This window comes from Phaethon aethereus, assembly GCF_964289735.1.
Source record: "Phaethon aethereus genome assembly, chromosome: 14".
Taxonomy (NCBI): domain Eukaryota; kingdom Metazoa; phylum Chordata; class Aves; order Phaethontiformes; family Phaethontidae; genus Phaethon; species Phaethon aethereus.
Window position 1 is genome coordinate 14796492 of NC_138590.1, and position 69235 is coordinate 14865726.

Sequence of the window (69235 nt, forward strand, 5' to 3'; positions counted from 1 at the left end):
CAGCGCCGCATCCACGCTCATGTGTGGGATGGACTCAGCTGACTTGGTCTTGGCCAGGAGGACCGGCTCGTAGGTGGAGTGGTTGGACTGGAAGACAGTCCAGTCCTCCCCGGGGAGCACACCCTTCTCCACCTCGCTGGGGCGCGTGATGTACAGCAGGGGCGACTTGGGGTTGATGCTGCAGTCCTTCAGTGCCAGGTTGGAGTGGAGGAAGAGGGGGAAGCCCTTCAGCTGGGCGCTCAGCAGGCTGTTCTCGTTGGCCTGCATGGGGGAGATGGGGGACAGAGGAGATGGGACGCTGGGGACAAGTGCCCAAACTGGCTGTGCAGGCAGGGGCTCAATGGGGGCACCGACGGCCACAGCAAAGCAGGGAGGCAGCTCACCACCCCCAGAGATCCGGGTGCTGGGTCCCCTGCCTTCCTCTCATGAGCATGGGGTGCCCTCATCCACCTCGCACACTCAATCCTGCTCATGTCCAGCGTGCAAAGCCTCCTGGGGCTATGAGCCCTGGGCAGGAGAAGGGCAGGGGGCTGCTTAGCAAAATACCTGCTTGTGCTTTTGACAAACCCCAGCAAGGGTCACTGCTGGGAAACAGGATGCTAAACCCAAAATCATCCCAGAGGTGCATTTTTACCCTCAAAACACCCAGGGGCCACACAGCCTTTCCACAGGGAGAGGGCTAAGATGGTGCCCTCTGCTAGAAGCCTGTGCCCCATGCCAGGCTGCAGGATGGCTCCACACCAACTCAGGCTGCTTGCAGAAAGCAAGGGGAGGGCAGAGTCCCTGCAGGGCAGTGGGACTCCAGCGGCCCCTGCTCACGCCTGGCCTGGCCACGCAGTCTTGGCTCGCCCCATGCACCCCATTACCTTGAAGAAACCGATGATGCCCACGCCATACTCCACGCAGTACTTGTCCAGCAGCTCCCGGTTCCAGGCATCCAGGTTGACATACTTGAGGATGTTCTCGTAGATGATGAGCGCGAAACGTCCACGATCCTTGTCAGTCAGTGTGGGCATGTCCCCCTTCCCTGGGGCAATCTCCGTCCTGTATTTGAAGCGACTCGACTCCAAAATGGCCACGATCTCCTGGCCCAGCTGGGAGTAGAGGCTCTCCACGAAGACCAGTACCAAGGGGTCTGTGCGGGAGGAGTCGGCCACCTTGAGGCTCTTCAGCGGCAGCAAGCGGGAAGGGGCAACCTTGGGCTCGTCGCAGTCCAGCCCCGCCACGTCCCCAGAGGGCTCCAAGCCCCTTTTCCACCCATATAAATAATATGCAGAGACGAAAACACTGAGCAGGCAGAAGGCAAAGAGCAGGAACAACACCACCTGCGGAGAGAGCTGCCGGATACCCCGCCGGGCCCTGGCCAGCACAGTCATCCTTGCATCCGTGGGGCGAGGTGGGGCCCTTCTCCCCTGCCCACCCCCTCCCCTCGCAAGCCCCGGGGAGGGGAAGAAGCAACCAACCAACCGAAAAAAAAGTAAAAATAAAATTGAATACTACTAATAAATTAAAATACTAGCAGGCCGTCTGTGCAGGCTCTCTTCCCCTCCAGCAGTCCGGCGTCCCTCGCTGTCCGCTTCATGTCACCATGGCAGACGCACCGAGAGTCCTCTTGCCGAGCCGAAATCCCCGCAGTGGTGGCAGCGGCGGCAGCAGCAGCCCCATGGCCTCAGTGGGGCGAGGGGGCGGCGGGCGGCCTTGGCGCAGCTCGCAGTGGGCGCGCGGGCATGGCGGCTCCCTGGGGCGTGCCGGTCCCCCGGCTCCACAACAGTGCCCTGCAAGGGAAAGGCAGGATGAGTGGGGAGGGACAGTGCCGGTACCAAGGCCACCGCTTTTATTTACGCCAGCGCGGCGGATCTGGCAGATCCCTCAGTGAGCTCACCAGCGTGCCAGGGCTTGCCGCGAGAGCGCTGCGAGCTCCTGACGGCGCCGGGGATGGGGCGGGAGTGCAGCATGCACGCGTGCCACAGGACCCCGGCTGTGGTGTGTGCCTGGAGCCCAGCAGCATCACTGGCACCACTGGGGTGCTATGGTGGGGAGCCCTTGGCCCCCGTGAGTCTCCATTGCACCAAGCAGCCAGAGAAGCGGCCCCGCAGCCCCTCTTCGCCCAGCGGGAGCCAGGGGTGTGGAAGGTCAGGGAGGGATGTGGGCAGCCGGCCAGCCAAGCAGCACGAGGCCGAGCTGGGAGCCGCCAGCCAAGGTCACCGAGACGGGCACACAGAGCGCCTACATGGAGCCAAAGTGACCTTGGGAATATTTTTCCCTTCCCTGTGAAAGGCCCATTTAAAAAAAGAAAAGAAAGAAAAAAAATAGGATGGGCACTGCTTGCCGAGAGGTTCCTCCACCCCACCCTGGGTGGGGAACACTGATGTAGCCAGTGTGCTTAAGGCAAAAATAAAAGTGGTGGCTTGCAGCACCATCCCCAAACCCACCACTGGTGCCAGGGACAAGGGCAGAGGTCTCCGCTCCTCCCCGGGGAGAGCTCCCTGCACCCCACTGGCACCATGGCCGAGCGCCCACACTGCAGACACCAGCCAGACACCTAACGGGATTAAACGTGGCCGGCTGAACAGTACCGTGGATTACAGTCTGGGGCTTGGCAGGGTAATCCTGTCATCCCTGCCCTTCCCTGCAGTGAGCCCCAGGTTCCACTTCCCAACCCCGCCGGCACGGCGCCACTTCGCCCAGGTCCCCGCAGACGCTGTCGGCAGACAGCTTCCATCACCGCCTCCGCCACCCACCAGCAACGCCCGCTGCCCGCTGTGCTGGGCACAGTGGAGCACCTGCTTTTATTGATTTGTAATTTATCTTTGCGCATGGGGATGATCTCCAGGCAGCACCAAGCGAGGATGTTCCTTGACCCCCCCAGGTGGGCCCTGCCCCAACTCACTCCTTCCTCCCCTCCAGCGGGGCTGGACCTTCAGCAACCCCAGAACACCTCAGCCAGGATTTTGGGGCTGGGCTCTTCTCCAGGTCTGAAAGGAGAAGCACACTGCGATGCTGCTTTTAGGGATGTGCCCATGCAGAGGGAGGCTCTCCTGCCGAGGTACCATCCTTACGGGTGCGGAGAGCCGGGACCACATTATCAAGCACCCCAGCTGTGCCATCCCATTCCCTATCCATTTCTCTGACCTTTTAGGAGCGGTGGGTGCTGGCAGCCACATTCCCATGGTGATGGGCAGGCAAGTGACAGCCAGCAGGTTTGATGTCGGAGCCGGCAGCTGACAGGCAGGACCACGCATCCATCCTCACACCACCCTCCATGACACAGGGCAGACAGGAACAGGGCCCCGTGCCCACATCACTGGCCATTTCCAAGGGAGTTTTGTTAGTCCATCCTCTTTTAAGAGCTTTTAATTACAGTACTTAATGACCAGGCTTTGGAGACAGCATCTCTGGGCAGACATTGGCTGACTCTCCCCAGGGAGGGATGCTGCCATGACAAAGCACGAAAGCAATGCCTGCCTGGGCAGGGGGCCAGTGCCAGACCCCCGGAACAGCCAGGTGTGAGCCAGGACCAGGGCAGGCAGCGTCCCACCCCATGAACCCACTGCGGAGGCAGAAAGCACACAGGAATCCTGCTCTGCCGGTTTGCTGCTGGAGCAAACCCTCCACGGGGTGGATGCTGAGGTGTTCGGAGCGATGCTGCGGGGCAAGGATGCTCCCGCTCGGGGTTTTCCCCACGAGAGCAGGTGCTGGCTGCACGCTGCCCAACAAACCCCTGCGCACCCCCAGCAGCAGTGGGAGAGACAACAGCTCCACACCAGAGAAGGAAGCAGATTTAAGTCCAAGAGCGCAAAACAAGTTCTTGAGACCAACCGTTTTTCTAAAGCAAAAAGGGAAAACACGATGGTAAAATAGAAAAAAACCCACAAGAGCTGGCAAGGTGACAGAGTCAAACTTCCTTTTAACCTGACTTTTAGAAGCTGCTCAGGTGCATTTTAAAACCATTGTGGTTATTCAAAAAGCACCAGCTAGAAATGTCAGCCCGAGTCCCACACAGAGACCTCAGGCCCCCAGAAACACCGTACGGTGCCAGCCAGCTCCCACTGCACAGACGGGTGCTCAGCCACAGCCACACGTCAAGGACCACAGGAAGAAGAGCCCCAGAAAATACTATTTTCTGGTGGGTTTCTGAGCAAAGCCCTGGCCCAGGCTCTGCTAGAGAAGAGGCTCGGTGAGGAGGCTTAGCCACAGCGCTCTTAATCCGGCCTCCCTGACAAACACAATCAGCATCCGAGCAGCTTCCCTGGCAAGGCTGGGAGCCTGGAGCACCCATGGGGCCGGATCTGACCCCAGGGCCAGCAGGGAATGCAACCAGTGGCCAGGGAAGCCCTTTACTATCACCACTTCAAATCTAAGACAGCTGCAGGAGGAAGGGGAAAATGGTTGAAAATTTTCCAATTCCCACCCCTCCGGTGCGGTTTGGGGGCTGCGGTTTCCCCTGGCCAGAGTTATGGGCCACAAACGCTCCCTGGGGAACCATTGCACCCTGGAAAGGCAGAGGGGCACTGGAGGGGATGGGAGGGCATGAAACCATCTCTGTCAGTGGCTTGCAGTGCTCTCCCTTTAACCTCTGGTGGGATTTTGCAGGGATGCAATGGAAGGATTACATATAAGCAAGGAAGTGCGAGCAGATCCGGAGGAGAGGGAAGGGTTGACAGACAACTGCAGCAGGGTTTGATTTATCGAGAGGTGCAATAGGTCCGGCTGCAGGTGCAAGCAGTGAAGATCAGGCGATTCCCAAGTCCCGGCTGTCAAATAAATCAACTGTCCCGACCCCACAGCCCAGGGATGGGAGGCAAGCTCAAAACCACGGGTGCAACATGGCAAGAAAGTTTTCATGTGTGTCCCTCACACCACTTTGAAAAGGTCTGCAAGGGAGGGAGCACATATTCACCTTCATGGAGAAGAGACCCCAAGATCTGCTCCCCAGCACATGTGCAAGGAACCTGGCCCCTGACTCTGGTAGCTCACAGACCCCCAGCATTCAACCCATATTGATGGGGCCACATCCTACACACCACAGCCAGACTGCTCCTCTCCTGCTGGCACCCTTTGGGTGGGCACCCCTGCTTTTCACTCCCCATCACCGCAGGGAGAGCCCCAACATGCTGGCACTGCTGGGTAATCACCTCATCACCGCCACACCAGCTCCACTTCCCCATGTCAGCCAGCCCTGGGAGTTAAGCCTGGATGGAGGAGGATTTAGAGGCAGGATACTAAACTGCATCGCCCAGCTCAGCGCTTTGCAATCAATTCTGCTTGCTCCACTGCTTCCCCTCCCGTATCCGACCACCGCTCGTCCCCACCAACACATCCGCTTCATCTCACGTTCAGACATTTGATAGCAAAAGGCTACTGGAAGGTCTGAATTCGGCCAGGCTGGGAACCAGGTCACTGGCCACAGGGCTCAGCCCACCATGCCTGCTGTCCCTCCCATGTCTTGCATATCCTTGCAAGCATCCTCATGGGTCACTAACTAGTGCCCTGCAGCACCGGGAATTGCAGACCATCTGTAAAAGATGCACAAAAGGCAGCCAAATTATTATTAATAGGTTTAAGTTCCCTCTAGAGGGAATCCCCTTCACTCTACTGGTAATATTTAGAGGACTGCAGATCTAAAACCACTGAGCTAAGCACATCTTTAGAAAGGAGATTAATGCCACCATATTATTCAAGAGACAACCACGAAGCTTAAGACAGGGGAGATTGCTTTGAAAATGAAAAAGTTACTGGAATGAAAAATCTTCCTTTGAGCACCTACCTCTGCATTGCTGCCTTTATCAGCCCTGAATGGCAGTGGTCCCAACTGCGACTGGAAACTCCCGCCAAGAATTGGGAGTATTGGCGTGGAAGAAGAGCCATCGCAAGATGCAAAGCACCACTGCCTGACCCTGTCCCCATCACCTGCCTCCCCAGCCAGGGACGGATCCATTGGCCAAGAGGAGGTGCGATCAGGAGATGAACTCCTTTGCTTCAGTGCGCGGTGATGTGATGATACATGCGGGTATCAAAGCACAGGAGGCACTGGGTCACAGCTGCCTCTGCATCCCACCTCCGAGGTGCTCCTCGAGCAGGGACCGAAGCCCTGCACTGGAGGGGACGAAGCTGCAACCCAGCATAAAAGCTCCAACTGCTGCAAAACTGAGGATTTTCCCAGAGATCCCCACTTACTCACAGCCCGGGCAGGCCTTTAGGATGGGCTCAAAGAGGCATGGATGGAAGAATGAGCTGTATGGATGTCCAGCTGCCTCCTGCCAGGCTGCACACCCAGGGTATCCAGGCAGGAGAGAGGGATGCAGAGCAGATGGAGAAGGTAAAACAAGCAGAAGGACAGAAATGAGCAGAAACGAGCAAAAACGAGCTCCTCCCAGCTGCCTGCCCTCGCCGAGGCCGCCCGTGTGCCACCGGGGCGGTTGTATAATGCCAGATAAGGAGTGTCTTAGCGGTAGATTACATGGGCTGCTTAAGCGCTTTGCAAACAGTAGTTACAACACGCCAGGGAGAAAACCACCCTGCTGCTGGCAAGGGTACAGTCCCAGTGCCACTTTCCTAAGGACACCAGTGTTTCCCCAGTGCCCAAAAGGTGCAAAATTAAAGAAGAATAACAGCAGCCCCGACAGCTGCCCTTGGGACAGGCTGGTGCCGGCAGCCACTGGTGCTGCTCCCACCCCAAACCCACATGGTTTGGCTTCTCCCCACCATGCACAGGCTGGACAGGAGCAAACACAAGGGAGCATCAGGAAAATTTACCCCTGATTTATTCCAGGTTCGGAGCATTTGCACCCTAGGGGGACTTCAGCAGGAAAAAACTCCCTTTTTCTCAGCACTTTAGTTAAGATCTGATTTATAAAGCCTGGCCAGAAGTGAGCAGTTGGGAGCATCCACCTGAATTGCTGCTGCTGAACCAAGTTTCCCCTCTGGAAATAAAATTCTGGCTCCAGCTGCCCATCGCCTGCCCGCTCCTGCGGGAAAGAAAGCAAGACGAGCCCTGAACCCAGCAAAAGCGGTCAAAGATTTTCACATTAAAAAAGTTATTTTTGGCCGAAGTGCCCACCTCTGGAAGAGATGTTCTTCATCCAGAAAGCCCTGTTAGCACTTCAGTGTTACTGGAAAAGATGAAAGCAATGCTTTCCTCAGGTTTTCTTCAAAAAAACAATCATGAAAACAACTCTTTCCCTGCAAAGGAAAGGTTTGGTGCGTGGCGAGTTGCTGTGAATATCTGCTGAATTTTTAGGCGAGAAAAACCCCAAAACAAATGAAAAAAACACCCAAAACTTCCCCAAAATGGGTGAGGTTTCTGGAAGCCCACGATTAAAACTTTTTCCACAGCAAGGCAGCTGGCAAGGCTGGCTGGCAGGGCTTTTAAGACCCGTTCTAGCAAACCCCACATCTTAATCCCACTCCCCAGGTCCTGCCCCTGCTAAGTCCCATCTCTCAGCCCCTTCCCCAGCCCTGAGGTGCCACAGCCCCCCGCCAGCGAGGTTGTTTGGAGGAAGCCCCCGGGGAGGTGACCCCGTTTCTGAGCTTTGAGCATCAATGGCTGGAAGGTGGCACTGGTGGCTGCCACCCCTCTTGTCCCCAGCACCTTGATCTGGAAAAGCACCTCTTCACGCTCCCTCCCATCTCCCAAGACCCACATGAAATCAGCCTCCTCCATAAACTAGGCCAGCAATTAGCAGCAGTCGTTAGCTTTCCTATGCCCCAGGGATGCCGGTCTGGGCAGCTGATGCCTCCAGCGACGATGCTCCCTGACACCGTCCTGACCAAACACCCCAACACCCCACTGCCAGGTTACGGTTCACGCTGTGCCACTGCCTCCCCTCCAAAAAGCTGGAGCCCTTCACAGGTGACTCCTCCTCACGGATATGTTTTTGTCCTTGAATCCTTGGGAACAGCCTCACTCTGGAGGAAGTGGAGCTGGGGGAATTCTCCCAAACCTTAATTGAAAGAGGCAGTTAACGAGAAGAGTTTCTTTTGTCTGTTAATTGAAACAGGTTCTTACTGACAAAACTCTCCATGAATTTTAAGTGGGTTCGCAGGGGGGGAGAAAAATCTGCTCAATGAATCGGGTTTTCCTACTTTGAAATGTGCCGTGTCGGTTCCTGTGGCTCTCTGAGTGTCCAAGAGCCTTTCTGGATAAGCAAGGCCAGAATCCCAAGTATTCTAAAAATAAAAAGGATGAGGAGAAAATAATCTTGAGTGAATTTTTAAATTTTGCTGGAGCGGCAGCCTGCACACTCACCGCAGGTCACACAGGACTATAACCCAAAAAAACCCCACCAACTGAACCACCTTCTACTGCCTCTGACTCTTTGCTTGTCCAGATCTTCCTGCAGAGATGCTGGTCCTGCCGTGAGTGCAAAGGTGATGCTCGATCATGGAGACCTGCGGAGCAGCACTGATTCCCCTCCTCGGCAGTGCTGCGAGCCCCACGGGACAGGACAGCTGCTTCCTTTTCTTGACAGCTTCCCATTATGGGGAATTTGAAGTTGGTAGGCAAGCAGCTCTGTCCTGCCACAGAAGAACTGCCAGCTGCTCTGGGGAGCGCAAGCTGCCCAGCCGAGTGCTAACCCGGCCCCAAAACAGCACTTTTGCAAAGCAGCATCCATAAAAACCACAGCATGAACCAGCTCACAGAGAGCAACCAACCCTCTGGCACCTGCTTTTGGGAGAAATTCCTGCAAGGATGGAACACTGCACGAGCTGCTCGCTTCTCCAGGGGCTCCCAAGGATGCTCCCACTGGACCACATCCATCCTGCCTGATGCCCCAGTGCTTTGCTGAGCTGCAGCCAACCTCTGCTTCCCCGACAGTCTGCCCAGACAGAACCCGCTGGAAGCCCAAAGCACCCATGGGGCTGGGTGCTCGCAGCCGGTATTGAATTAGGAGGCAGGTAAGCGGCGGCTGTGAGCACAGGCGTGCTCTGGCAACAGCTCCCGAGCTGGCACGTCCTTTGGGGAAAGGCCGGGCAGTGCACAGTGGTGCACAGGCGGGATGCTCCTGGGGCCGGCACGCTCCAAGGTCGCAGCTGGGCCAGGCGGAGGTCGGATCTTTTATTAGACCAATGGACACAGTTGGAAAAACCTACACGTTTTGGGCGTGCAGGCATTCCTTGGGTCCAAGAGCACATCTGTTTCTTCCTAAAGGTATTAGTTAGGCTAATAAAAGACATTACCTCTGCATGCAAACTTTGTCACCCTTAAAAAGTACCAGAGGCTGCAATGCTCACCAACCCAGGAGAAATGCAGAGAGCAGGAACAGGCACAGAGTACAGGAGATGGTTGCAAGATCTGTTTTGTTTTCGTCCTCTAAGACACTGCTGGTAAAGCCCACACGCTCTTTGCAAGCACAGCATTGGGGCTGCTGGAACCCAAGCTGCCTCTTGCCTCCCTGATTTCCAGATCTGAGTCTGAGGTTGCATGAACCACGTGGCACGTCCACAGGAAGCCTGTTGCTTTAGTTTACCTGCTCCCAGGCTACAGCATCAGCCCTGTCCTCTCCCTCTCCTCTGCAGGGGCTCCAAGCAAAGCAAATGCTTGAGGAACCAACCTCTGATGCCCCACCTGCACCTCCATCCCAGCACCGCACTGCCTGCCCCACACACAGTAGCTCATGCTTTCAGCTGGTGAGAGCTAATAAACCACCAGTAACATCTGCTGCTTCATGTCCCACTGACCAGCTGGGCCAGGGAACCGCATGACTCCTGGCCTCTCTACCTGGGGACGTTCCCGACGCAGGTGGGCTCCTACGTCCCCACCCCGCCATTAGGCAAAGCAGCTGCATCCCGCGTACCACGCACAGCCTCTCTCCCTGCCTCAGTTCCCCTCTCCGACGTAAATCCATGAGGCCACCAGTGCACCAGTGCAGCCAAGGGGTGCATTGAGACTGATGGAGGAGATACAAAATGGCCTGAGTCGTACGTTTAGACTTCAGGCATTGACAGCATTTCGCAGACATATTTCAGGACTGTGCCATTAATGCTTTTTAACGCATCCCTTCTTTTTAAGTGGATACCACAGCTTCAGGCTCCAAGCCCTGGGGCTGCAGGGCTGTGTAAGGCTGTGAAGAAGCAGATGGTGGTCGGGAAGGAAGGGGGATACTTGGCAAGATGCTGACAAGTAGCTGGAAGGCATCTGGGTTTTGCCAAGGCCAAGGCATGGGAGGCAGAGCCAAGAGAGCAGCAGGCTGCCCCGAGGAGCAGGGACGCCCCAGGGGCTGTCATCCCACACATCTCCCTGTGTGGCGGAGGGAGCCAAAAGGGACACTCCTCACTGTCCATCCAACCCTCAACATGCCCAAAGCCCAGAGAGACAGAAAACATTTCTTCCCTGCTTTACATCAGTGATGAGATTTCCAAGATAATGTGGGTTCCCTGGCAGAAGGGGGACAACAGTGCAGAGCCCCTGCAAGAGAGTCTTGGTCTCTCCAAGACAACCTGCATCTCCACAGCTTTGGACCAGACTAGCAGCAGGGCTGAACTCTGGGCATGCCCCTTGCATAAATACCAGGGCAGCTCCTCCTGGGATACCCCACATTTAGGGATCTCTTGACCTTCCTAAACACCTCCAGGAAGGCTCAGACCACCTAAAGACAGCACCAAGGATCTTGGCCCCTTCCCTGGGCAGAGGGTGGCAGCAAGGTCCTGCTGCTTTTGGGGAGGACGCGGCAAGCAAGGCGCTCCCAATCCCAGCCCCGTCACTATCCAGCTGGCAGTCATGTGCAGGATTTACGGCTCGATATTGATCCGTCTCCTGCAAGCTCTGCCATTACAGTCGGTGACTTTTGCAGGAAAACAACATGAATCGTAAGTTACAGGCTGCCCTCTCCCCACGTCTGTGCTGCCTTCCAGGGGTCCCGGCATGAGGGCTGCCCTGCTCTTCAGCACCTCGGGAGGCGGGGTGCAGGGGACACCATCACCCGTAGGCACTTGAGTCATCACAGCCCCCAAGGTTTGTGATAGTCTCCAAGAAAGCAGCATCATGCTTTCCCTCCACCCGGGTCCTCCTTCCCCTGTCTCAGGCTCCAAAGCCACCAGCACAAGCGTGACAATGGCACATTGTAAAAATGCACAAAGCAATGCCACCACCATGGCCAAAATCACACAAGGAAACCAAGGGAACTCCTGAGGTCCTGAAGTGCCTTCATGAGCAGGGCTGGAAACGTCAGTGAGCTGGATTGGGAACCCCAGCCCTCCATGGCCATGAAAGAATTGTAAGATACAGTGGCTTAATACCTTGCTTCTCTCTCTGCCTTAAGCCCTAACCTCATTCTAGCAGGCTCTACCTCAACAGCCACAAGTTAAAAACAAACTCAACGATTTACATCTAGGAGGTAAAATTCCACAAAACCCCTTTTAAGCAAAGCCCTCCATGACCCTGCCACAGAGCACGAACAGCCAACAGAGCAGCTCCATCTCCAGTGCCTGGCCAGAAGCCCTCGAGATAGGGTGCTCGGTGGGACCACAGCCCTCCGTCCCCAGTCCAGCTACCCAGAGATGCCCCCAAAATCAAACCTGGTTATAACAGCCTGCAGGCAGAGAGGGGCAGGCAGTGCTGGTGACACTCTGCAGCAGGGACACACTTGGTCATTCCATACTTCACCATGACACACTACTGAAAAAAATATTAATCATTCCCTCTTCGCTCCAGCCTAGTTTTTGACTTGTGAGACGTCTTTTTTCTTCTGTTTAAATTACCACCAACAGCGCATTAAATATGTCCTGTTCTAGAGTACTGACAGAGCTGTAGAGAAAGAAAAAGGGGAAAAAAAACCCCAAACAACTTGTAATAAAAAGTCTGTTTGGCTGGGGTGGGTTTTCCATCCCCACCCAAACACAACCAGACCCATCAGCTTCCCAAAGGCGCAGGAAGAGGGGAAAGGCTTTGCCTGCATGAGCTTCCCCATCAGCATCTGTGCCCCGTGCCAGTGACTCCAGGGGGGAAGGGAGGAATTTGGGGGCTGCAGCCAGCAGGGCAGCATGGCACACAGCGGGGCTGGGCAAGGCAACCCTGCCGGGTGGCTTGACAACCGGCAGGACAGTAACGCGGGAGGTCCTGACTTTTCCACACCCATGCACGGATGCCCCAGACATGGAGGGGGGGCGGGAAACACGAGCACTGCCATCGCCTTTGCTGTCTTTGCCGAAACGGAGCACCAACACGGGCGAAGGGAAGATGCTTGGCCATCCCGCCAGAGGCCGGTGAGGTTGCGTGTTTTTTTCCTGCTGTATAAAGCCCCACACATTTTTTCTATTGTTTAATTTCCTTCTTCTCCACCCACGGCAAGTTCACTCAGAAGCAAGAAACTTATTTCCTATTGAATTCGTCCTGGTTGTTTTACTTGGAAAAGGACAACTTCCTTGGCTGTGGTCCCCGTGCGCAGCCGAGAGGAGCAGGCACGGGGCCGCTCGCCTCCCCGTCTGTGCTAGCCCAGCCCCGGTAAAAAACGCTCTCAAGATTAAAGTAACAAAGATGCTGCTTTGCTGCAGGAAGAGCTGCTGTTTCAAGGCTGTCGGTGACAAAACGGCATTGCAATGCACCGGTTTCCCAACCCTGCGAGCACCGGTAGCGGGAAGAACACCAGCCCCACGGTGTGCTGCGGCGGCAGCCAGCTGGGACCACAGGAAGGGAGAGCGCCGGTGCTGGGATGCGATGGCAACACTGGGAGTGAGTACCAGCCTCCAAGGGAAGCAGAGCCTTCCAGGTGACATCGAAAGGTGGCCAAGCTGGCACGGCTTCTGCACTGCTGGGCATCACGGGCTGCCCCCATCAGCTGGGGAAAGCCTGCCTGTGCAGTGGTGGAGGCAAAAAAAAAAAACAAACAAAAAAACAACTTGGAGGAAAAAATAAATACAGCCATGCCTGAAAGGCCCAGGAGCTCACCAGTGGCCGGGTGAATGCCAGGACCTCTTGCAGAGGGAGCGATAAGGTGCTTTACAGGGACTCCAGCCAGACTGGACAAGCCGTGCCGTGCAAAAGGTGTGCACCAACAAAGCGGCTCTTGGCCGCGCTGTCCTGATCTCCTTCAATTCTTTATTATTTTTAACCAACGCCACCGATGCTCCCGCAGAGCGGGGAGGCTCTAGGCCCCGCGCCCGTGGCCCCCGCGCTGCAGCTCGGCCCCGACCCGTCCGGAGCACCCCCGGCCACCCGGCACGGCTTCGCCTGCGCCTCCAGAGCCCCCCGCGCAGCGCACCGGAGGAGCGGCGGGTGGGGAGGGACGGCGGGGACGAGAGGCCTGATGGAGCCGAGGACTCGCGTGGCTGCTCGGGGCGAGGTGGGCTCTGCGCCGGACCCCTCGCTCCGCCGCCCCGGGCAGGCCCCGCCGGACCCCCGGCCCCGGCCGGCTGCTCCCGAGAGGCACCGGGCAACCGGCCATGGGGAAGAGTCGGCGCGGGGGAAGCCGCCGTGCCCGGGACGGGGGGCAGAAGGGCGGCGGGGCCCGGCTCCCCCGCCCCAGCCCGGCAGTGCAAGGCCCGGCCCGCGCTGCCGCCCGGCGGGGCCGCCCTTTGTCTGCGCCGCCGCCGCGGTCGGCCCGTACCTGCCTGCCCGGCCGGGCCAGCGCCGCTCCGCCAGGCCGCCACCGCCGCCCGCGCCGCTCCGCTCGGCTCCGCCGGACCCGGCCCCGTTCGGCGCGTCCCGCCCGCCGCCCCGGCCAGGCACCGCCCCGCCGCCCGGCCCGGCCCGGCCCGGCCCCCCGCCAGGCCCCGGCCCGGGAGCGCCGCCCCGGGGGCCGCGCTGGGCTCGCTGCCCGGGCGGCGGCGCGCCCCGGTTCCCGGGGCCGGCGAGGGCGGGGTGGCGGCGCCGGCCGCAGACCCGCAGGGGGCTCGGGGGGTGGCGGCATCCCCGCAGCCCCCGGGGCGCCCTTCCAGCGCCCCGCCTAGCACAGCTCCCGGCTCCTCGCCCCCGACATGAGAGCCGCCTCCGGTCGCGGCCGTACCGGGGCACGGGGGATCGTCCGTGCGCCGTGCGATCGTCTCCCGGGGGAGGGGGGCTCTGGCGGTCCCCCAGGGTCCGTGTGATGATCTACCCAGCAACGTTCCCATCCCTGCTCTCACAGCTGCCCCCCGGGGCGAGCGTGACGGGGTATCCCAAAGGGGAGGCCCGGCCAGCACATTCGGTGTAACTGAGGTGTCAGGCTGATGTGTCCTACACAGTCCTTTCATCTTTCTCCCCGTGTGTGTGCACCCTTTATGTCAAGTTTCTGAAGCCAGTGAAGCCTGAGGACATCCCCAGCTGCAGAACCCGGGCATGATTTTGGAGCCCCAGTTCATCACATCGCTTCAGCTTTTCTAACCAGCTCCAAGACAAGCGCAAGGTACACATCTGAGTCATGGGCTGGCTGCCCCTGAACCTGCGAGCACAGACACAAAATTCCTCAAAGAGGGGAAAAACGAGCTTAACACACCTCAGCAGCTCTGCTCCTGCCCTCACCGCAGTGGCTGCTGGGGGCTCTGCCGGCATGCGGAGACATGCTCCGGTCCAGGGGAAGGGAAGCCAAGAGCTGCCCAGGTCCTTCTCACTGCCTGCATGAGAAAGGATGCAGGGCATGAAGAAGACCCCGCCAGGTTTCGTGTCCAGCCCACGGGGACAAGTTTCGTGTCCAGCCCACAGAGATGAGATGCAGCAGAAGGTCTGTTGGGTTTGGCTTTGGCAGTGTGCTCTGGGAGAGCTTCCGATGTAACAGGAGACAAGGAAGCAATTTCAATCAAATGAAACAGGCAGATAAACAAACAAAAAGAAAAGAAGAAAGGAAATCACAGGGAAGGAGACACAAAGAATTGCAGATAATTATGGCTGCAAATTTTCTAACCCACTCTGAAGCATTCATTGAAGTCAAAGACTTCTTATCCTTAAACATTTCACTTCCCTCACAAGCCTTTTCTCTGAAGATCTCTGAATATCTTGCCTATGCCAAAGTTACTTGAAAGCTCAGAAAACAAAAAGGGACAAACAGGAAGTTTTTCAACTCCGAACTGCTGCAAAGGGTATTAAAAGGATTTTTTTTTCCCCAGCCTTAAGTGATTTGCAAACTCAGCCTGGAAACGTATCTGCACCAGGAACAGCTTTCTGAGGCCATGCTAACCTCTGTCAGAATTTTAGCAGAGGAGATTCATGTACAAATCATCAAGCAAAAAGCCAGCAATGAGTAATCGAAGGCACGCACCAAACTCCAAGGACAATCTGCAGAATCCGCAATCTCTAGCAGTAAAGTTTTCCACTGAGTAATTACTTCTGAGAAAAAGGAATTCGTTGAATACTTGGTCTGGCATTTGCTAATACATTTTTCTAAAAAGAATGACCTACTCACTGGAAACAGAAGGCTGCTCAGAAAGACATTGGTATTTATTAGTACCAGCTCTACCACTTTACATGAGTATCAGGTAGCTTTTCCCCCCCTATCTTCTGTTTGCAAACACAAAGGAAACCAGTTCCTTTCCTGCACGCTTTAACTTACAGGCTCTTCTTCAGCACATCTGTCAGAAAGAAGTTCAGCGGCTTTCCTCTGCATTGTCTCCAATTTATTAATCAACACCTTCAGCTCCCTACTGAGTTACAGCCAAATTATAGTCCCCTTGAAGTCCATGGCAGCACTTCCACCGACTTCATTAGGACCAGAAACTGGCTCTTGAAGTCTCTGCCAATTCCTTAAGTGCTTTAACTTCAGCATTGGAGATTTCTTTTTTAATCTTCTTACGCCTGTTCCTGACACATCATTTTACATGTGTGCATGCACAAACAGCCTTTCTGAAACTAAAAACAGCCTTAAAAACGAATGGAAAAGCTTGCTTCCACACCCCCCCCCCCACCTGTGGATGGCTGCATTCGAGGTCCTGACTTTCTCTTTGCCAAGCCTATTAGAGGAAAAATGCTATTTTGAGGGGCCATGAGCTATTGCTCACCCAACGCTTGAGAGCCCCAACTGCAAACCTTGCTCCGTACCAGGCAGACAACAGGGGTTCAGCCTCTGCGGACATTTTGGCCTCTTCCAGCTCCAGCCTCTGTTTCAAGGCCACCAGTAAGGCCACTGGACCAGTGGCTCATGGGAATGAGACACAGCCATGGAAACAGTGACTTCCGTGCACCAAAAATTCCTGCTTGCGGGAAGCCCGGAGCAGGGGCCTTCACAGGTCAGGCCAGTTACTTCCCACTGCCCCCTCTCAGCCAGGACTGGTTTACACCAGGGCCAAAGACCGTCAGGAGAAAAGGTCAAGAGCAGCACTTCCATTTGCCTTGGCTCTTGGGCTGCCTTTTTGTTTAGTCACCGGCTGAGTTATGAAATCTGCCTGCAGCGTCACTGTGTCTGTGGGTTTCCCATGGGCTGGAGAGGCTATTACCAAGGAGCAGCTGGAATGTTAATTACCCATTAAAGAACTAAATCTGGGGGATTTCTCAAAGCAAATACGCAGTGTCTCTGGCACTGACCCCACCATGGCCTGAGCATCCTTCCTGGTCAGGCTGGAGGATGCAAACCTTGCAGACCCTGCTGGGTGCCTCCCTTCTTGCTTATCCCAGACTGGGAAGGTCCTCAGCAGCTAGGACAGCCTGGTCGGGGCTGGCATTTGGGCCCTAGGAGCATTTTGCAGGGCAGGCAGTTCCCTTACAGGCATGCCAGGACTGGTGCGAGGCAAAGCAAAAGGAAAGAATTCATCCTAGAGAGTGGAGAAAGCCTCATCCCGCACAGAGCCTGGAGGGACTAGGAGCAGCCTGCCTCCTAGCTGCTCTGGGGCTGAGGGCAGTGTTGGACTTCGAACCGCTGCGTTGTTTTTTTGTTTTGTTTTTTTTTGTTTGGTTGTTTTTTTTGAGAAGCTCATCTGGTTATTTCAGCCCATTACCCAATAAGCGGAGTCTTTCCCATTTCCTTGACTCTGGCTTGCATCTGTTCCAGGGGAACATCTGTAGGCTGGTGTGAGCCTCATGGAGGATCGTCACAGCCTGCCCTGCATATATGGCTCTTCGGGGAGAAACTCACCCTGCCTGACTCAGGCTGCTCATGCACCCTTCACCGTCCCCACAGCTCCTTCTCAGACAGGTCACCTGCAGCCATCATGGCACACGTGGCCTGACAAGGGCTGACCTCTGCAGCACTCTGCTGCTGCTACCCCTTTCCTTCCCTTTTTCCTTCAAATCAGGCCACAGCCAGTGTCACTGAAGCCGCGGTCTGGAATTATGGCAGTCCTGCCAATGTATATTTTAAAAGACTCTCCTTCAATATTTAAACAGGAAGATCCTTGACGCAGTGGGAAACTGCTAACGAAGAGAGGAGCGGGCGAGTGTGGCTGACGGGTCCAAGGCAGGCATTATGGTGGCACCCGTGAGCACTTACAGACCAAACCTCTTTTCCCTGGTGGCAGCTGAGAGGTTTGCATCCTGGAGGGACCTGGGATGCTTGGCCAGAGAAAGGAAAAGGTACCCTGAAAGACATCAGTGGACGCCGCCCTAAAAACACACAGCACCCTGTGTCTTCAGGCATTTGGATTGTGCAGCCTCGCTAGCTAACCACTGTAACAAGCCTCCCTCATACATCTGCTTCTCCTCTGGTCAGACCAGGTCTGAACACAGCTCCTGGGTGCAGATCTGAAGGCGCATCGGCCCTCCCTGCCTAGACACCCACAGCCCTGGCTCTGAGCTCTCTGCTTCCCTGGAGGGCTCAGCACCCAGAGGCAGCCCAGCGCCATGGGGGAGGCATCCTGCAGGGCTGGATCAGGCCCAGGAAGCGTATCGCAAGCGCTATGAAGGCAGTTTTTTTTCCAAAAGTCTTTGAGGTTTCCCACCTTTAACTCTCCTGAGCCCCCTTTTAAAGCACTTGGAAACAGAAAATACTTGCTTACTGGACCACCTGAATGTAAAACTTTACAAATTGACATTCTGCTTGCTGTAGAGGTGGAACAAATCTCCCCTGACAATTGCTCTGCACCATTGCTCACAGCTGCAAAGTCTATGCCATTCACATCAGCCACCTGACCTTCCAACAGACAATAATGTGTATTAAAATCTCTCCCGAGTGCTTTAAGAGAAAATACTCCAAACTTCCACATATTAAAACCTAGATGTACATACCCTTATGGCTAAATTCCCAAACACCTCCTCGCAGTCAGGGCTCCTGCCTGAGCACGGGGCAGGGAGAAGCAGCTGCCTGGACCCCACGACACCTTGACGTCCTCAGCTGCCCAACAGTGGAGCGAGGGAGAATGGCCTGCGCTCCAGCCCGGCTCTAGCTGAGCCCGGGCAGCGCCGACTGTGGCTGCTTGGCCGGGATGAAGTGGGCTGCATGCTGGCATTACACCGATTTTCCTCCAGTTGTTTTTTAAACCGATTTAGGCCTGCGTTTCCAACGTTCTCCAGGCACAGCTCTGCCAGGAGTAGGACTACCCCACCGCGCAGCTACGGCCGCCGCCATGTTGGGAAGGGACACTCGACAAGCGGCCGCCGCCATGTTGGGGAGGGACCCCGGACATGATGACGCCGCCATCTTGGGGAGGGACCCAGGGTGCGCCGGTCACGCCATCTTGAGGGGGTCTGCCTGGTTTGCCCTGGGGAGCGCCGTTCACGATTTCACGGTAGCAGCCGTCGCAGCGGCACCGAGATTAAGGCAGAGTCCTGCGCTTGCGGTCGGCAAATGCCGCCTTTCCCGCGGCACTCAGCCTCCTCCCGCCATCACTTCCGGGTGAATGGCGGTGACCTCCGCCCCCTGACCCCTCCCACTTCCTTTCCAGCGGCGGCTGCCGAAGGAGACGTGTAGGTGAGTGTGGGACTGTGGCGCATCCGCTGCCATCCGCCCGCCCGCGCTTCCCCGCGGTATCCCCGCCTGCCGCCCGCTTCCTTGGGCCTGGGGCTACGCGGCGCAGCGCGCCCGGCGCGGGGGAGGCGTGCTCGGCCGAGCGGGGCACTAGGCCGCGGGCGAGACGGGGGCTGGCGTAGGTGGGCGCCCAGGGGAGACCCGGCGCTCCCGGCTGGGGATGGAGGGCGGCCGGGACTGGCGGGGTGGAGGAGCGGGGAGGCCGGGCCGTGAGGCAGGATCGCGGCTCTGTGTTCGGCCGAGGCTGTGGGCAGGTCCACCTCCGGGCCCAGCGGTGTGAGCATCCTCCCGCCCGCTGGACCCTGCGCGGCCGGGGCCGCGTCCAGTGAGGTTTCAGGCGAGTGCCGAGGAACTCGTTTTGAGGTTAATATCGGCGTTACAGAGCCCGCGGGTCGGCGTTTCCTCTGTTGTGTCGGTATCGCTGGGCTTTACGGAGCTTCAGAACTGGCTGGGGCGGGTAACTTCCATGGAACCTTCGGCTGACTGTGCCAGGAAAGGGATGCGACTTTGTCAGAGTGGCCTTATTGGCCTTGATGTGACAGTCGGTGCTCAGTGCTGCTGTCTGTGTAGAGGGAACCATCGGGCTATGGCCTGTGGGTGAAAGTAGGTCATGCTTGGGTTGATTTCCTTAATGAAGTTAGTAGACTTTTCTCATGTGCAAGGTGCCAGTTGTAGCTGGTATTTGGCAGGAGGGGGCAATAGGGAACAGTCTTCCTGTGCTCAGGAGCAGCTGTATGGGATCCTCAGCCACCTAACCAAGCACTGGAGTCTCATCTTCCATAGCTGGGTGTAGGCTTCAGGGGCAGAAGACTTACCTGGGGTAGTTCCAAGGATGTGGTTATGAGACCAATAACATGGAAGAACTCAAGCTAGTACTTGAACCGTCTGCAGAGTCAGAGCTTTGTGACAGTACCCAGGTCTTTCATTTCTTTTCATAATGTCATACAAACCAGCAAGGGGGAGCACTCAGCATTGCTGGTTATCAAGGAAAGGGGTTCCCTGTTGCCCTGCTGCGGTGGTGCCTGGGGACATCACCTGCCATGAAGCACAGCTTAGGTAGCTCCTGCTGTGAAGTGCAGCAGGAGAGACCCCACTAAACAGTTGTGGGTGGTGATCTGTCTGCCAACTTGCAGCAAAGCTGGGGATATTGGGTTTTATAAGTACACTTGTACGCCAAAATTAATACCCACATTTTGCCAATGGTAACTAATTTATCTTGCTCAATAAAAGGTTGCAGAAGCAGGGAATTTCATAAAATGCTGTAAGAGAATGCTGAGAAATTCACCATCACTCACACTTCTCTTTATTCAGAAATGGCACCTCGTAAGGGCAAGGAGAAGAAGGAAGAACAGGTCATCAGCTTGGGACCTCAGGTTGCTGAAGGAGAGAATGTGTTCGGTGTCTGCCATATCTTTGCTTCCTTCAATGACACTTTTGTCCATGTGACTGATCTCTCTGGCAAGTGAGTGTTGACCACCAGTCACCTCCCTGCAGTACCTGGCTTCTTTGGTTTTGAAAATGGAAATTGGATTTGGCTAAAGGCTTCACCAAAGTCCTTGAGCTTCTGCTGAGCTGTAAGATAAGATGGTGTGCGTACATGAACGTAGACCAGATGTCTTGGTGTGCTCCTCTGTGATGAATATTGCACTCGAGGTACTAGATGGCAGCTTATTGATCCAGTAATGTTCAAAATAACAGGTTCTCTCTGTACCCAGAAGCTGGTTTGTGGGGAGGAAAGGGGAAGGGCTTTTTTTCTGAAAGTTGCCTTTCCCTTTTGTAGGGAAACCATCTGCCGTGTGACTGGTGGCATGAAGGTGAAGGCAGACAGAGACGAATCTTCTCCCTATGCAGCTATGCTGGCAGCCCAGGATGTTGCCCAGAGGTGCAAGGAACTGGGCATCACTGCCCTGCACATCAAGCTGCGTGCTACTGGTGGAAATAGGTACGTTGGAGGGTCTGGTCCCAGTGTTCCCAGAGGATGTGCCCGATCTTAGAACCATGCCATATTGCACAACATCCCTTCTTTGCACTGCCTCAGTTGGGAAGGTAGATGCACCCTGGGAATTTGACTTTAAACTTGACCCGAAGGGTGTCTGTCACACCATATGGTGACTGGCTGGCATGGTCATTTCTCACTGAGCATCTGGAACCCCTTCGGAATAGGTGTCTTCAGTTGACTGGAGCTGGGGTGTGCTCTTGTTTATCCAGTAGTGGATGGGGAGGTGCTGTCATCTTGGAGATGTGTTACTGTGGAATGACAGTGAAGTCCCTGTCTGGTGGCTGAGGGTGTGTGAATGGCTTGGGTCTGGGGACAGGAGGAGGGCAAGTTCTGCTAGCATGATGTTTCAGGGTGGGGAAACTGTGATTTTAACATTGTCAGTTGTTTGTAAACTGTGTTTGACTTCTGAATCATTTAAGGGATTACGGGTTCTGGTTCTCTCCTCCAGGACCAAGACTCCTGGACCTGGTGCCCAGTCAGCCCTGAGAGCTCTGGCCCGATCTGGAATGAAGATCGGCCGCATTGGTGAGTGATGGAGAAAGCAATAGCTAGATGCGTATGTGTATCAGTGCAGAGCCTTACTACCTCAAAAAATGAGTTTGGAGGGATTATTTAGTAGAAGGAGCTCTGCAGGCATATATGCTGCTTGGTATGACGGGTGACTTTGGGATATTCTGCTTGGTCTCTGGCAGATGCCACTGTAGGTATGATTTAATTTAAACAGATTCTTAAATTGACAATTCGCCAGGAGGTGGCGTGAGCTGACTTCAGAATCTATAAGTTTCTGTCTGCAGATAAACCCCAGCTGCGCAGCAGGATGCTGACGCTGTTCTGATGTAACAGCATTTGTACCAGAGCCGTTCAGTTACGTAGAAATACGGCACTGCTCTCAGTTTAAGAGTGTGACTCAGTAATAATAGAGTTCCTCCGACTGTTGGAGGGAGAGTCCCAGACTTTGTAGGGGAGTCCTAAGAAGTGCTAGTGTTGGCTGCTCTGAAAGTTATGTCATATACCCTCTGTTTCTTTGGAAATGCTGTGGCTACTTGGTTTAAGTGGGATGGGAGATGGGGATTTTTGCTTCTGAATCATTAAAAACCACGGGGACCCATCCCTCGTTGAGCTCACAAGTATCTTTGCTCCCGTGGAGCATTTGTTCTGCCTCTCTGTGGCTCCTACCACTGTTGCGGTACAGCTGTGGGATGTTGGGGTGACTGCTGGCGTGGCTGTGCCCAGCTGGATTTTTTGGGATACCTCTGGAAGGTAACAGCATGTTTTGGGTTTTCTTCTCCCTGCAGAGGATGTCACCCCCATCCCCTCTGACAGCACTCGCAGAAAGGGTGGTCGCCGTGGACGTCGTCTGTGAACAATGCTGCACCTTTCATCATTAAAGCTCTCTTTTAAACCTCTTTGCAGCTGTGTGTTTTTTTACTGAGGTATGCTCAGAAGTTGAATGGCTTCAGTTCAGTTACATCCACAAGTGGCTTATCCTCTGAAGCTGGGCTTCGGTCTGGGGTTGTTGTTAGTACTGCTGCAGCAGAAGTGCTTTGGAATGTACATGGTAAAACCTTTTAAAAGCACCGGAACTACAGGTCCCTCAGCTGCTCTGTTTATATACTTATACTTCCAGACTATTTAGGAAAAATGACCTCCTCACTTCTTAGTCACTCCCTGCTTCCTGCACTGATATTTGCCTTCCACAGCATGTGCTGCCATCACCTGGAATAAATGCCCGTTTCCACCTTTGCCAATGTTCTCTTCCTAGCTCTCTGGGCTTTGAAATCTCTCCTGTTCCTGTCGCTTCCCGGCTGCAGCAGGATTTTAGATCAAGAGATGATTTATTGGCATACAGTATTTGAGAAGTATAGTTTAACATAGTTCTTTATGCTCGTGGTGTCAAGGTGATGATTAGAATAGCTGTGGTTTCTACAGCTCGAGAGAGATTAAATTACTAAAGTTCCTCCTGTGCACTGGCGCCATCAGCCTTCAGCATAGTGCCTGTTCTGATGTGGGTCTGTCTCGTGCTGCCCTGCGATCCCCAGCAGTATAGAGACAACTACAACTTGTGCTTTGCCTCCTCAGTTGCAGTCACGTCCTGCTCAGTGGGACTCTTGGCAGCAAGCGGGTGAGCTCATCTGGAGCGGGGTGAATGTTTGTCAGGAGTACTTGTGGTCGGGTTTAAGTTATTTCATAGAATCATAGAATATCTCAAGTTGGAAAGGACCCATAAGGATCATGAAGTCCAACTCCCTGCTCCTCACAGGACTACCTAAAACTAATTTTAAAATATCAGAATTGATTAAAAAAAAATAGTATTTGTAGCATGGTTTATGGCAGGTAAAATTAGTTGTATAAAGGGTGATGAATCTGGAAGGTAGTGGTGTGGTGTCCTGGGCCCCTTGGGCAAGGTTTGCCTCCAGACCCCGAGGCTTGAGGACCTCGCTGCTTTCTGTTGGCTCTTCTCCCACACCTTTGCATCTTAAAAAGCTTCACGGGGGGATTGCTTTGCCTGCCAGCTCTTGAGCCTCCCTCTGCGCCTGGGAAAGGATGCTGTGAGTGGTGGTGTCATTGGAGGCACTCCGCTCCCAAAGCGGTCTGTTCTGGTAACGTGAGTTGGCTTGGCCTGGATCCAGGGCGTGTTGCTCCTGTCAAGCTTGGTCTTCAGTCGAGGCCTCGCTCTTGCGCAGTGAAAGGGGACAAGTTTCACGGCGGAGGAAACCAGGCTGTCTGATCTGAAGCCGTGGTGCGTCTCGGGCTTCATCGTGAAAACTACTTGGATGCTTGGGGTTTCAAAGTGAGTCATGATCTCTTGGAGGTACCCCTGTTGTGGAGAAGAAAGCTGGGCCTGTGAGCAAGCTAACTACTGCTGGGTTTTCTGCAAGCTGTTGCTTAATACATGACTTCCCCTTTCTGTGGAAAAAGTCTCTGCCTGGACAGATGTTCCTCAGCCAGCATTTCCCTTGGCACAACTGTAGTGTTTTATTTGTAATTTTATATGTGGCCATGGAAAACTTTAGGAATAAACTTCCCTTACTGTCCTAAAAGTGCACTATTTGCAGTTCAAATCGCTCTTTTCCTGTACTTGAAGTGTTCTTTCAACTCTGTGTGGAGAAAGTGGTGAAAATGTGAAAGAAGCAGTGGCTCGGCCAGCTCAGGAGCTGAAGTGAGGAGCGAACAGGGCTGAGGAGCATGGGGGAGCGGGGCGCTGTCTGCGGGAGGTGAAGGTGTGGTGTGTTAGGAGCAGCTCTAGTCAATTTTTTTTTATATACTTTTGTCTACAGTGAAACCTTTTGCTATTCTGGTAGCTGTTACTCTGCCCCAGGTGATGTCGATGCAGCTACTTCACAGGGTACGTTTGAGGAAAGCTCTACGGGAATACAAAATCCAACGCAGGACCTTTGTGGTGGTACAACTTTTAACTGACCCTGCTCATCTTTTTGAGTGCAGTTTTTGATGTTTTCTCCTCAGCCACCCTGGCGCAGGCTAGTTTAACCCTGCTGTTTTTTAAGGGTAGATGTGGAAATGGGCAGCTTTCTGCTGGGTGCTGCTCTCAGGGTACAAGAAGGGAAGCGGCTTTTCATCTGACTGGATCGGCACGGACCCAGCCAGTGGTGCTGAGCCTCGCGGTGGCATTGGCCTTGCTCAGCGCTGGAGAGGAGGTGGCTGAAGCACCAACTGGGACCTTCATGTCTAACCCAAGGCAAGAGAAACCCAGACCTACTGCCCTGCTTGGCCTATCCGCACCCAGAGAGGTTTTCCTGGGGCTTGCACAGGCGGCAGGAGCTTTGCCTAGTACAGGAAAGTGGATTTACTTTATTTGCCCTTAATCTCTGGAAGAGGGAGCTCTGCTCTGTGTGCGGGGCTGTCCTGGCCGAGCTGCTGTAAGCCCAGCCCATGCCCCTTGCTGCCCTCGCCACGCTGTGCCGTGGGCAGGGTGCTCCCTGGGCTAGCTGCACTATTAATGGCAAAACCTGCTTTTATTTCTTAGCTGACCTGACTTCTTTGAAACAATTTCCTGCGTTGGTGTGAAAGCCCCCAGGGGAGAAATGGTGAATAAGGAAGAGAAACCGGAGAGCCAGGTGGGTCCCTGCGCAGGGTGGGCTGCCCGGCATGTGTCCTTGGGCCTGTCTGGAGGGAAAGTCTCTCCTGGCTGAGCAGCATGGATAGGTTTCATGGCTCTTGCCTGTTCCTGCGCTACCCAGCTGGCTTGTCTTCCATGATCCAGCCAGGAACTGCATCGCCTGCAAACCCCTTGCAGCTGGGCAATGGCTCCTGGCTGTGTGGGTGGGGGACACAGGGGATGACCCCCCAGTATCTCCCCAGCAGGGATGCTCATCCTGCTGAGGACGTGGGGCTGCAGCTAATCCCCAGCCCACAAAGTCCTTGGGGAATGGGTCTGCGTTCGCTGGTGAGCCCTGCGGCTCAGCCATTCCCCTCCAGTTTGCCCGGGGCCAGTCCTGTGCTGCCCAGAGTGTCATCCAGGGGTGGTGAGAAATGGGGGTTTGCTCACCAAATGTCGGTTTGCAGCCTGAGAGCTGCGAGACATGGGCTCGGCTGGTAATGAGTGGCTTCATGTGAACGCCCGTGGGGTTATTTCCACTTCTCTGCCTGAAATAATTGCTCTGCCGGCTTGGGTCGAGGCTCCTGGGAAACGGGCAGGTCTGAGCCGAGTCCTGAGACTGCTCCCTGCTCCAGATGGCCTCTTTTTCCCCAAAAAGGCAGCTGTTACCCCAGCCTCCTGTAATGGTGCATGTCAACTTTTTCAGGGGCAGCACAGAATGCGCACAAATAGGAAGCCTCAGGGGTGACAGGGTGGTGATGAGCCCGCACCGCGTCCGGGTGCCAGCCTCAGGCTATGGAAGAAAGAGAGGGGGATAAGGCAGGCTGAAAGGTGCTCTGTAAAAAGGTCTGCATCTTCCCAGGAAAATCAATTTACGGACTTAAAACGTGGCCCTGTGCAGAAAGGTGTGCTAGGGGGGAAAAAAGCACTGAAGAACTTAAAGGCAATGTCTGTGTGCAGAGCGAGGGCTGATTCGGTGCTGACAGTCCTCAGCGGGGCTTGGGGCTGGGGGCTCAGCCTGCCTGTGCGGGGAGCGGGGCTCTCCCCCGCCCCAAAGTTGTGTTGTTTGCCTGTGTTTCTAGTTTGCTGAGTCGGGCCCAGCTCCATGAAATAGCTGGGGGTTTCGCTCGCCGAGTTCCTGTTCAGACTTTCCTTAGTTCCCCTTAGGGCTGAGGCTGGTCACGGAAAGTGCCTGGAGCGTGGCCCCGGGGCGGGGGGCTCATGGCCCCAGTGAGGAGCCAAGCGAGGGCTGGAGCTGTGAGAAAAACCCCTGTGCCCCCCCAAGCCCTCCAGTGCCTGCCATGGGCTGAGAGGGAGGGGAGAGCCAAAACATTTATGGAAGGGTTTTATGTGCTTTTTTTCCTTTTTTTTTTTCCTAAACACCTTGGGTGGTTTCTAAATGCAGCATCACCTAAAAAGCAGCAGATAAGCTGTTTGTCTTCAAAATAGCCTCTAGAGAGGAGTGGGAGGGGGCAGGAGGGGGGATGCAGGTGGCCTGGGGTGAGGGACACCCTTGGGCAGGGGGTCTGTGCACCCCAGCACCCCTGGGTGCCCTGAGGCTTTCCCAGCTGGCTTGCAGGGACCAGGCTCTGAGCACCAAACCCCTTCCCCTGCCCGGGGGCTGCGATTTCCCACCTGGGGAAGCTGCAGCGTCATCCCACCAGCCCCTGCTGCTCCTCCAGAAACAGCATCTGCTGGGAGCCCCTGCCCCGCTCCTCCAAAATGCTTTTGGATTATTCCTTCACCGTGTTCTCCCGGAGCACTGCCGGCGGGATGGCTCGGGGGCTGACCCGGGAGAAGGGATGGAGTCGCTGAAGAAACCCACCCGGGCTCACCCCGGCCTTACCACTTACTGGCCCTTGGGCCGCGTGTGGGGAGGTTTGCCTGGTAACCGGTGACGCTGTGGGGTTGTTTTTAATTTCACACCCGGAGTTTCACTTTTGGCTGAACCCTGGCCATGGCCATGCTGGGTCCTGACGCTGGAGCCGGCTCGGTGCTGGACTCAGCATGGCCGAGCCCCACGGTGCAGTGCTGGCAGGGGGGACATGTTACCCCCGGGCTGCCCCGGGTCCTTGTATAAAATCACCTAAAATCAGAATTGAAGGGGCGGATGGCTGCTCTCACCCACCTAGCAGTAGCGGGGCTGTGGGGTGGGAATGCACGCTGCTCCCCACCCTGCCCCACTCCCACTGGTGCTTTGGGGGCCACCCACCTTGAGGTGCTGCTTCTCCTTTCTTGGGTTTGGGGGCTCAGTGCCCCCGAAGCCGCTGCAGGCAGGGTGAGAGGGGTGCTCCAGGAGGGAGGGGGACCTGAAAGCACTTGACGGTCCTTTAATCGTTACCCCCTCCGCCCGAGGGGTGCTGGCCAAGCACCCCTACCCGGGGGGGGTGTCAAAAGTGACCCTCAAGGGGGGTTTGGGCTGAACTGCAGCTTTTCCCTGTCTGCGAAGGTGAGTGAGGAGTAGGTGTACCCTGACAGCATGTCCCCCCCTGAGAGTCCTGCTCAGACTTTGGTGTGGGGAGCATCCCACCCCCTGCATCCCATCTCTGCATCCCGCATCTGGATCCCACCTCCTTCCTCGCGCCTTGCCTCCTGCCTCCCCCATCCCACCTCTCGCATCCTGTACCCCATATCCCACCTCCTGCCCCTCCCAGGGCTACCGGACCACCCCTAGCCCACCACGCCGGCTGTCACCGGGCTGGGCGTCGTGCCCTGCCCGTGGCAGTGGGGTGGGAAGCGATGCCCCATGAAGCGGCCGCGGTGCTCACAGCCGGATCCGGCACCATTTCTGAACCAGAGACCTGCCGAGCAGAGGTCTGCCTGGCAACAGGTGATGCCGGGTGCCAGCAGCCAATGCAGCTTTTTTCGGGCCCCCCGGGGCTGGCGGGGCAGAGTGGCGGCCCGGGGGGTATTTCCAGCGGCGGCGCTCGGGGCGTTCATTGCTCATCGGGGTGCCGACAAGGGAGCCATGGCTGAGGAGCAGCGGGACCTCATCTCCGACCGTGGCAGTGGCGTGGTCCATGTCAGGGACACCCAGAGGTGCTGCTGCTGGGGGCACAGGGATGGAGGGCATGGGGGTGTGGGGACGGGGGGCATGGGGAGGGCAAAGCGGGCACAATGGGGGCGTGGGGCAGGGGGGGCATTGCGTGGCCATGGAGTGGAAGGGGATGCAGTTGGGCCAAGGGGACATGGAGTGGCTGTGGGACAGGAGGGGGGTCACACTGTGGCTATGGGGCATTCTTGAGCCAAGGGGGCCGTGCCATGGCTATGGGGCAGAAAGGGCCAGAGCATGGCTGCGGGGTGGGCAGGGACACAGGCTATGGGGGTCAAGGGAGTCATAATATATCTCTGGGGCAGATGGGGGCATGGCGTGGCTGTGGGGTGGACAGATTCATGGTGTGGCTATGGGGCAAATGATGGCACAGCACGTCTATGGGGCAGACAGGTTCAAATCATGGCTATGGGGTGGATGGGAGCACAGCATGGCTGTGGGGCAGGCAGGTTGATGACGTGGCTATGGGGCAGGCGGGGCAGAGGATGGCTATGGGGCAGGCAGGGACACATCACAGTCCCAGATCCCAGCCGGCTTTGTGGGGCCACCCCCCATGTCCCAACCAGCCCCCATCTCCCAACACTCTTGGGGTCCCCCCCTGCAAAACACTTCTAGCCAATCAGAAGCCCGGGAGCTCTGACATCATCAGTCACCGGGCAGACATCCGGGCAGCGCATCCAGCTCTGGACATTGCCTGCAGCAGCAGGCAGCCGGGCAGCACCCATGGGTGCCCCCAGCTCATCGGGCAGCGGAGGCAGGTGGTGGCTCCCTCGGGTGCTGCTGCACCCCGCCAGTGCCCCGTTCACCCCGGCGGGGCAGGATGAGGCCCGGGGAGGCCTTGGCAGCGCGGCAGGCAGCTGCGTGGTGCTTGGCTTTGCCTTGCCTTGGCATGGGAGTGCGATGGCAGCACTGTGTCACCCACCGCTCGGCCTGCCTGCGTGCTGCCTGTGCGCTCGGGGTGCCACACACCTTTGCTTTTTGCACAAAATTTAAAAAATTAAGTGGAGTCTGGCGTCCCATGGGGTATGTGCTCTGCCTCCTGGGACAAGTGAGGCTTCATCATCCTGCAAAAGGCAATGCCCAGAGCGATGCCATGCCCCAAAATCCCCTGGCAGTGCCCTGCCCACAGCCCCCATGTGCCCACATGCTCCTCACGTACCCCTCTCATGCCTCCCCCCCTCGCCCCTGCAGCGGGTTTCAGTTCCCCGGGTGCAGAGGAGTGACCTTCACACTGAGATTTCACTTCTGCACGCCAGCGACGGGGGAATTTGCATTTGTCTGGCTGCAAACCACCTGGGAGGTTGTTTGAGGGGGGTGTTTGGGGGGACACGGGAGGGTGACGTGGGCTGCAGAAGGGGTTTTTGGGGGCGTGATGGCAGGGTACGAGGGCGTCTCCTCCAGCCAGTGGCCAAGGCTGAGCTCCCTCTCCATGTCCTGCAGGTCTGCGTTGGGACGCAAAGCCGCCTTCTCCACGCTCTCCATCCTGGTGGCCCTGCTGATCGCTGGCCAGGCCGTCACCATCTACTTTGTCTACCAGCAGAGCGGGCAGATCAGCAAGCTGACCAAGACCTCCCAGAACCTGCAGCTCGAGGCGCTGCAGAGGAAGCTGCCCGCCAGTCAGTAGCCCCATGGGCACCAGCATGGTTGGGCGGTGGCCGAGGATTGGGGACGGGTCCTGTGGGACCAACCAACCCACCGCCCCTCACACTGCTCCTTCCTTGGCAGGTGCCAACCCGGTGAACAAGGTATCTGTGGTGAACATGCCCCTGGCCGCGAGGATCCTGCCCCTTGCCCCCGCTGCCGGCAACATGGTAAGAGATGCCTGCTGCTGCCTGCTGCTGCCTGCTGCTGCCTGCTGCTCTGGGGGCTTGCTGCCAGCCCTCGTGCTCACGCTGCCCCTTTGCCTTTTCTCTTGAGGTCTCGGCCCCTGCTAGCAACAAAACTGAGGACCAAGTGAGGCACCTGCTGCTGGTAAGGTCCCCTGCACCCCCACTGACCCTGTAGCTGCCCCCAGTGCTGCAGGAGGCAATGGAACCCTCTGCTTCCAGCTTCAAGCTGTCTCTTGGCTGGGTCTGGGATCTCTTGGGGTGCTCAAAGTGGCTGGGAACTCCTGTCCTGCTGCAATGTCCGTCTGGCTGATATAAGCAGAGCTTCACCCCCACACACCTCGTTTTTCTTTGCCCTGTCTCACTGTGGTGGTCACTCTGCAGCAAGCAGACCCCAGGAAGATGTTCCCAGTGCTGAAGGACAACCTGATGGACAACCTGAAGAGCCTGAAGAACACCATGACTGATGCGGACTGGAAGGTCAGTGCTCGCTGCCATCCTACCCCGCCCCTTCCAGGAGCACCCCGCTTTGGGGAGGGAGTGGGGTGTCCCCACCTGGAAAAGCAAAGTCCTGTTTGAACCAGGCTTGGGTTATTCCCACCCCAAGGGAGATGGTGGTGCTCACAACCTTCCCTGGCCCAGGCTGGAGCTTGCGGTACAGCTCCCGCCGTTAATGTGCCGGTTTCCCTTGTTGCAGTCCTTTGAATCCTGGATGCACAAGTGGCTGCTCTTTGAAATGGCCAAGAACCCCAAGGTGGAGGAGCGTAAGGCAATCCCAGCGGAGAAAGGTATCAGGGATGGGGACTGCTGAGCTGGGGAGGATCGGGACTGGCCCTCCGGGAGCAGCCACCCCCCAGGAGGTGCCAGCATGGGGCTTCCCAAAGGCGACCAAACCCTCCATCCCCTGACCGCTCATGGACCTCTTTGTTCCGTGGGGAACATCACAGAACCACTGCCCGCAGGGCATTTGGGATGAGCAAATGTCTGAAAAGCCGGGGCACCACACCAAATCCTCAGTCCTTGGCTAGCCCAAGAGCTTTAGAAACGTCACCTGGGTGGGGCTTGTTTGCCTTTTAAATTTAATTTAACTGTTTCTGGATAAAAAGTTCCTGCTGAGGCTGCCGGGCAGCAGAAGGGCCCGGGGGGCTCATGGTGTCTCCCCTTTGTTTTTATTGCCCTAGTGCAAACTAAGTGCCAGGCGGAGGCCGATGCTGGGGGTGTCTGGCCGGGCCGCTTCCGCCCGCAGTGCGATGAGAACGGCGACTACCTGCCTAAGCAGTGCAATGCTGCCACGGGCTACTGCTGGTGCTCCTACAAAAATGGCACCAGGATTGAGGGCACTGCCACTCGGGAAAAGCTGGACTGCCAGGGTAGGTCCCTGGGGAGGGGAAGAAGAGGAACGAGCAGCGTGCGTGGATGCTGTGTCCCCTTGTGCTTGTGATTAGGGAGGAGGAGAACTGCCAAGGAGAGAAGGGTGCCTGAGCTGTACAGCATCGCTCACCCACCTTTGGTGCCAGCTTGTAAAAGATGGAGGGGACCCTAAAAACCACAGGCATGCGGTTGAGGTTCTCCCTGAGCTCCCCTAGCCCCCAAACCTGTGGCTCCATGGGTGGGTGCAGGCTCTCCCCTGCGGCCCTCAGAGGGGTGGGGGCGATGGGGCAGCCCCAGGGCTCCAGCACCCATGTCCTGCCCTCCCTCTGCAGATGCTGCCCCCACGGAGACAGAAGAGATGATCTTCTCTGGGGTAGACACGCTCAAGACCGGGGTGGAGAAAGGTGAGAGGCCAAGTGCTGTGGTGGGGCTGGGGCAGAGGAGCTGGGGGGGCTGGGGGAGCCACAGCTCACAAAGGCACTGCTGAGGCAGGGGAGGTTGTGACGGAGACACAGGCAAAGGCAGCCTGGCCTTTGGGAAGTTCTGGAGCCACCTCACCAACTTCCTCCTCTTCTCCCCAACAGCCCCATAGAAGAGGACCCCAGCAGATGCCTGTCCCCTCTTCAGTATCCCAGCCTCCATGTTTTACTTTTTTGCTCTATTTCATTTCTGCTCTTACATTGCTTTCCCTGAGAAGATTAACAGCAGACACCACTGTGTGCTCCTGCCCCTCAAGGCATCCGTTGTGACCCTTCCTCTGCTACAGGGCACGGGACAGGGCTAGGCCACCACCAGGACCAGTGCTATAGACAAAGTGTTCCCTCAAAGGAGGGTAAAGCAGGCTGGAAAGCGATTTCAACGATGTCAGACCCCTACATCCTGTTCCTTTTTGCTCATTGGCATCCCAGAGCTCCCAAGCAGCGGCAGCCATAAAGCTCATCCCTGCTGAAGAATGAGAACTAATGCTTTATTACACTGAACGAACATTAAAAGCAGAAAAACAACCTTCACCAGCTTCTTAACTGACCCCTGTAGGTTGAAGCCCCGCTAGATTAACTAGAGTAGAGGGTTTTTATTGTGGAGTGCTTGGTTTTGTAGAGATGCTGACCTTCAGCTTTTGCCTTCAGGCTGGAACAGAGCCACAGCAGAGGGTAACAGCAGGCAGAAGAGCTTCTAATTTTTCTGTATATATCTGATTGTTCCTTTCTAAATGACCTCACACTCTGATTATTTCAAATCAACTTTTGAATAAGAAAGCCTTGTAAGCAACTCTAGCAGGGCAGTGCTTGCAAACAGGTTGCAGCTGTCCTAGGTTAACAATAAACGAATCTTAAGGAAAAAAGGGAAAAAGAAAAATCTCTGCACTTGGACATCTGTGCCTCGTCCCAGGATCACACATATTCCTTGCCCCATTCCTGGCCCATCACTTGTTCAATCTCAATCTTCAGCAGGGACCAGGAGGCTGAAATCACCTTTAGGCGAGGCACAGCATGGGGGGAAAGGAGAGCAGCCCCCTGCGCGGCAGCCATCTCCCTCTGGATTGTGCAGGTGCAAGGGTGGCAGCCGCAGAGCTGTGCCCTCCCAGCCCGCAGAGCCTGGCCCCAGGCTGCACAGCAGCTGCACAGCATGGGAGGACAGAGTGCAAGGGGATCCGGTCCTTTTTTCCTCGCCTGCTAAATCCCAGGGCTGGGGGGAACCGGGCACAAGCCTAGTACAAGGGCTGGGTCAGCACAGAGCAATGCAAAAACCTCCTCTCAGCACCTGCCCCTACAGAGCATTTTAGTAATTAAAAAAAGAAACAAAACCCAAAAGCATCTGCTCTTCCCTGGGGAGCAGCAGAAAGCAATTAATTTTTCCCCAGGGATCGAAGCAGTGCCCATGAACCCAGGTAGAAGCTGGGCTCTGCCCTCCTACCTGCAACATCCTCCAGAGGCAGCTGAGCACTGCCCCTGGCTCAGCCCCCGTGCCTGCCCTGCCCTCCCTGGGTTTGGTCCCTGAACCGAAGGCATTTTCACCTCCCTTCCTCCCTTGAAAGCAGCTGAAGCAAAAATCTCACTTTTTTAAAATTTATTTTGTATTCCATAAAAAAAATCCACAAAAAATTATGCCGCCTTGGCTGAGAACAGCTGCTGGACATAGCTGTTCAGTGCAACTCCAGGGACACGATAATCACTGCTGTCAGGTGTTAGAATAAAAAGTAAACCCAAGAGCTCTCTTCCATAGTAGCAAAAGGACTGACACCACAAATCACAGAAGGGGCAGGGGGAAGGTAAAAGTTTCTCTTAAAAATATAGCTCTGTGATGAGAAAGAGAAAGAGATGGCTGGATATCAACTAGGAGGAAAGCAGTTTATGCAAGCTGGCTCTTCTCTGGTCAAACTGCGTCCTTCAGTTCAGTTGTTGTGCAACAGGCGAGCTGTCAGGAGGGGCAAACACACACATCTCTGGGCCCCAGCAGGGCAGGAGGAGGCAGAAAGTTACACTGCTCTGCTCTAAAAGTCACAGTTAAAAGAAGTTATAAATTATTATATTTTTTTAAAAAAAAGTTGGAATTCTCCTGATGAGCTTCCTTTTCCTCTCTTCTGTTTCATCTTCACCCATAAATCCTTAATCACAGGGATGTGGTACCTTTGGGGAGAGGAATTAAAAAAGTTAGGGATGGGGAGGAGGAGAAGAGCCTTACAGCTGAGCAGAGCAGAAGTAGAATCATCTGGTCCATGTCCAGGTGGCTACAACATCACCATCTAATCCACATCACTTTTCCAAGCTCTCCTGTGTCCCCAGCAGGGACAGACAGACACTGCCAGAGGCCTCTGCTGATGACAGAGGACAGCAACGTCCAGGCTGGACATCCAGTTCTCAGCAGCTAAAGAGTTGAGGTCAAACATATCCAGAGAAGCCAGCGCACTGCTGCATGACCTTCCTCACACTGCTCCACTCCCTGGCCCTCTAATCTAAGGCCAGGCTGACTCAGTGAACATTTAGAGGGCACATTGTCTTCCCAAGACAGGCCGCCCAGGAGTACTGATTTTGGCCAAGGTTACCGCCGTTCAGAGGTACCAACTGATAGTCCCCACAGGCCATGTACCTTCTCACAATCCTTCCGGCTCAGCTGTTTTCTTCTTCTAAAAACAAAAGGGTGAAAAATAAATCAGTATCATCTGCACCACAAACATGAAGGACTCAGCAAAGCCACAAACCACAGAAGCTTCTTGGCTACCATCGCTACAGGGACATATCCATTACAAGGAACATCCTATGGTCTCCCTCTGCTCCCCTTCCTAGCCCTTGGGATGGGATGCAGTAGCCTGCCAAGCCCTCAGGAGCTCCAGTTTCTGCTGAAAACAACTAGATGAACAGACAGCTGAAGAAGAGCACTTACTCCTTGGGCAGGTTCTCTGCCACCAAAAGGGGCTGTGGGTTTGACTGTTCCAGGGAAAGGGATCTCTCCTGGGGGAGCGATACAGGAACAAGCCCTTCTTCAAGCCACCCCAATCCCAACCAACCAAAGGTCAGGGTGTCTCAAGACTAGCCACAGTTAACTGTAGCCTCCCCTATACTGCCAGCAAGGCCAGGACACAGCTCTGTTCCTCTCCAGCCTGGCATGCTCCTGGAATGAGCATCAAAACTGTGGTTCAGAACAGCTCCCCCCATGGTAGCCCATCCCAGGGTCTTGCACATACCTTCTTCTTCTTCTTGTGAACCTCAGCAGAGCCATCTGCTATAGGGTCCCCTTCCGAAGACACCTTTTTGCTTCTCTTCTTTTCTTTTCCAGTCTTTTTCTCTGGTAGAAAGAAAGAAAAGTCAACTGAGAGGGACTCTGGTACTGCTAACCTCCGAGACGCAGCACTCTGAGTAGGAGCAGTAGGAGCATCTTCAGTAAGTTTCTGATCACATCCAAACCTGAGCAAGCTTTCCAGAGCAGTAACTGGGTGAGGGCACAGCCCAGCTACAAGGCAGCTGCACCCAGGCCTGTTTCTCCAGGACCTCTGAGCCAGAGCGGTTTGATCCCACCATCCATTCACATGCATGGGCAGGATTACACAGGATCCCCTTCTTTCCACCTCCTGCTGCCCACCCACTCCGAGGAACTACTTCAGCCCTGGAGTAGCTGGGCACATGCCAGAAATGAGAGACAAGTCTGTCTCCTCCAAAATGAAAGGCGGCATCTCTGCTGAACAGAAACCCCTGCAGATCTGGCCCACCCATTCCATCTCAATTTAAAAAAAAAAGCCTACAAGATCCAGCACAGAACCAGCTCTGATTTGCAAATGCAGTCTGCACTGCAAAGAAAAAAAGATTGCCTTTGCATTAGGGCAGCAAACAGAGCATTGCAGAGAGGCACACAGACAAGAAGGGCAGGAAACGCTCTTAATTGGGAGCAACAAGCAGGAGGCTGGTACCATCCTCCTCTTTCTCCAGGGGTTTGAAAGCAGCTGTAATGGCCCTGAGTCAAATCTCTTGAATGAGCTGCTCACCATGTTGCAGACTGCTCAAGCAGGGTCAGGAAGGGGCACTGTCACCCCATGGGGAACAGCAGTGGCTTACACAGCAGATGATAGCACAGATTTCAAGGCTGATCTCGTAGAGGCTGGCAGCAAGGGGCCATGTTCAGGAAGCTCTTAACACAAAGCCCTGCACATGTGAGCGCTAGCCTTCGTCTGCCATGCCCACAGCATGGTAGTCGGGGACCTTCTGCCTGCCATTCCCAGCCACATTTCACCTTAGCTCTCCGCTAGCACATGTTGTGTTTGCCACAGAGGAGCCAGGGTAGCCAGCTGGGTTAGCAGAGCTGTTCTGCGCTGCACAGAGCAGGGCACCCCATGGAGTGCAGCAGGCAGAACACAGGCCTTGTTCGTGGCTTACAACTGGCAAGAACTCTCCCAAGCCCAGCGCAGGCGGGCAGGCCACGCGAGGGGGGCAACGTGGCCTCGGGAGGTTCAATGCAGACTCACTTCAACTCTTTGCCAGCCCTCAGCTAGACAGCTGCTTACAGCCAGGGTGAAGGCCAGGAAAGGAGGGGACAGGCCATGCCCTAGAAGATTCATGGGGACATCAGCTTGCTCTGCAAGCACCAAGGATCAGCATGAGCACTAACACAGCTCCCACTGTGCCAGATGCAGGACAGAGGGGCAGGAGAGCCCAACTTGTTGTCTGCAACAAAACCTGAGACTGCATAAAAACACTTAAATGAGGTGTTAAAAATGTGGCATTGGCTTTGGATGGGCCAAGAGAGCAGTAGCCAAGCAGGATGCTAATGGGAAAGTGGGTGCTACTTACAAGGCCCCAGAACAGAGGCTGAACAGCCATCAGCTGCAAGAACCTATTGCAAATGCAGCCACAGGTGAGGGATGCTTACTTTTAGCTGATTTTTTCTTTTCCTTTTCCTTGCTACCTGGCAACTTCTCCAGGTCATCAGCTGCTTTCTTCTTTTTCTTTTTGGGTACTTCTTCATTAGCTTGCCCTTTCTGCTTCTTCTCCTTGGGCTGCCCGACAGCCCCATCGTCTCCTGGCAGTTTCCGCTTCCGAGATGTTTTCTGCTTCTTGTTCTCTTTGCTCTTAGATGTTTTCACAGCCTTGTCTGCTGTAGAGGAAGACTTCTTCTTTTCCTTCTTTTCTTTTTTCTCCTTTTTCTTCTTTTTCTTCTCTTCCAACCCTTCCGGTGTTTGCACTGGAGGAGCTTTGGCAGCAGTGGTGACCTCAGTTTCACTCCCCGAGCTTGACTCCTCTGATTGTGGGATGGACCGCAGTGCATATGATGCTGGGGTCACCTGTGACCCTTTTGCCCCAACATCATTCTCTTTCACAGCTAGGGCTTTCTTGGCTGGGGAAGGTTTGACGCTGGCATGACCTGGCTCTGTTTTTCCTGCCACCTTTTCTTTGTTGGAGGCTCCTGTGGCTTCCTGCCCTGGAGGGGGGTTGTTTTCTGCAGAAACAATGACAAGAGAGAGACGACAACACAGAGAGCATTCATTACACAGACCACAGAGTTACTGGAGGATGGAAATATGCTTGAGTTTCAAGAGAAGCACCCGGTTCTCCCTCAAAAGCAAAGCCTGCTGGCCATCCCAAGTACAGCAGAGCCAGAGAAAGATGCCTCAGCCTGAGATCAAGTGTCTGGCAAGAGAAGTGGGTGACAACAGCCACACCAGCTTTGGCCACATCGATGGAGAACAGGGACTAGAGGAAACTGTAGCACAAGACACGTGAGCATGGATAGAGCAGTCCTTCCCCATGACACCACCCTCAGCAAGCCAGGGACTTCCCAAGGTGGAGGGGGTATCCATACCACCACGTTTAACCATCACCAATGGCCTATTGCCTAACACCTGGGCCTTTTTGAACCTATATATAGTTCTGACCTCCTCTACAGCCCTTTGCACAACTTAACAATGTGCCCAAGAAGCCAACAGATCTGTATGAGCCTCCAGAGTGGGCCAGAACTCACAGCCAGACCAGAGTTCATCTGAAGGTGCCAGGGTCACTCCAGAGCAGAAGCAGCTTCCAGCTCTGAGTTTTACAATTTGCCAACAAAGCAGGGCAATAGGGAGATCACAGGACATTTTGTTTCTCCATAGGTCTTTCCAGGCGCTTCCCCTTCCCTGCCCTCCAGACATGCTACAGATCCCAGAAAGACCAAGGGGAGGCTTGAATATCAGCACTGTATAGCAGATGCTCTTCAGCCAGTGTTTAAATGCTCCCTAGGGCCATCACTACCTCAGCACACCAGTGCAGTGGACACAGGTTTTAGGGAGAGCCCTACCTACTCCCATTAATTGCATTAATTACTGCAGTTAATGGATAACTTGGAAAAGGTAAAGGCACAGAGACTTGTGAGCCAGCCAGCACAGGAAGGGTGTTAAAGAAGAGGGCTGTGTTGTGGCCAGGGGAAGCCAGCAGACGGCAGCAGCACTCCATGCTACTGGGATCTGCTGGGAAGACACACTGGGCTCAGGGCCTTGTCCCAATGTCACCCTCCCATGCCAACACAGCTTTGCTCCTAGGCCAAGCAGATTCCCAACCTTGCCAAAGGAGACCCACCTGCTTTGTGGTTTGCAGCCACCCGGTCAATGTCTGTGTCAGAGTCACTGCTGGAGCTGTCAGCTGGGGCTGCTTTCACAGGGGCCTTGGTGAGGGAGTTCGCAGCAGTCACGGCTGCCTTCCCTTGCCCCACTTTGCCTACAGGCTGAGGGGGAACCGTCTTTGGTGCCTGGGGTGCTGCTGGGGTCCTGGAGAGGCCTGTGAGGAGGGACTGAAACATCACAGACACACTGAGGACTCACAGCAGGGCAGCCTCCCACACACCAGGCACACAGACCTGTCTCTGCTATCGCCCCTGTACTCTAAGTGAAGGGCCCACCTTTGGCCACTGGCAGTGATGCTGCACCACTCACCCAGCCCTGCAGAGAAGCCAGGGCTGCCAGGAGAGGGGGACAGCACTGACAGACACTGGCTGAGCTGACAGCAGCAAGAGTTGATGGTGAGAGGTTCTCCTCTTTGCTCTCGCCCAGCAAAGCAGGCCTGGGGGAGGCTCCTGGCCATTAGCATGCACCCATGCACAGCTAATGCACTGCAGATGTGCTGCACGCCCTGCACATTACTTACAAAGGGAATTTAACAGCTTGGACACAGGTTAAGTTACAAATAAAAGTGCTGCTGCTATTGGCACTGTGCACCAGTTTGCCTCATTTAACCCTTGCAAGGTACCACCTGGTCCCATCCTTTCTGCTGAGGAAGGCATCATGAGCCCTGCATCCAAGGCCCAGCTGCCTGGGGAAACACTCCATGTTCAAAAGCCTCTCTCTGCCCCCACTCACAGTGTGTGCCCTGTTCACAGCACTGCACTGGGAAGCCCCCACTTCTGTGCTAGCACACCCACTCAGCATCCCATTTGCTATGGCTGAGAACTCAATCCTCTCTCTGTCCTACTTTTAAGAACGAGTTGCAAGACCCGAGAGGATCCCAGCCTGCTCAGCTACCGTACCTGTGACACTGCCTCCTCCTCACTGGACTCCGAGGAGGAGCTGTGGGCTGGCTGGGTCCCTCCTGGTTTCTGCAGCAAGCCTGCTGGAAGAGCAGAGTTCATCCCATTAAACCCACCACTACTGCCTGGGGCTGAGCTCACCTACTCAGCACAGTTACTACCACCAAAAGACCTTCTGCCTCCAAAGAAAGGAGAGCACTCTGCCAAGCTGGAGAGTGGGAAACCCTCTCCAACCACTACCTGAAGGTGACATCTCCCACAGAATGACCAAATGCTGTCTCCACCCTGGCCTGGCCAGCAGCATTGGGAGCATCTTGGAAGAACTGACCAGGTTTGGGGGGCTGCTTGGGCGTTGTCTCCTCATCGCTGTCTGACGAACTGCTACTGTCTGAGGTCTCCTCTGCCTGGGTGGGTGGCACAGGCTGGCTCAGCCGGGCATCCTGCGCTGGCTGCAGGCCTGGCTTCCTTGACTTGGCAGTGGTACTTCCCAGAAGCGAAGCAGGCTGCGGGGCAGCAGGGCTGGCTGGAGGAGCTTTTCCCACAGGAACCTTTTGCTTTAGGCAAGGAGGAGTTGGGGCCTAGGGAGAGGAAGACAAAATGCATCTAGAAGGACTAATTGCTCATGCCCATAAACTATAAGAAGAGGCCAGAGCAGATGGGCTTGGACCACCTTGGCCCTTCTTCAGCCATACTGCTCCAACTGATGTCAAGGTTAACTCAGGAAACTCTCATGCAGGGCACAGAGACCCCCATCTCCCTCTGGCCCACAGATGAAGCAGGCAGCTGTGGCCAAGCAGACAACTCCTGACTGTACAGGGTACTGCTATCACAAAAGGAGGAAGAAACCTGCCAGCCAGCTGAGAGGCAGGAACAGCAAAGGTACCAGGGCTATCCTCTGCTCATCTTCCTCACCTTATGGTACGATAACAGTGGTTAAAATAGAGCAGCCCTCCTCACCCCCTCTCCACCAACACACTCCCTCAGCTGGGGACATGGCACCAGTCTCAAGATGCCAGAGCACACATCTGCCCATTCTCCCCAGGAAAGATCCCTACTTTAGTCTCCTCTGTCATTACCGCTCTTGCCACCACGTTGTGTTCCGACGATTTGATACTCGAGCTCTCAGACACTCTGCTAACTGGAGGGACAGCAGGTGCTTTTATCCCCTTCCCCAAAGGCAGTGTGGCATTAGCCTTTGCAGCCACCGAGCTTGAAACCTTGGTTGCTTTGACGTTCTGCTGGGGCAGACTCTAAAATAGATGAGAAAGAAAATCAGGACAGAGCACCACTTGGAGGGAAAAGAGACAGAAATGTACACCAATCCATCACTAACTCCTGAGCTGTTCCATCATTTTCAGCACAGCACCTTCCCTCCACACTCCGCCTTTACAGGCCAGCTCTGTCTCCTATGAGCTTCTGAGCAGGGCCTCTGGCACAGCCAGGAGCAGAGAAGTGAGGGCTAGCACCTCAGGATTGCCAAAAGCATTAGCTCAGTGCCCCAAAGGCACCCATCCTGAGGGCAGGCAGGCAAAATGTGATGTGCTTGCAGGCTGTGAGATCCCTATCCACTGCAGCACCAGCAAGACTGTAGCTGCAAACCCTACTTTGCAAAGCAGGCACTTGGACTCCAGGATGTCTCTTACTCTCCAAAGAAATTACACATCAAGAGTTAATTGGCAACAGAGATAAAGCAAAGACATCAACCAGAGGGCAAATCTGCCTTCAGGTCCACAAGCAAGCCACACATTTGAGCACAAATTAACAAGAAGCAATTTTGTTGCCTCGGATTTGAAATCTCCCATTAAACTAAACATAACAGGGGCTAAAAATAGAAGAGCCAGGGGCATGGAAATCAGACACTGACATCAGGTCCAAGACACAAATGCCAGCAGAGGAGGGAACAGGAGCAACGAAGGAGTGCTCAGCCTCCTGGTTTGTGTTACAAATGAGGCTACATGAGCAACCCTCCCTCCTCGGATTGCTGACAAGCTGGGCCTTTGTGGGCTGACATTTCCCTCACACATCTGGCCTTCAGAAAGGAAGGCAGCGCTCCACCATGCAGAGAGCCGCCAATCCAACGTGAGCTCTCAGCCGTCTTGCACAAAGCTCAAGTTACAGCAACTGCGCTATTTTATACAATCTCAGTACTATAAACACACTTTAATCAAGGACTGCTCAGGTTGGCTGCCTGCCCACCAGCTGCAGGGAAGACACCCTTTCCACTGGCCACAGCATCAGGCCAACAAGGGGGAGGGTTTCCGTGAGTGCACATAATCCACCCCATCCCAGCAAGGGTGCTGGCCATACAGGGGACGCATATAAGCGGGGACAAAAAGCACACCTGGCCACTAAGCCCTGGGCTCAGAGCACCAGCCAAGCCACCACCACGTAGGAATGGCAGCCACATTCCTCAGTCAAGGCTTCTTCACAGGGTTTCTCTCTCGGGCTCAAACTGCAGCAGAGGTGCAGAGACACCAAAGCCAGCTTCACAGTGAGGCAGCTCAGGCCCTAGGGAGCTCAGCCACGGCCCCGCATGGGGACATGAAGGGACACAAAGAGACTCAGGTCAGAGAGCTGGGATCAGCTTCGTGACACTAAGCAGTGTCTCTGTACAGATATGGGCGTCACCTCCCTTCTCCAAGGCAGAGGTCAGGACCACTGCTACCCTTCAGGGCAGATCCCTCCAGCTTCCTGAGGCTTGTGGAGAGGCAGCAGAGAGCTCCAGCTGCACCCCACACCCAGGGGTTTGGGAGGAAACACAGGGTGGGTTGCCTTGGAGCTACCCAGCTCGCGGAAGGACTCTGCCTGCAAGAATTTGGCTAGTTTTCCAGTCTGGCTCCCTAGAGTAGGGCAAAGGGGACAGAGTCCCAGTGGAGGTCTGGACTCATGTGTCTACTCATGTTCCTGCCAAAACATTCACACCCTCCATTGCTCTCACACACTGCAAGTTTGCTGTGGCCAAGACATGCACCCAGAGCTGGGGTCAGCGAGACCCAGGGATGCTGCCAAGAAAACCTGACCCAGCCAAAACAGGAGGGCTCCCCTCTGCACCGCTCACGACTCGCCCAACTACCACCTCGCAAGTCCTGAGACCTCCTGAGCATGCAGGACTAACAGCATCCCCACCCAGTGGGTCAGCAGCTCCTTACCTGCGAAGGGGGGACTATTTCTTCCTCTGAATCTGACTCCTCACTGGAATCATCACTGCTGTCCACAGGTGGAGGGGCTGGCACTGGTGCTGGAGTCGGTGCCTTCTTCACATTTGTCAGTGGGCGCACAGCATTGGTTTTCACTGCAGGAAAAGCATAAGAGACTGTCACCATGAGAAAGAATTGCTCTGCGTGGCTCTCCAGAGCAGCAGCTATCACAACAGGCTGGGCCATCCTTTGTGTAGGGGAGAGAAGGAAACCCATGAGGACACAGGTGAGGGATCCTGGCCACTACCAGGAGACTTACCAGCTTGTGGAGGCTGTGCCTGTGCCACAGAGGACTCCTCTTCACTGTCAGACGAGTCGCTACTCCCACTTTCTGAGGCCTGGCTTTTCAAGGTGCTTCCCACTGCTTTTTCTGGCAAGCCAGCTTTAGCAGCCTGGCTCGGGTTGCAAACAGGCCCAGGCTGTTCTGTCAACCTCTTAACAAAAAAAGAAACACAGGCCCAGAAATGTGGTATTAGTACAGGTGTTGTTTAGGAGTTTAAGTGCAGTTTCAGCTCAAGCTGGGTTTTGTTTTACCCTAACACAGCTGTTACTAACACTCACTCTACCCTCGGCATGTCAAGATTGGAAGGGGCTTCAGTTACTGCCTGGACTGAGCTGCTGAAGAGACATATCACTGCATTTAGCAATATGCTTTTGACAGGAAGCCCAAGCATGTTTTACTGCACAAGCATGCAGGGCTAACAGTGCTCATAAGCTCAGAACACCAATTCCTTATTGAGGCCGAGACACCAGCTGGACAGGAGCTTGAGGGCAGGAGAAGCACCGAGACCCCCATTCCAAGGAAGTCTCTCATTTAAGCACGACTTCCCCCCACATTGGGGAATCCATAGGAGCTGGGATGCCTTGTGCCAAAACACTTGCAAGATTCAGAGACAGTATCAGAGCAGCTACATCCTAGAGCTGCTGGTGAGCTCAGCATAGACACGGGGCTGACACACAAGCATTCGGGAACACAGAGGGCAAGCAGAGACAGACTGAGACCCAAGATATGATTGAGCACCTTGGAAACTCATCTGTCAACAGGTTTAAGGATTTAGAAATCTCCAGACAACAAAAAAAACCCCTGCAACTCACTTGGGTTGTGCCTTTCTACAGCACCCGTCAACACTCTGATGTCCCAGGACAGGCCACGAGCCACTGCACCAAGCAGCTATTGTGTCAGCACTAGGAGGCCAGTTATTGCAGCACCAGGTACACAACTGCCAGGTGAGACAATCTCTTCCCAGCTGCTCTCCTGGCTTGGGCCAAGGGCTGCAGACACCCCTCCTGCACACTGCTGAAGGCTAGCAGTGGCAGAGGGAGCACTTGCAGAGAGATCTGGTAACTTCACCACCCGCAGATATTCTCCAGGCTCACAGCGCTCTGCACCCACTCAGTTTACTCCACTCATCGCTCATCTCCGGGCTGCTCTGCCAAAGAGTACACCATGCTTGCCAGGGCAGGCAGACCCCATCCAACCCGCACGTGACAGCAGCCCGCTTCAGTGCTCAGTCTTCAGGCCTCCCGCAAGAAGGTGAGAGAGACTCCTGCCCTGCTACACAGCCCCTGCCACCCCCTCTCCCAACCCTGCCATGCTGCTAACGTGGCGATGCTCTCTCTCAACACCCAGCAGAGGACCAGGAGGACTTCAGCAGCACTGGCTCACCGGGGGTACTCCTGGCCAGCAGCTGAGCGCACCAGCCTGGCAGCCTTCTGGGAGGATGGATGTTACCGTGCTTCCTGGCACAGGCCCACTGAGAGCTGCCACTGGGGCAGTGTTTATCATCTCCAAGCCAAACACTAAACAGACAACAGCATCTGCATGTTTATCCCATTACAGAACAGCTCTCTGAACAAGCCAAGCACATTTTGACTCTGCTTAGAGAAACAGAAACCTCCACAAGCTTGGGGAGGGGGGACTGCAAACCTCACTTGTCTGTTTTGTTTTGATACCAGTGAGTCACTATATCCAGGAGAGAGGCCAGATTTGCAGTGCTGAAGAGAGAGAACTAGTTGAAGCAGACACAAGAATTCACACGCTCTACTTGAACGCGCTAGCTTCTCTCCCTCTTGTCCCAAGCGCTGCTGTGCAAGGGAAAAGTCTATGAACATCAGACTCCACTCGCTCACTTTTAAGACCTTCATAGCAATGGGACAGATTTCTCTCCCTGCTCAGATGCACAGCACAAGAGCTACTTCGTTTTCTAACTTAGCAAGAGATTGGGAAAGAGCTGCTGTCCAGGGGCACCCTGACACAGAAAGAACATAACAGCATCCACAGAGAAACCACCATAAGTTTTACACAGCCTGGGGACTCAGATCTTCCTGGGAGGAGGCCAAGGTCCTTCCATCCACCTCATCTTGGTTACTGCCAGATGGCTGACAGCCACCATGTCCTATAGCATGGCCCCAGGCAGGACCACACCAGCAGCATGGCTGAGTTACACCCAGGGAGCAGGGTAACACAGGCAGAGAGTTTCTGACAACTTAAGAGTCATAGGTACTCAAGTAAAGTGAGCAAAAAAATAATTCAAGAGGAAGTAATTTTTCCTGCTCCTTCTCCAACCCCCAAACCAGGAGCTGCCTGCAGCTCAGTACGAGTGTAGTGACTCAGCTCCTGCACAACCCATCTGCCACTCCGCTGGGTCCATTTACATCATGCAGCACTGCACGACAAGAAGGGGAAACAACGCTGAGCCACGTGCGCTCACACTCCACAATCACACTCCATTGCTGCTTGTGCACCATGAAAGCACTGCCAGCGTATCACAACTGGGACCAGTATCTCAGCTGTGTCATAACACAGCAAAGGTATGACTGTCACCTGCAAGGCAGTGGGGACAGGGTTCAGGGAGCGAAAGAGACCCTCCATCTCTATAGAGAGATTTGGCCTCTCCTCACAGAGCCTGTGGTCAAGAAAACCCAACTTCTTGGTTTATCTTATCTTCTTATGCCACTGGCACAACATCTACCAATGCAGCCTTCACAGGTTTTTCTGGGGTGCTCAAGGAAGACGTAGGTTCCCAACACATGCATGCATGTTAGCAGAAGCCAAAGGCTGTCCACAGAGGGCTCGAGGGTCATCTTTGGCCCAAGATGTCCAGAAAGAGGACGCAGAGCAGAATTAGGAGTTCCAAAAGCAAAGCACCTCACAGCATCTTTAAGGTAAATCCAGACTGTCCCCCATCACCATTCCTCCCCGCCCCCAAATATGCTAACACCTTGTCAACTTCTTTGACTAAATATTCCTGAGTCTTTAGGGGTAAACATACCAATTAAGCAGTTCAATTTAGGCATGATGTTCATTTTAATTGTGCTAATCCACCCCCACAGGGAAAGATGAAGCAGCTTCCAACGCTCTCTATCTGGTTGGATCTTGCACAGAAGCCAGAGGAAGTTGCAGGATACAGTAAGTCAGTGGTTAGCATATGCCCAAGTAGCAGATGGTGAGGATGAGCTAAGAAGAGTTTGACTGGGAGGACAGGACTGTGGACACAGCTAAGCCTAATGGTTTATCTTCAGGCTTCACTCGTGGTCTCTGCCTGTAGGCTACTAACATGGGAAGAAACAGCCTGTTTGGCAAAAATAGAGCTCCCTCGATGACAAGCTCTTCCTTGCCGACTGTGGCTGTTGAGGGGTAATCGCCAGTTTGCAAGAGGGAAGATGCTGAAGCGGTTAAACAGCCATCAGCAAGACAGCTACCTGCTGCTGCCAGATTCAAATCAACACTGAGGGGAAACAAACCTGCCCCGGCATGTCCTTCACCTACAACCCTGCTAGAACGGAAGAGTCTCGACAGTTCTGTAGTGGGAGCCCATGGCACAGCTATCAGATAGCTGCTCCTGCCACACAGAGATGAATCTTCACATATAATCACGCAGGAAGAGAGCAGCACAGAGACAACTGTTAGAGATGTGTCCCCCTCCACCCACCTTAGCAGACCAAGGCTATAAAGACAAAAATGCAGAGCCTCTCCGGCTCATGCCTGTCAACAGTGAAAGGACATGTTGACAAAGAGCCTCCTTGCAAGGACACGTGAGGCTCTGCCCACAGCTTCCCTTCCTCCCTTGCAGATAATAGCTGCCATCTCCAAAACACTGCTTTCAGGGCACTTTCTGAAGGGCTCTGCAGCTCAGAGTCAATGCAGAAGGTCTCTGTACAGTGTGCCTGAGGATACTCTCAGGAAGGGATTTGCTTCCCTACAAGTTCAGCCACCTAAGTCTGAGTTCAGTCTCAGTTTATGGTCCCTCTCTCAACAGAGCTCTAAACAAACCCTCACAGGAGAGCCAAGACCAAGCTATGTGTGACCCCACACGCAAGGCCCACTCCAGAGGGGCAAGGCACGAGTGGAGTGAAACAGCTGGTGTCAAATAGGTTACCCCTCACCCTCCTCTGGTATGGCTGGGTGAGAAGAGTTAGGTTACACTTGTTTCCAAGTAGAAAGAAAGATCTTCCTCTCTAGGGGACTAATACACAACATGCTATTGGTGTTTCAAGGAATCAGTAGTAGCATTTAAGGGCTGAACAATTGCCTGGCATACCCCATCCCTTGGCACTGAGCTGAATGTGGTATCACGTACCTTCTGGCTGACAGGCACAGGGAGATCCTCCTCTTCACTGCTGGAGGAGTCAGAGCTCTCCACTGGCTTTGTACTTTCAGCAGGCTTCGTGGGAGCAGCAGTCCTTCCCAGTGTGGTTTTGGCCTGCTTTGGCACTGCTGGTTTTGGTGCTGGCTTCCCTTGGGACAGTGGAAGTGTTTTTGCTGGAGTTGCTTTGCCAGAGAGTGATGCTGCTGGTGCAGGTTTCACTGAGGATGGGGTGGCCTGGGAGGATTTTGGAAGTGGCTTTGTCTGGACAAGACAAGAGTAACATGAAACAAGGCAAATCCCACAGCGTAATTCCTTTGTTCAGACTATAATCAAGGGAAAAAATTTTAGAACCCCCTGCAAAAGTCTGATGAAGGAAGATTGGCAACTGGCAGGACACAAGGCATCCTTTCATCTAGCTGTGTGGGGATAACCTCCCAAGATGAGAAAGCAAGACCAGACATTATCCATCAGCCTGCTGATACTACCAGTCTCCTCCAGTGAGGTATGTTGCAGTACTTTGCAGCAGGGAAACTAAGCTGCACTATAGTTTGACATATTAGACACCATTTATTGCAATTTATAGCTGAGAGGCAAATTCAACAACTTGCTTCTTCAGGTGCGAAAAAAATTGCTGGGTTTTTTTCATTTAAAAGTACTCACAGATTTTTTTTTTTTTTTTTAAGAAAGGCACAATACAGTGGCTTAATTAAAGCTCAGAGCAAAGACACTGAGGTGCCTTTAAACACCCCATGCTTCTTTCCTCCCACCTCCAACATGACTTTGCTATAAACTATACGCATTTACCAAATTTTCTTTTCACTGCAATTCCCAGCCCTGGAGAGGCATGCAAGTGATGTACGAGACAAATGAAAGGGACAACACAAGAAGAGACAGAATCTTGGATAGATGCACCTGGGTTACTGATGGAGGTTCCTCATCTTCGCTGTCTGATGAGTCGCTGCTCTCTGATGTGTCATCCGGCTTTGCAGCCCCAGGAACCGTTACAGATGCGGGTTTGGCCTGGTTTGGTGTCACTGCCTTTTGCCTCACTACATTCTTCTTGGAGGACACTGGAGTAGCAGGTGCACTTTTGACTGCTGCCGCTGCATTAACCTGCACTGTTTTCACAGCTGGTTTTGCCTGGGGGAACAAAAGGGAACAGGAGAATCAGGTAACATCTCATAAGAAACTGCTTAAGGAAGGCCACCTTGCTAACTTTGACCAGAATAGGCTCAGACCCATGGGTTGTGGAGTATCTGAAGCAAGCTGCTTTCTCCATGGACTGCCTGACTACATCCATGGGCACTGCACACCAGTCACCGCCTACAGATCAAAGGATCTCCCTCAACTTCAGGCACCAGGAGGAACTGGGATGGAATGGTTGATGCTGGCAGGGGTTAGTGGGGCTCTCAGCCACACAGCATGTTTCTACGGCCTTGGCTTTGGGGATCCCACACACCCAGGGAAGGGGATGTTGTCAGACTACAGCACTGCAGCACTTCCTCTCTCCTTCAAGGGAAGGTAACTGATTTCCTAGAGAAGGACCCTGAGTTGGAGAGGTTACCTGGACTGCTGGAGCTGCAAGCTCCTCTTCCTCGGATGTCTCATCACTTGATTCCTCACTGCTGCTCTCAGTGGCCCTAGCTGCCTGCTTTCGCTCTGAAACACAAGCAAGGAGATGTCATAGCTGCTGCCTGCTCTGAGCTCCCAGAGCGTGATGCTAACACGGCTTTTGAAGTCAGGAAAACAAAACAAGCCACAGAGAGGGCTAAGGGGATTTGCAAGGAAGAGGGCCTAGCCCTGCTGAAAGTATCAGTAGCCTACTGGGAACAGCTCCTCCAGACAAATGTTGGCCCACAAACACTGCTCCCTCGAGTGCAGGCAGAGATAGGAGATCCTTCCTGGCCACCCTCTGACCCTACAGGGAGCTGTCCAACCACATACAGCTCCCTGCAGGGGCGCCCAGCCTGGCTGGACCTCCTCTGGAAAAGAGCCAAAAGAAGGACCATTTTCAGAGCTTCTATGATCTATTCCTGACCCCCACAACACATACAGTTCAAAGCAGTAAGAGACATTTACCTAAAGACTTCAAAACAAAAAAACAATCACTTTGCAATTGGGCACAAAGAGAAGATGCTGCAGTGCCTCTCCAAAAAGCTGGAAGCATCTACAATATTAGTACTGCATCTCCTCCAGACACACTACGCTGTCGTTTCCAACCCCATAGTGCTGGGTGCTGCCAGACAGACATCTTAGCTCAGAATCTGCCACTTGAAATGGGAGCAAGCATGCTGGATTCATCCACAGAGCTCCGGAGCTGGCTGTTCTGCAGTATTCTCACAGCCTCCCCAAGGAACAAGCATCACTTTGAGCTTTCCAGCGAGGGAGCTGAAAGGAACATGCTGAAGGCATGGCTCAGACCTGATTTGCAGCAAAGCTGGAGCACACATGCATTTAGCACACCGCACAGCCTCCTCACCTGCTTTCGGGGCTGGGGCCTTTGCAGTCGGTGTCTCTTTTTCCTCCTCACTCTCTGATGAGGAGCTGCTGCTGCTGCTGCTGCTGCTGCTGCTGCTGGAGCTTTCCGGTGCTTTGGTCTTTACTGGTGCTTTGCTTTGACCTACTTTGGCCATGGCTGTTGTGGCACGTCCGGGCTTCCCAGGACTGGGCAGTTTCTGCCCAGCACTGGCTGGAACTGCAGATGCAGCTGGCGCATTGGGCTGCTGCTTATTTGAGACCACAGTTCTGTTCGCAGCAGCGAGCACCGCTGCTTTGCCTGCTGGGGCAGTGCGTTTGTTTGAAGAATTCAGGGAGTTGGCAGCTTTGCCTCTCACTACAACTGGTGTCACCTACAGGACAAAAAAAGAAATTAGAAGCCTATAGGCAGATGAGGGGCTAAATTGGACACAACGTACCTTAAACAGCAATCTGCCAGACAGGCAAGCCATAGAGTTCTTTAGAGAAGCACTTGGGGGACCGATATCTAAGAGAAGGCTTATGCCAGCATAGAAGGGTCTTTTAAATATGAATTCCACCCCAGTCCACAATTCTATACATGCCAACGAGTCTGGGACAGTCCTGGCCTCAGAGCACTATCAACCTTCGAAGCTAAGAGAAGTATTGCCTTACCGTAATTGCACCTTTTCCAGCTGGTGTCTCCTCTTCTGATGAGGAATCATCATCTTCACTGCTTTCTACATTCACTGCTGAGTTTGTGGCCACAGAGAGGCTGGCTGCTGCACAGGAGAGCCACAGAAAAATCATAAGAGCCTCTTGCATCAAGACAACCTCTGGTCTGCAGGAGGGCCCCAGCAGGCCGGGCAGGGTCCCATCTTCACACCTGTCCCAACACCACCACCACCACAGTCCTTGCGACAGACAAGTACTTGCTCCTCCACCCCACCCGTCTCCCCACCACCAAGACAAGGAACCTGCCAAGATCTGCATGTTTCCAAGGGCTGGTCTACACCAGATGAGGCTGAGCCAAAATGAAGCAGACACACGGGTTTTAGACTATGCAAGCCAACGCCTCCCACATCAGCTACACCAGGGATCTATCCCCACCTCAGACAGGGCACTGGCTTTCTAGACCAACTAACAAGTCCTTCCCTCATCCATGAAACAGGCCTGCCTTTGCTGGCCCAACAGACACCTGGGACCAACTAGGAGATGCTCCACAGAGGGCAGCATTAAGTTCCCAAGGCTTCATCCTAGCAACAACACCCATCCCTCCCCAATAAATCATAACAGGTTTTTTTCCAGCTTCAGCAGACATCTGTGCTCCTCAAAAACTCCACATGAGAAGGGGATGCTAAATTAGTTGTCCTATTTTTCTAAGAGCATAAGGGAATAGCCATCACTTTACAAGCATTTTCTCTAGCCAAGCAAGTCAGGCTGCTCCTACACAAACCTCCAGTCCTACTCTGTCAACTCCAGGGAGATGAAAGGCTCTTACCATTTGCAGCTTTTGCTTTCTCTTTCTCATCCTCTTCTTTCTCTGAGCTCTCAGAGCTGCTCACAGGATCAGGAACTCTGATCTTTTCTGGGATGGCTGCCTCCTCATCACTCACCTTTTTTCTGGAATTTGAGGGAGTTCTGAGGGAACAGAATGTGTGTCAAAACGGGGAAAAAAGATATCTTGAACAAATTTGAATACAATTATTCATCCACTCTCAGATCAGGCTCCAGCCTAAGGACATGCAGTGTCATTCCTCTGTTTCTCTAACCTGCAAAGGACTCTTCCAGTCCTCCTCAGGCAACTCCTGAGAGATACAGAGTTTTTCTTCTGTGTCCTACGCAGACTCTTTTTCATTTTAGCAGAGAAGTAAAAACCTATATGGGCAGGCTGGTGCTCACCAGAGAGCAAAGGCATCCTACAGAACAAATTCTGTCTCCAGGAGGCAGCTATATAGCCAGACAGTCAATAAGTGCAGTCCCAGGGTAGGGCAGTGATCCCTAAACAGGTCTTAGTATTCCACAAAGCCAGAAGTGAATCTAAAGGCTGCAAAAGCCATTTGAACTTGGGCTTGCAGACCAAAAGCACAGAAATGTCAGGTTGCAGAGAGATTTAAGAAAGGAGGTGGCTGGACCTACAGAAGAGAAGGGGAGGAAGAGGCCACAGAGGAGCATTAAACACTTGAGCTGTTCAATTGGGTCAAAACATGGAGAGATGGATGAAAGAGGGAGAAAGGTGTCTCCAGGCTCAATCCTACCTGTACCAGAGCAGATGATGGGGCTAAAGTTATGTTACCTATGTTTTAATTTGAAAATGAAAGATATCTGCTTTATTCCAAGGATAACATTGGCTGAGTACACGTCTGTGTGATTCACACAGGCAATACTTCTAAGCCCAGAGACTCACAATTATCAGAGGCAAAACCACTCACTTTTCTGACAGTTTAGCTTATTTTATTTGTTGATCTGATTTTAAAAAAAGAGATCAGTTTAACAATTTAGCCAGTAAAGATTGTGCTTACTATTAGAGCGTTTTAGTACCATAGCTGCAACAGCAATTTTTTTGCAAGCAGGCTAAGCTGACGGCACATTTGCTATTACAAAGTCCTGTTAACTACTCTTATAGTCCTTTTAATAAAATAATAGGGCAAGCCACACAGGCAGCTATGATACTCCAGCACCTTCCTGATTCAATGGCAGCTGATAGCACAACACAGACTGCTGTGAGAATTTGTCGTGAGTGACCAGGGGCTCAGGGATACTGTGTGGGGGAAACCAGCAGTGCCTGCAGGCACTGGCCCTACATCAGCTTTGAGCATTTGAGGACTGCAGGGCTCCGGCTGCTTCTGCAGCTGAGCTGGTCCAGCTTCCCCCTGCACCCTTCCAGCCCCTCCTAGCATCCTCTGAGACTAACCGTAGCCCTGGAGGAAGGCCACTCTTAAGTGACTGCAAATCTCAACCGTTAAGTTCACTTTTTAAGAGTTTCCAAAGAAGAGCACCAAGGATGGCCTCAGGTAGGTGGGCAAGAGCTGCAGTGTGGTCGGAGGAAAGACATTTTCAGGCCAAAAGCCTATGAAGCGACAAGACGCAAGAATCACAGCTCACCCACACGAGAGCACTCCAGCTAGGCAGAGCACTTTATGGATAAACAAAACTACTGGTAAATACATCCCCATTTTGATTCCAAACTAGGCATAACTCAGGGGGAGCGGGAATAAGAGGCGTACTTGTGGGGTGGGACCACAACCGAAAGGTTACACTACAGAAAAAGGAATTAAACGTGATGCAAGTGCCCTGTCGCCCTCCCCGCCAAGCTTTAAAAGCAGTAGTGTCTGGAAGGGTTTGCTGTAGCACCCGGGAAAACCAGCACAGAGAAAGGTCACCAGCAATACCCAAGAGAGCAATAAATTCTCAGAGGGAGGAACTGCAAGCCTGTTTCTATATTGCTACATCGTCACCTAGATCCAGTCCTTCTCCTGCCCATGTAAGATCATGGAGACACAAGAGCAAGAACCAGGGTAGTGCCAAGGCATGACACCTTCTAGCAGAAAATACCTTTGAAGTAAACACTCACTTCCCGAGGCTGCTGGCACAGCCACGCTGAGGAGCATCCTCACTCCAGCGCTCCTCAACATGGGCACAGAAACCCAGCTCCGCTGACTCCCTGATAACCCAGCTCTGTGGCTGGCACCAGGCTTCTCTGCAAGCGCTGCAATCCAGCATCAAACCAACGCGAGTGGTGCACAGGGTGGGTACAAACGTACCCCACAGATGGGAAGGCTCCACGCTGCAGACCTTCACAGGTGGGGTAGTCGGTGGAATAGCTATGCAGGAAGGCATTGGGCTGAACATGTAAGGGCTTGAAAGAACAGGCTGAAACCAAGAGAACTCCTCTGAGTCAGAAGATACGTGATCTATGCCAAGGTTTAAGTCCCTGTAAGAGCCTTGGCATTTCAGCATCTGCTCAAATTCTCTGTTCTTGGGTCAATATTCCTACAAAGCATGTGGCTTTAGAAAGAAAGTGAAACAGAACTCGGGCAAAGATTTTTGCCCGTAAAGCATGACTCTGAGCCCCACAATACTCCAGTATTAACACCAACAGGCAAGGACAGCATCAGCCGCTCAAAAATAGCGTTAACAACTTATCTCCAAACTCAGGAGATTTTAAAGCAAAGTAATCTTCAGCATCTGAAACAAATCGGTCTGAAACCAGAGGCTAGGAGGACAGTCTGCTGAGCACAAGTTGTCAGAAATAGTCTGACAATGGGAAATTCCAGCAAATAAAGGTCACACGTGCCATGCCACCTGCCTGTTAACACAGTCTGGAATCTACTTGATAGTCATTTCCCCCTTCAACTTACTTTTCCCAGTGGGTAAAGATGTCCTCGAGAGAGGCCGCGAGGGAAGGGAGCAGCTTCTGTGAAAGCAGAGTGAACACAAGTTAGGCATCGGCCCCGTTTCAGGATGCAGCCGCCAGACAGGAGAACCAGAGACCGCAGATGCCCCTCCAGGAATCCCCAGGAAAACGGGAACACATCCGGCCCGCACACGAGCTCCCGGCCAGGCCCCTCTGCATCCAGGGCCGCGTCCTCCCCTCGGCGGTACCGGCAGGGCTTCACCCGCAGCAGCACGTGCTCGGGGTGCAGCCGCCCGCCGGGACGGCTTCATCGGGCGGGCCGCCGGCCTCAGCCCTCCTCCCCGGCCGGCTCGGGACCGGGACAGCCCACGGGCACGGGGGGGGGGGGGGTGGGGGGGGGGTGGGGAGGGGGGGGTGGGGAGGGTGGGGGGGGTGGTTATGTGACCCACTCGGGGCCGGGCCAGTACGTGGGGCCAGCGCGGGTCGGCGTGGAGCCGCGGGCCCACGGCAGGCCCGGCAGCCCCAGCGCGGGCCCGGTGGGCGGTGAGGGAGCAAGGGGGACCGGGCCCTCCGGCCCCGCCGAGGCCCCGCTGCCTGCCTCCCGCCCCGCCCGGGCCCTGCTGCCCGTTACCTGCCCGATCTGCGCCTGGAGCTCCCGGGCTGCCCGGGCGTAGCCGGCACGGAGCAGGTGCTGGTGAATGAGAGCGAGCAGCTCCCGCCCCCCGCGGCCGTCCGCCGCCATGGCGCGGCCCGCTCCGCACGGCTCGCGGGCGCCGCGTGCCGCGCGGTCACGATAACGTCACATCCGCTTCCGCCACGGGGCCCTCTGGGAAATGTAGTGCCGGTTTGGGGCGGTCCTCTCATGGCGGAGCCCAGCCTGGGCTTCGGTTCCATTCCACACACCTCCCGGTGGGAGATCGGGGCGAGGAGAGAGGCAGCGAGGAGGACAGGCCGCTAACCGGCGCGGAGTGGACAGGGCGGTGATTGTTTCAGCACCATCCACTCAATTTTCCAGCTGTGAAGAAGGGAGGCCTCACTCCCACAGCACTCTGGAGCTGAATCCTCAGGGCTGATTTAGCATTGGGTGGACATTAAGCGGCTCTGAGTAGCTGCTCAGGCGTTTTTTGGGCTAAAACAAGCAAACAGTGAGAGGGAAGAAGGAGCCCCTGATGCAGAGCAGCTGTTGGAGAGGGGCCGTGCAGCAGAGGGGCTGCCCCGTTACTACCTCCCCACCCCACGCTGATACTTTCCAGGAAAAATCTGGCTCCTTTCACTTTGGCAGAGGTTTATTTTTGGAAGGTTTAATAATGTCCGTGGTGCGCCTGTCGCTCACGCAAAATACAGACCCTCTATTTGTATTTATAGGCAGGATTAAATATAAATCTGGCTCTGCTCCAGCTGGCTCGTGCACCAAACGTCTTTGACACCAGCACCATCCAAAGCCATAAAGCCACTGGCCAGGTGGCAGTTTTACAGCTCCTGTAAATGAAACGCAGACCTGGCTAGTCCCTTCTGGGACTGACCTCCCCCTGCACAAACGGCCATTGATGCTAGGCGTAAACGTGGCCACGGCACATGCCGCGACGGGGTGGCTGACCCAGGATGGTGGCCCAGCATGACTGCTGCTGCTCTGAGATGACCTGAGATGCGAGGTCTGATCAGCCGGTGGCCTGGTTTGGAGACCCAATTCTCCTAACTGTGAAGGAAGAACTGGGGAAAGCGTCCTGGGACAGAGAGCAGTGAAGGGTGTCTCCTGGGGAGGCTGTGGACTGGGGCTGAGCAGAGTCAGCCTGGGGCAGTGGCCTGGGGAAGCTGATTTCACAGGCCTCTGAAAATGAGGTGGGGTGGAGATTCAGCCCCTGTGGTCCACAAAGGGTGCTGCCTCCTGCGGGTATACTGGTAAACAGGTTTGTACCCACTTTGGCATGGTCTGGAATGGTTTTATACCTCTAGCAACTGTTTGCTTCATTTATTAAAAAAAACAAGTGATAATACCAAACCAACCCTTCGCCCCGATCCCTGCCCACTCCCTGGTGTCCAGGAGCCTGGTGATTACAGGAGGTGCTACCCAGATCTCCGAGGACAGAAAGAAGCCGGACAATGAAGCTCTCCAAACAAATGTCACACCATGAAAGGGGCTCGGTGTGTTGCAGGAACTGCAATAGCACTGTCTGAATAGGTCTGAATGGAGGGACATTTAGGACTGGCGGGAGGAGGACTGGGAGGACACAGGTGACCAGATTAGCGAGTCATCAAGATGCCAGCAGAGAGACAAAGGAGGGCGACTAGGTCCTGACCATGCTCAGCGGTGGGACAGTACAGGCAGACCCGTCGGCTCATGCTACAGGTGGGACAGGGCAGCACAGTCCTGCAGGGCACGGTGGCAGTGGCCTGGTGCTGGGCTGGAGGTGTATGGCCAGCTTTTCCAGAGCTCTCCGTTCTCTCCGTGCTTTGCTGGGTGCCTGTGGAAACGGAGTACATTAGTTTCTCCTAGTGTTGGGGTACCAAGAGTCCAACAAGCCCCTGCCGTGCTGTGTTTTAAGGAAGGCCTCCTCTCCTTTCCCAAGGCTCAGGACTCACGTGCACTAGAAAGCATAGTTTGGCTTTGACTAAATTCAGACGAATTCAAATTGACCTTCCCCTGGGAAGGGAAGAAGATGGATGAGCACAGATGGGAGGAAACACATTCAGGAGAGACTGCTCTCAAGAAAGGCAAATAGGGTATGTTAAAGCCCTGAGTGCCTATGGACAAGTGGCTTGAAAAATTGACTCAATTTTTTCCCCCCCAAGTGTGTCTTCACAGGTCCGCTACAGTTCAGGGTCACTTGAGTCCAAAGCTTCATACCCTCAAATCACGAATACCCTTAGCAAACTGCAGCGCAGGGCCTGGGAGTAACACAACCCACTTGAATGAAGAAATCTGAAAAAAAAAAATATGTGTTCTGCACCACAATTACAGGTAGTGAAGGTATTTGAGGTGGTTAGTAAACATGTCAAATAATAAATAGAACTATTCAGTCAGCAAACAGCTGCATGATTATAAATAGTAAAATCTACCCCAGCCCAAAGCCAGCTGAGACCCAACAAGATATACTTATTAAGGAGTGATTTTTTGGTATGTACATTTTTTTGAGGGAGGTTGAAAATATTTTGCCCACTCCGTATTTTAGGAAGGTGACATGTCCCTGGTGGATTTCAAAAGCTAACCTCTCGGGTATGTGATCTCCATGCCAAGACACTGAGTCACGAAGAGCGTGGAGGAAGCTGTTTCAAATCCAGACAGGGGATAAAACAGCTGTAATTGAGCGGCCAGCTCAGCTCCGTCTGCTAATAACCGCACAGCCCCGTCCCTGCCCTCAGCCGTACAAGCCGAGAGCTTTGCTCACTGCCACTTTCACATGCTCTTTGGTTATTGCTTGGGGTCAAACTTGTCCACACCTATTCCGTTCTGAATGAGTGCTTGTGTTTGGGCCAAACCCGGGTTCAAGGAGTGTGCTTGCAGGCCTGAGCGCTGTCCTTCCTCCGTTGTGCCCGGTGGGAGCTGACAGCCTCTAGGCACGTCTGCTGGACCCTTGGGCTTGCAGGGACACTTGGCTGCTCTCTGGTCCTTAAGCTGCAAACTTTAATTTATGTATTTGTCCTCCCATAAGTTTCTGGTATATAGTGTGCTGTAGCAGCGGGGGATATATCTTCCATCATGGTCCCACCTTTTTGTTTGGTGCGTGTGGGGTTGCTTATGCCCGTTGTGGGGTTGCAGAATGGAGGGATTTTGTGTTCTGTAGGGATGGTACACAGCACCCGTAGGGTCTAGGTACTGGGGAATCCCAGGCTGTTTGCCTGAGGAAGTTTTTGCCTCTGGCTGTGGGTCTTTATATCACGGTGGTGGAGCAGGGGTAAGAGAAAAGGCACTCTGCCTGCTTCTCAGCTGGTGCAGCTCCTTGCCTGACCCGTTTCATGGCTGCTGATACCAGCCAGAGCGTGAGCTGCAGGCACGTTGCTCCTTCTGCCTCTGCTCCAGAGCAGGATCCCCCAGCCAAGGGGTGGGATGGGTGGCCAGGGACAGGACCCTTGTTACCCCCAGCAGGTAGCTCTGATGTGTCTCACGATTCAGACTGTTGGCTGAAAGTGCAAGCCACGTTTAGGAGCATAATCTTCATGGCCCAGTTCAGAAGCTGAGCTGAATTTCCCTGCTCTGAGTGCCCTGCCAAGAGGGCTTCAAGCTCTCTCCCTCCTGGAAAGCACCCTGGGGTGCCACCTGGGCTGAGAGGAGGCGGGAGTATGGAGGAGGTGGGGATGCAAGAGAGAGATGGAGATGAGAGGAGGAGGATGACAAAATGTTAAGGGACAGCGAGGAGAGGAGGTGGGAGCGCAGGCAGAGAGAAGGGGAACGGTGAAGGCAGGGGTGGGGATGGAGGAAGGGTTTCTCATTTCCAAGGGAAGATGGGCCAGGGAAGGGGAAATGGAAAATCAAAGGAGAGATGGAGAAGAAGAGGAAATGGCCAAGGAAAAATAAAGCCACAGCAGTGGTTAGCCTGGGGAGATTTCTTTGCTCGTGCCCCTGGTCTGGTAGTCCTTAGCCCTGGGCGTGCTGCTTGCGGGGCTTTGAGTCACCACTGATACCAGCATCTCTCACCGCACGCCTGGGGAGCATGTCCGGGGCTGCAGCCCGGCCCCGGCCTGCGATGGAGGCAGAATGGTCCACAGCCAGTTTCATTGCCGTCTGCCCGGCGAGGTGGGCTCCGGCTTTGCAAGGACAAGGAGCTGCTTTGGGAACAGTCTGACTCAGGAATCCCGTTTTTTTCTCCCGCTTTTGTTTTGCTGTTCTCTTCCCCCTCCTCCTTTTTCTTTGTCTGCTAATGCACAGCAGATGGGAGGAAATGCCATTTTAAATGCCACAGCATCCTGATGAAACCGATGGGTTATGGCAATCTTGGATGAATCATGGCATTGTTGTGCGTACACGGCCCGCTGCGGCTCGCCTCGCTTGGGCAGCTTTCTGCCTGCAATTTTGCAAATACACTGAGACTCGTTTAGGCGTCCACGCCAGCTCCGTGGCAGGTGCCCTCCAGGACCTGGGTGTTCAAGTCACATTAATTAACTAACCAGCCACATATGTAGAGGCAAAACCGAGCCCGCAGTGCTTTACCAGTGGCGAAACCAGCAGCTAGCTTTGAAACATCTGGTCGGCATTGCCTTTGGGGACATGGGGGTTATAAATTACGCTCAATTCCCATGTTATGTTTATAGGATTTCCGCACAAGGTGCAAGAACAGAATCGAGAGAACCTGACCTGGCGCAGCACAGCCCGCCCTGCCACCTCCAGCTTAGCCCTTGGCCCTTCTGGAATGCTGGGCTGTGTCCCCACGCCTGCCTCTTCCTCGGCCCTACGGCTGGCACAGATCCACAGAGCCAAGGCTGAGAGGGGGTTCTGTGATGTCACTTGCTGGGGCTTTGCTTGGGGTGATCGGATCATTTCACGTAAGCTGTCAGGCAGGCACCAAACAATACTGAGTCAGTTGCTGGCAGCTTGCTGTCAGATAAGGAGCAGCTCAGAAGTGAAAAAAAAAAAAAAGAAAATATATATACACACACATATCCTAACAGTCCCATCACTGAAACTCGTAGCGACCCAGCCCTGTTAGTTTCAAACTAATTAATTGGTGGGAAAAAAGTCACCTCTAAGCCTGCAGCATATAAAGCAGTCTTTTAATTTCAGTAGCTGAAAGAACAGATTTGAGAACTCCAACAAGCTGAATTTGGTTGCAATATGCTTAATTTTAGCAATCTAGATTGGAAATGTACCTCTGGCTATGTCTAACTGGCTGTGTGTCTACTGGCATGGCAGTTATTCAGCACTGGCACTGAAGAACTAGTAGCATTAAGCCATTTAATTTCTCATTTTTTTGGGTTGTAGATCTAATATACATCGATGCAGTGAGCAGAAGGGCTGTTATTATTAATCAACCCCCACCCCAGCCCTGCTTTCCCCCAGGCTCTTGCTCTCATTTGTAAGCGTATCCCTAGTAAAAGGCCTGGCAGCCTCGCGGTGCAGCACGGCCAACACCAGCAGCCGCAACAGCTCCGCTGCGTTTATCCAGATTTCAGCAGCTCTACCTGGGAGGAGAGGGGAAGGGGGCTGTGTTTGCGTTCCCCGAGCCAGAGGTCTGCGGTATTATTTTTTCCCCCGTTGGGTGTCTGTTGCTGCTTTAACTTAAGTCAAAAGCCATGTGGCAGGAGAAGGAGGGGAAGGAGGGAGCGGGAAGAGGCAGGGGCTGCTCGTGCCGCGGTTGTGCTGCGGACCTGCACCGTGGCTTGCGCCTTTCCAGCACCCTGAGCTTTCTCAGCTCAATTCTGACCGGAGCAAAAGCTTCTGGTTAAGTGGCCCAATATGAGCCTAAGAGAGGAGGAACAACCCCTTTTTTTTCAGCAGTGGGCTGCCCCGCTAGCCTGGCTGTATCCTATAACTTCGCCCTGCAACAGTCGGCTCCTGCTCATACTCCCATGCAAACCAGGAGCATTTGCCCCCCAGCTGGGGGGTCTCTACCCCACCGTCCCTGACCATAACCACCACCCGCAGCCCGTTGGTTTGCTCCAAAATCCCCCTGTGCATTATGTCTGGGAGGTTGGGAAAGAGAGGAGAGCTTGCCAGGGCGGGATGGCTGGGCAGAATGGGTCACCCAGAGGGGGCTACGCCGTGAGGAGCATCACTGTGCGGCAGCGTGTCCCACTGCCCTCCCCTGCCCGCACTGTCCTGCCATCGGCACAGCCATGTGCTGGCTGTGGGGGTGCAGCCATCCGAGAACAGGGGAAAAAGGGGAAAAAAAGGGGGAAAAAAAAGCTAAGAATTCGGCCCTCTCTGTCCGAGGGTTTCTGCTTTGTACATTAATGTCCCTTCCTGGTCCCCCTTGTGCCTGACCATGGCAGCTGGGCACGAGGAGAGCACTATTAATGGGCTCTTGATGTGTGTTTATTTTGTTTAGCACATCCCGAGTGCCATGGTGAGAGCTTTAGAGACGTTCATTATGGTGATTGCTTTCCCTGCTTATGAAGATGGAAAAAGCCACAGTGGTTAAGGGAGGGGAGTGGACAGATGCCAGATGCATTAGTGCTCTGGGCAGCCATGGAGGGCCCGTTTGTTAGGTGCTTTGCCTCAGGAGGAGGAGGGTTGTGAAGAACATGGCTTCCCTGTGACCTGCACCCCTTGACCAGGCAGCTGCGGGTTGAGGGTAGACCCACAAGGGACATGAGACCCCCTCAAGGGTCTCCTCTTGTTTGGCAGGGCTCAGTCTGAAGGCAGGGGACACTTGCACAAGCGCATCCAGCACGAGCCTTGCCTCATGCCGTGGTGGTGCCAGCCCTTCCTGGATGCTCACGGCGTGAGCAGACAAGGCCGGGGTGATGGTCCTGCTTACAGCACCCTCATCCTCCAGAAGCCTGAGTGCTGAGCCAGCCTGGCCGGCTGCAGACCCAACGCCTTGGCCCTGCCCGGGAAAGGCAGCCACAGCAGGGGAGGTGGTTCACCCGGTGCAGGCAGATGCCTGCTCATGCCTGCAGTCACATCCTCCCCTCTGGGTCCGTTCCAAGGTGGCTTTCCCCCTCGTGATGGGGGATTTTGCTGTGAGGTGATAGGACACGTGCGTGGTGTGGGAGCCAGCTCAGGCAGAGCCGTGGGTGATGCCCCGTGCCTGCCAGCACAAAGAGGTCCTTCGCCGAGTGGGCGCTGGGCGAACCACCCTTGAGCCATTACCTGCCATTACCACTCTGCCTGCTCCCTGCCAGACAAGGCAGCGGGCAGGACAGAAAGGTCGTGCTCCTGGTATCCAAACCTGCCACCTTTTTCTCTACTGGGGTGGGACACAGCCCCACGCTGGCTCCATCCACGTTCTCCAGATTGACGTAACTTTGATGTACCAGAAAAGCTCAAGTTTCACGCAGGAACAACACGTACACACGTGCTTGTGTAGAAGGAACATGGGAGAGGACCAGGCTTGGACCCGCGATGTGGACAGCAGAGATGGGCTCCTGCAGCAATATTAGTCCCTGTCTTCCCTGCCAGCATTGCCAGAGATGCCTGTTTATGCGCGTATGACAATACACAGGAATTGCAAACAGATTCTTGCCTTATCTTGCTCGAGGGTTATTGCAGTAAAGGGATTTATTTTGGCTTTTCTGCCAAAAAATGTACGCAGAGATTCCACCAAAGCACATATATATGTTTCTCTTGGAAACAGAAAAAACCCCAGTATCCAAAAAAGCCCTGCACTGTTATCAATCTCTGGGGTTTTATCCAAGTTTCATTAGGAATCTGGACGTACTTGAAATGGCTTTCAGATAAAACTGAATGAGTCTCCCTCTTTCTTAGAGGCTGGTGTGGCCTGATTTCCTAGCTGAGATTTGGGTGGGTTGGGAATTGGGTAGGAGATTTCCAGTCACCTAAACTGGGGAGGAAAGAGTGCCTTAAAGCAACCCAATCCGAATGACTCGCAGAGGCTTTCTGTGGCTTGCCGGGAGCGTGGGATGAGTGGGGGCGTCCCAGTCGAGGGAGGCTCTTCCTTGGCCAATATTGAACCAGATGGGCAAGAAATCGCAATTGAGACACGTGACGCATAGGGCAGGAGAGCCGGGAGAGCCGATCCTCCGGGGGTGAACAGCCTCCCCGGAGCTCCTGGGAGCAGAACACCAAGGCAGGGATGCTGGGGCAAGGAGCAGGCTGAAGGCACTCCCCTGCCTTCCCTGGAGCCCGGGTCCTGGATGTGGCCACCTCAAAGCCACAGCAAGCCTGCCAGCCCTTGTAAACCACAAGAGGGTGACAAAGTCCCATCCTGTGCTGTGGTGGCCCTGGACAAACCCAGAGATGTCCCTGGCTAGCAGAGGACAGGGGTTCCTCTTGGACACTAAGCTGGGCTGGGCAACCAGAGGCTCTTGGAAAGTCTTTGCTGAAGTCCTAGATGGGAGAGTGCACTGGCTGGAAATGGGATCCTGGTACTGAGGAGCTGGGGACTTTTTTTTTCCTGCCTGGCTTTACTTAGCATCAGTGCTGGCATCAGCAAACCGTTCCTGTTGCCAAAAGAGGGGGGAACTCCCCAAAATCACTGTAGCAGGCAGGGAAAGAAACCTTGCCCTTGCTCCCTGCTGGTGGTCTAATGTGAAACCCATGTTTTACAGTAATTTTGGAAAAATGGAGAGCTGCTCCCTAACTGTCCTTTATGCTTACTGGGGAGCTGCATGGCCAGCTGGCCCTGCACCTCCTGGTGCTCCAGAGATGCAGGGCTTGGGGACACGGGTTGGTGGAGGAGCCCCCAAACTCAGACAAGGCTGGGATGGAGGCAGCTTCGTGCCACTGCCAAGGATGCTCGAGCAGCATCCGTGCCACCTGGGGTGCGGCGAAGATGCTCCTGCTCCTGCTCCAGCCATGCTCCGGCTGCCCGGGCTGTCACCATGGTGCCGGCGGCTGGTGGCCCTGGGCATGTCACCCCACACAGGCTGCAGCCTCCTCCATGCCCGTGCGCTTGGGCTGCCGGTTGTCTTCTGGCCCCATGGGAAATCTGTTGCAGATGCCAATCCCTGTGGCCTTCCCTGGGGAAAAGCAGTGGTCCCCCCTGCCTCTTCCCTCTCCCGCCTGCCTCCCGCGGCGCTGCGTGGGCAGGGAGCACAGGGCTTCTCGCAAGATGATCTTTGCAATTCTGCTTCTGGAGGGACGATCTGCGTTTCTGAACAGCCGCCTGAGGCACCGTCCAAGACAGAAGATTAAAGTGCTCTGGGAGGCTTCCAAGCCAGGGTTTCATCCTCCTCCTGTCCCAGGAGGCCAGGGCAGCGGGTGTGGGCTTGATAGCATCTCCGGCCATGAGCTCCAGCCCTCTCCCTTGTAACTTCATCCGTCGCTGGGATGGGAAGAGCCTGCAACGCACCAGACAGAAGCGTGGCTCTGCCAACCTCTGATCTTATCTGCTGATGAGAGCGGCTGTCAGGCGGGCGGGGAGCTGGCTGAGCTCCCTGGGAAGGACGGGCTGCCTGGCCGGAGAGCCGGGCACTGTTTTCCCACGGAGCGTGGCTTCATTTTCCCCCTCATTCTTGTTGCAAGAGCGTGTGCGTGCACCAGCGCATGTATGGATATGGGATATTGGGATGTATGCTTGCAAATCCCCTCGCTCCCATCTGTTTCTTATGCTGTTATTGATAGAAGGACAAGGGGGGAGAGTGGCTGTTGCACCCCTGGGTGCTCTGGGGGGTGCCCGTAGGCCAGGGGCGTGGGATGCTGGGGTGCGGCCGTGCAGCGTGATGTGAAGGAGGGTGTGTGTCTGGGTAACACGGGCTCTCTTCTTGCAGCTGCAGCTTCCTCACTGAGTTTATACTCCAAGGAGATTCTTCTATTTTCTCTTGAAATACTAGAAGTAATTAGATGCTGCTTATGAGTAATTGCTTGGACTAAACAGTCTGGTTTCATTTAAGTGGTCAGTATGAAATGCCTCATGATTTGGTAGGAAAAAAAGTAAGAAAGAGCGCTTCTCTCAGCCTCCCAGGAGCTGCCATGGGGTTAAATCCCACCTTTCCTCACCCAGCTGGGGCTCGCTATGAAAACCAGAGGCAGAAAACATCGCCTCTCTCGGCAAGGGCAGTGAAGATGGAAGAAGGGGTCCTTATGGCAAAAACAATGGGACCATGGGGTTTGTCGGGGAACAGCTCATCCCACATTTACCTACAGTCCCACAGCAACACGCAGAAACATTTGCTACCTCTTCCCAAGCCAGAACCATGAAAGCCTAAAGCCAATGTTAACGACTGGCTTGCAACACGCTGAATTTTACAGTCCGTGGTGAAAACTGTGACAGTAAATGCGCCTCGGGCTTCAGTCGTTAAGTTGCCCTCAATACCACAAATATCCCTGCAAATTTCGTGTTGACTTTGGCCGTGCAAATGCCGCGCTCTGTTGCAGTGTTAATGGCAAAAGAGATTTTCGAGGCCTTGGACGCGGCGGCGCTGGTTTGGATGAGCCAGGGAGCGGATGGAGGGAACAGGCTCAGCATAAAATGTTCAGCACATTTTATCAGCTTATCCGATCCGTAGGCAGCTGAAAGAATGCAAGTCAGGCAGGGCGAGAAGAGACTTCCCAACAGGGTAAGCAGGCATTTGGAGCCAGGAGGAGTGTGGGAACTGCACGGGACAAGAAGTTTTGGGACCTGGGGCTGGGGAAGGCTCTGTGCTCGCCCTGCCCCAGAGATCCCAGGCTGCGGGGTAGGACCGCACGAACCCAGCCGGGCTCTCCGGCCGTTCCCGGCATCCCCTGGCCAAGCTCCATATCTGCCCCATTCCTCGTGCCGCTCCCTGGACGTGGAGCCACATCCTGATGCATCCCAGAGACATGATGCCGAGGAGCTGGACCAAGGCTGACCTGCGCAGCCGGTCCCACCTTACCCCTGCAGCCCTGCGCTCCGGTCACCTAGCAACTGCGCATCGGATCGCGCGGCAGCCCTAAATAAATGGTGTTCGGCAGGACCGTGAACCCTGCTGGGCCCCACATCCGCATCCCCACAGCTGGAGGCTCGGCTCTGGCAGCTATGCGGTTGCCAGCCCGCAGCCCGTCACGTGCTCCCGGGGCAGCTACATAATCCGTGTTCAGGCTTCCCCTTTCTCAGATCACCCTGTCATCCCAGATTTAAGCCGGTCCTGTGGCACCCGGTGCACTGGGAACTGCTTTCAGCCTGTTTGAGGATCAACTTCTCCTGGGGGGGGATCCCAGCCCTGCTTTGACTTGGATCCTGGGGCTGGTCTACATCCCTGGCTTTCCTTTAGCGAGGTGTTTAGGGGAGCTGAATATGGGTTATACCTTTCTATTTATAGTTTTAGCAAAGCATGATTGGATTTTGTTCCAGTCATTTTTTATCTTGACTAAAATGTCGGTTTTGAAGACCTATTATTAGCAATTTTGTATAGCTTCTGGATTACTGCAGATAATCATGAATCACCCTCTGCAGTATTGATATAGGTACTTTAAGACTCTCAACAACCATCCTGTAAGTTATGCCTGCGCCTGAGAGCAGAAAACCCTCGACAGTAACGGGTGGGCTTGAAATACGGGGACGGCACTCCAGATCCGGCGTCTGCGGAGCACATTTATCTACCGTCCCTGCGTGCGACAGGAGTCCTGGTGCACGTGCCGTGGCTCAGCTCCAGCTCCCAGCACCAGCCTGGGACTTCATTCCAGCCCCTTCCAACCCATTCCCCACATTTTTCCTTCTTGGTGCCCACGTTTCATTGCAAGGTCCTCCAGAGCTGGGTTTGGTGCTTTCTGTTTTGGTCACCATGTTTCTTTGCTCGATCTGGCGGTTTTACTGGTGCCTGGAGGGCAGCTGCCTGCACTGGAGTGAATACAGCTCGCCCTGACCCACAGCTCTGGGAGGAGACTGCTCCAGGCCCCTCTGCTTTGAAATGAAGTTATTTCCACGTATCAATCTCACCCTGCAGAGTTTGGCTGCAAATGCAATGCTGTCGCCGAAGAATCACTCCTGGAGTTTTCTGTTTGAGTGAAATACTCTGGTGTGCTGCCCGGTAAATTCAGCTGACAGAAACTGGTTTTTCTTCTTGTTATATCGCTCTGTTTCCCATTTGGGAGGGAGGAATCCAAGCTCCGAAGTTTAATCTTAGAGTTCGCCGCCGACGGAGCGCATTGCACAGCTAGGAAAGGAAGCTCTGGTAGGCTCTGGGCACGACTGATGCGGCAGCATGGTCATCCTGGACCTCTGCTCCGCTGGTGTAGGTCCAGAAGTCAGAAAGGTCTCTGGGTTTAAACACGGACCTTCTGGTTTGACTCGTCTTGGGAAGCAATAGTAGCAACTAGGCTGGTGCATTACAAACCCGGGGCAGAGTGGAACGCGGGCGCTGAGCGTTCGGAGCTCCATCCCTTCATATCTTGCTTTCCACCCTGATAAAACGTCTGTGGGCACCCTGGGCCTTCGAAGAAACTTCAAAGGAGGCAGCACACCCTCTCCTGTTAGTGGTGAAGGCTGATGAATAATAGAGTGGACCCACCCACTCATGCTTTAATCTGTCATGTTCTATGGAAATTAAGCCTTTCTCTTACAAGAAGGCAATTTGTGCTCTTGGCATCCTCAGCGAGAAAGAGCTCTCATCTCTCCTGCTGGATTATTGATATCTTTTGTATTAAGTAAGGCAATGTCTAATTGGGCTCTTCGCCTGTTCTGAACCGCTCCCCAGCCAGCGCTCGACAGAACAGAGACCTTTGGAGACGGAGGGAATGGGTGCTGCCAGCACCCGTGAGCAGGGCTTGCCGCTGCCTGCGGAGACGGCGTGGGCAGGGGAGAGCCGCGGGCGCCCGGGGTCTGGCCGGCCGCGTTCCCTGCCCTCGTCCCGCTCCAGCGGCTTGGTTGTGGCCAGCCTTCATGCCAAACCCTTTGAAACACCCCTCCCGAGCTTTCCGCCTTCCTCTCCCGCCAGGATGGAAAACGACCCTTGGTGCTGGGGGGAAGCAGCCCCTCCGCACCAGCCCCCCCGGGGTGCTAAGGGAACACGTCCCGGGTAAACAGGCGGCCGTTGGCCCTAACGGGTTACAGGTGCGAGCCCGGCCGGCACGGGCAGGTGTGTTTTCCTTGCGCTGAACCGGGGTTGTGAACAAGCCGGGCGCTCGGGCCACCCTGCCCTGCCCTGCCGCGAGCTCCCCCGGCGAGAAAGGGCTCCTTGTCTGGGGCGGGCGGCCGCGCCAAGCCGGGGAGCGCAGGGCTTCATCCTCCTCCTCCTCCTCCACGCCTTGGCTCGGGGCGGCAGGCAGAGCTCCGGGCAGGCATCCTGCCCGCCGGTCGTCGCATCTCCGGCCAGCCGAAACCCGCCAGCTGCCTTTGAAGAGGTTGCACCTGAAAGGGGAGATGGAAGCTAAGGGCAGACAGGAGCCAGGAGGCTGCCCAGCCCCGGGGAGCGGGCGGCCGGTCGCCCGCTGTGCTGTGGCTTGGGAGGGGATCCAGGACCCCAGCCGGGTGTTAGGAGGAGGCGGAGGGGCTGGGGCTGCCCCTGGAGCCAGCAGCGTGCCGGGTTGCTGCGTGCCTGCCTGCCGCGGCTGCTCCCAGGAGCGCAGCCTTCCCGGGGCAGCGATGGTGCTTGTCTTGTGGCGAGGGGGGAACAGCCCTCGCCTGTCCGGGGGCTCTACCAGAGGCGCCGGGGTGCAGCCCGGCGTGGCCATGGGATGGAGGGACGTTTGCCAGGTGGGCGCAGGGAAGAATTGCTCTTTCTTCCCCAGCCCAGGCGAGGCTGGAGGCGATGCTAGCATCTTGCATACTTTTGAGGATTGAGGAGTTTCTGTGTATCCCATGATAAATCGTGTCAGGAATGAAGGTGGGGGAGTCCAAAATCAATAGGCTGGGGAAGCCAATGTCAGGGTCACATGGCAGCACTGCCAGAAACCAGCTATGCTAAATGCTTAAATCCTTCCTTCCGCCGCCTTGGGACCTTCTCTGCTTCAAAGAGAGCCCTTGGAGGCCAGAGAACTGCTGACTCTTTTTTCTTTTTTTTATATATATATATATTTATTTATTTTTTTTTTAGCAAAGGTCAGTCCTTCTGGAAGGTGTGTGTGTGTTGGGGGCAGAGCAGTGTCCACCCCAGGAGCTTGAAGCATGAGAACCTGATGGGACCAGACACAAACCCACCCACCCAGCATGCTCTCGAGCTTTCCATCAAATGCTGCCGCACGCAGGCAGGTTCCTCACCTCCAGCCCGTCCTGCCTGTGAAGCCAGACTCGAGTTGCTTCCCCTGACATCGTCCCTGAAGCCTGTGGGGATCCACGTCCCAATGCATCCCTGGTTCACATCAACCAGGAGCTCTCCAGCCAGACCGCCAGCCATCACGCGAGCCCCGGGGCTCTGCCGGGAAGCTGCAGCGGGGAGCGCCTTGCTTCTGGAGGAGCTGGATTTTGGGCTTGGGAAGGGGGGGGCAGAGCGAGGAGGGGGAGCACCCAGGCGATGTGGAAAACTTGCCATAAGGCATGGGAAGAAAGGAGCGGTGCCAAACCCATGGGCTCCTGTCCAGCTCTTCAAAGCAAGCACGCCAGTCGTTGGAGAGGGAGAGAAGGCGGCGAGCTGCAGTTTCCCGAGAGGTGGGGAAAGGCGAGGGGAGGAATCTTGCATGAAGGAAGGGGAGCCGATGGAGTGAAGTCTCCTGAATGAAGGGGAAGGAAGGAAACAAACATGAGCAGGAAGGCGTAGAAGTCATTTCACGGGAGAATTTGCGGAATTGTTGAGTTGTATCATCAGTGACAAAAACCAGAAGAAAAATTCCTCAGCCTAAGAGATGAACCGCTCTTATTTCGGGCTCTTATTTCATATTTTGCTAGTGCTGGGTGACTGAGAGAGGAAGAAGGGGAGCAGCAGTGTTTTGATCAGGAACAAACCCTGGGCAAGCCCAACATGTGCTGTTAGAGGCTATGTTTTACATTTGAAAAGGCTCTAGTATTGTGCTACGGCCTCTAAGTGCGTTTTGATGATGACGACGACTATTTTCAACTGCGCAAATGGCACGAAACACAGGCAGGGTATTGAAAAA

General features: G+C 54.6%; 4 protein-coding genes across 5 annotated transcripts in view; 2 read left to right on the forward strand and 2 right to left on the reverse strand.

Moving 5' to 3' along the window:
* NDST1 (N-deacetylase and N-sulfotransferase 1) overlaps positions 1-2817 on the reverse strand; it is a 9739-nt gene extending 6922 nt beyond the window's left edge. For both annotated transcript variants that reach the window (XM_082006431.1, XM_082006430.1), the window contains exons 1-2: positions 867-2817; positions 1-261 (exon numbers count right to left, since the gene is read on the reverse strand). The exon at positions 1-261 is cut by the window's left edge and continues 222 nt beyond it. In XM_082006431.1, the coding sequence (XP_081862557.1) occupies positions 1-261; positions 867-1376 (771 nt within the window). In that variant the 5' untranslated portion in view covers positions 1377-2817. The remainder of the gene's footprint in view (positions 262-866) is intronic.
* A 15917-nt stretch (positions 2818-18734) lies between these two features.
* On the forward strand, positions 18735-22193 carry RPS14 (ribosomal protein S14). The gene is made up of 5 exons (XM_082006024.1): positions 18735-18746; positions 20115-20265; positions 20584-20745; positions 21251-21327; positions 22098-22193. Exons 2-5 carry the CDS (start codon positions 20117-20119, stop codon positions 22163-22165), a joined length of 456 nt encoding a protein of 151 aa, XP_081862150.1. The 5' UTR covers positions 18735-18746; positions 20115-20116; the 3' UTR covers positions 22166-22193.
* A 5634-nt stretch (positions 22194-27827) lies between these two features.
* Positions 27828-32148, forward strand: CD74 (CD74 molecule; the record flags this gene model as incomplete). The annotated part of the gene is made up of 9 exons (XM_082006468.1): positions 27828-27898; positions 29352-29527; positions 29637-29722; positions 29829-29882; positions 30122-30217; positions 30435-30525; positions 30919-31107; positions 31441-31512; positions 32144-32148. 9 exons carry the CDS (start codon positions 27828-27830, stop codon positions 32146-32148), a joined length of 840 nt encoding a protein of 279 aa, XP_081862594.1.
* Positions 32149-33407: 1259 nt separating this feature from the next.
* Positions 33408-54430, reverse strand: TCOF1 (treacle ribosome biogenesis factor 1; the record flags this gene model as incomplete). The annotated part of the gene is made up of 17 exons (XM_082006186.1): positions 33408-33735; positions 34196-34232; positions 34791-34891; positions 36467-37033; positions 38149-38359; positions 39092-39171; positions 39420-39669; positions 42241-42383; positions 42548-42722; positions 46869-47138; positions 47790-48017; positions 48442-48536; positions 49357-49726; positions 50007-50113; positions 50833-50972; positions 53693-53748; positions 54320-54430. The coding sequence occupies 16 exons, from the start codon at positions 54428-54430 to the stop codon at positions 34200-34202; spliced, it is 2937 nt and encodes a 978-aa protein (XP_081862312.1). The 3' UTR covers positions 33408-33735; positions 34196-34199.
* Positions 54431-69235: the final 14805 nt, after the last annotated feature.

Bases quoted from the DNA above. Each gene is read 5' to 3' on its own strand.
- RPS14 (XM_082006024.1), top strand. From the start codon at position 20,117: ATGGCACCTCGTAAGGGCAAGGAGAAGAAGGAAGAACAGGTCATCAGC. The intron at 20,746-21,250 runs GTACGTTGGAGG...TCTCTCCTCCAG, and splicing joins CGTGCTACTGGTGGAAATAG to GACCAAGACTCCTGGACCTG. The intron at 21,328-22,097 runs GTGAGTGATGGA...TTCTCCCTGCAG, and splicing joins AATGAAGATCGGCCGCATTG to AGGATGTCACCCCCATCCCC.